This window comes from Schistocerca cancellata, chromosome 6 (assembly GCF_023864275.1).
Source record: "Schistocerca cancellata isolate TAMUIC-IGC-003103 chromosome 6, iqSchCanc2.1, whole genome shotgun sequence".
In the NCBI taxonomy this organism is placed as follows: Eukaryota; Metazoa; Arthropoda; class Insecta; order Orthoptera; family Acrididae; genus Schistocerca; species Schistocerca cancellata.
In genome coordinates, this window is record NC_064631.1 from 216201864 (window position 1) to 216273952 (window position 72089).

The window sequence follows — 72089 nt, forward strand, 5'->3', positions numbered from 1 at the left end:
AAGTAATTCCTCCAAACTTTTCATGCGAAAACTCTTAAAGCTTTTAAAATAAAACAAACGTTATTAACATTCTGCACCTTTGTTCTTCATGTCTAAATATTTTCAACCATCTGGAGCTAGAGGGCCCAGGATTATAGCGTGTACCATTGCGGTGTGTAACGTAACTGTATTGGTGAGTGAGAAACGGTGTGCTATAATCCAGTTTCGAATTCGAAGAGTTCGTTCACACATGAGCACCTTCTCCTTCAGCAAGACAAGGTCAGACCACACACGAGCACTACGACGTCTGCTACAATCGCCTTGGGTTCACGGGTATGCATCATCCTCCATACACTCCCGACTTGGTCTCATTCGATTTCCAAACCTTAAAAAATGCATCCGAGAACTTCATTTGATAGTGATGAAGCGGTGCAAGTAGAGATGACGTTATGACTCCGTCAACATTGTCAGACATTCTGCATTGACGATATCAACAAAAAGGTCTCTAGCTGTGAGGTAGGTGGTCGTCGCCAGAGTGACTGTTTGGGAAATAAAGATTTATGCTCGTTTCTGAAGAAGAGACATTTGTTAACATCGAGTAGGAGTCAGGAAGTCGTTTCTGAAAGTATTTGTATGAAGTGTAGTCTTGTATAGAAGTGAAAAATGGACGATAAATAGCTTGCACAAGAAGAGAATAGAAGCTTTAAAAATGTGGTGCTACAGAAGAATGCCGAAGATTAGATGGGTAGATCACGTAACTAATGAGGAGGTACTACGTAGCCGGCCAGAGTGACCGAGCGGTTCTAGGTGCTACAGTCAGGAACCGCGCGACCGCTACGGCCGCAGGTTCGAATCCTGCCTCGGCCATGGGTGTGTGTGATGTCCTTAGGCTAGTTAGGTTTACGTAGTTCTAATTTCTAGGGGACTGATGACCTCAGAAGATAAGTCCCATAGTGCTCAGAGCCATTTGAGCCATTTTGATGTACTACGGAAATAGAATTGGGGAGAAGAGGAGTTTGTGGCACAACTTGACTAGAAGAAGGGATCGGTTGGCAGGACATGTTCTGAGGCATCAAGGGATTACCAATTTAGTATTGGAGGGCAGCGTGGAGGGAGGCCAAGAGATGAATACACTAAGCAGATTCAGAAGGATGTAGGTTGCAGTAGGTACTGCGAGATGAAGAAGCTTGCACAGGACAGAGTAGCTTGGAGAGCTGAATCAAACTAGTCTCTGAACTGAAGACCACAACAACAACAACAACATGAAGAATAAAGATGTATATGATCAATAACGTTTGTTTTACTTAAAAAGTTTTAAGAGTTATCACATAAAAAATCTGGGGCATTGATTTTCAGCACACTCTCGTAGTATAAGGGTAACAAGCAACCATGGGTCCTCCGGTCGCTCAGATATTACACAGTCAGTTTCTAAAAGTAATCAAGGACACCTTCGCTTTCGGAGCGCAGTAAGTAACTGTTCAAAAGTTAATATATTTGCCGTGTGAAGTGCTGTTACAACGGCTTACCTCTTTTATATCGTTCACAATTTCTTTTTATCGTAAGTTATAACTGGAGTAATAATATATAAATGACATAGTCTATAATGAAACTATGAGGTGCGTTCAAACAGTGATGGGAATTTTCTAATTTAGTGTGTTTCGTTGGTCCGATTCGAGCGATTGTGTTGGCATTATTTTCTTTTTAGATCGATTCGAGCGATGGTCTAGGTAAACATGACTGAAAAGGGTTCGTCACATTGGATCTTTATTCTGTTGTCGACTGCCAGAAAGGTTACATGCATTTTGATAATATCAGTGATTATTTAAGCTGTATAAAATGAAGCAGAGAATTTTTATTAAATTTTGCCTTATGAACGGTAGAGAGTACGGGAAAGTTTCAGAAACGTTAAATGTCACTTTTTCTGAGTCAGCTATAAATAAAACAAGGTTTAAAGAGTGGTATAAGCGTTTAGAAGGAGGCTATGAAGGCGTTGAAGATGACGAGCGTCTTTTACGAAGAACATCATGAACCGATGAAATCGTTGGAAAATGGTTATGGACGATCCCCGAATAATAATCAAAGAAGTTGTAGATTATGTTCACATGGCAACTGACACACGCCATGAATTGAGATATTTTGGGTATGAAACGTGTGACTACAGAATTTTTTCCAACATTAATGAATTTAGAACAAAACGGGTGATGGCTGAAAGTTGCTCAGGAGTTGTCAACTGAAGCCAACAACGACGCAGAGACACTGAAACGTGTCATAATAGGTGATGACCCATGAGGTTATGTATATGACGTCAAAACGAAGGCTCCGTCGTCTTGGTAGAAGCATTCTGGATCTCCAGAGGAAAGTTCGAATGTACGGCCAAATGTGAAGATTATGCTTACTGTATCATTGATTTTAACGGCACAGTGCACCATGAGTACTTACTACAAGATCAAATGATCGATAAGTAGTACTACTTACAAGTGTTATACAGCAGTGAATAATGGGGAGTTAAAAAGAAAGAAGCAAGGTATTTAGAAAGTTCTGAAATGTTGCAATGGGTAGGAATGCTTAAGGTGAAATGGACTTACAGGCATGAGAATAAAAAATTAATGAAGAAAATAGGGAAAGAAATAAGATTATTGAAAGAGATGAGAAAGCGGAAAAAATCTTGGTTGGGTTGTGTACTACATAGTAATTGCTATAACAGAATTGTACAGGGAAAAACGGAGGAATCAACGGAACAGGTAGAAAGAGAGTTGGAATGATGAACGACATTACCGCAAAGGAAGAAAGAGTAGGGTTTAAAGTCTCGTTGACATTTAGGTCATTAGAGACGGAACACAAGCTCGAATTATGTCAAGTGTGGGGAAGAAGCCTTGGTTCGAAGATCGTTAGTTACAGGTATGATAGGAAAGTAACTTTTTTCCACTGTAACATGTTGAACTTACATATTTTGTTATGACCAGAACGACCAGAAGGCTTCACTGGTGAAAGCTGTTTGTACGAGGTGTGCTCAAGAACTAAGAGGAAGCATTTTTTTTAAAAAAAAGGAAGTTTTTATTTATTAGCCTACATCATTGTTGTCCTCTTCAAAAAAAATCCCCATTAGTTACTACACACTTATTCTAGTTCTTCCTCCAATTGCTGAAACACTTCTGGAACTCTGTCTTTGCCTGCCACAGTCTCAGCTGGCTAGCACTTCGTCAGCATGATGTGCCGGAGCAGCTTATTAATTGGGTGCAGTTACTTTATGCACAGCCCAGAAGTTATGTCTATACAAACCCAGGACTATCCAAGGACTTCCCCATCACAGTCGGCGTCCATCAAGGTTCTGTATTATCACAACTTCTGTTCATTCCCGTAATGGACACCGTGACAGCTGACCTGTACCGACCATTACCATGGACCCCACTTTATGCTGACGACGTGATGCTGGCAGCAGAAAACAAACTTGATCCGCAGTGCCTAACTCAAGAATGAAGTGACCGTTTGGCGCAACATGGTTTGCGCCTTAATTTGAAGAAAACCGAGTACATGACATCAGACAGAGGAACGATCACTATTAATGGTGAAAATCTGATTCTTGTGAGTAAGTTTAAGTACCTTGGTTCCACGATCGCCATTGACGGCCGCCGCACCAAAGTGGTCATCACCAGGCAGGCAGGATGAAGTGGCGAAGAACAACTGGAGTCACTTGAGATCGCAGGATGAAAGATAATTTAAAATCAAAAATCTATCGCACTGTCATACGTCTGGTCGCCTTGTATGGTTGTGACTGCTGGTCGACTACAATGGAGACAGAACGCCCCCTAAGTGTAATGGAAACGAAGATGCTAAGGTGGACAGCGGGCCTCACTAAGTTAGATCACGTTTCTAATGACAGCATCAGAAAACAGTTTGGTGTTGCACCGACCCAAGACAAGATGCATGAGAGTCGTCTTCAGTGGTTTGGGCATGTTTTACGGGTCGGTGATGACTTTATTACCAAGGCGGGTTACACGCTTAAAGACGTCGGCAGTAGACCCAAAGGACGACCTAAGCTACGTTGGGCTGATACAATTCTTAAAGACCTTAAATGCGTGAACATCCACCCAGATGCAGCACGTGAAAGAGCGAAATGGAGACAACGGACCAATGTAGCGGACCCCGCAGGCACGCGGGACAAATTCTGAAGGAAAAGAAGAAGACCAGAAGGACTTGTAGCTGTCTTCAGTGAGGATACACGGAGTTTTGGACGAGGGGCGTTCAATAAGTAATGAAAAATTTTTTTCTGAAAGAAGATAACTTTTATTGTCAATGGCCTTGCCGCAGTGGTAATATCGGTTCCTGTCAGATCATCGAAGTGCTGTCGGGCTGGGCTAGCACTTGGAGGGGTGACCATCCAGTCAGCCGAGCGCTGTTGGCAAGCGGGGTACACTCAGCCGTTGTGAGGCAAACTGAGGAGCTGCTTGATTGAGCTACTCCGATCTCGTAAACTGACATACGGCCGGGAGAGCAGTGTGCTGCCCACATGTCGCTCCATATACACATCCAGTGACGCCTGTGGGCTGAGGATGACACGGTGGCCGGTCGGTGCCGTTGGGCCTACCAAGGTCTGTTCGGGCGGAGAGTTTAGATAGCTTTTATTCACCATATTATTCCCCACTCTTTTGGCTACACGATCCTATTTTTCAATAAAATCTCCGTTCAATGCGACAGCCTCGCGTCACCTTACTGGGAGGGCCTGTATGCCAGCGTGGTACCATTCTACTGGTCGACGACAGAGCCGACGTCGTGCTGCATCAATAACTTCCCCATCATCCACGTACTGCTTCCCGCGAAGTGCATCCCTCATTGGGGTAAATGGATGGATGTCGGAAGCTTCGAGTCCCTGGATGTAGGATGGATGAGGAAGAACAGTAAAATGGAGGTTTATTAGCCCCTCTCGGGTCTTCAGACTTCTGTGAGGCCTTGTCACGATCAGATTCATAAAGCACAAGCAGTTCCACTCTGACGCTCCTTCGTTGCTCTTTATGGTCTTCTGTTAGGTGGGGAGGAATCCAGCGTCCAATTAGCTGTGACAACGCAGGTTTGAGACATACGGCTCATCAGTGAAGTAATATCTATATCTGCAAACATTCTGACAGTAAAAATACCGATTTTTGGCAATGTTGTTAAAAGTATAAGTTTCGTGAACGCTCAGATTAATCATAATATCATTGCAAATCAGTATATCCTGGTTGATCCAGTACTTATGTTATTCACGATACAGGAAAATTACATAACTCCTTGCGTAATCGTTTGGCAGCGCGGTTAGGTAATCGTAATATGAAGTTCTAATCACTTGTAGGCCCACCCGGCTAGCCGAGCGGTCACACGCACGGCTTTCCGGATTGGGAAGGAGCGCCTGGTCCCCGTCACGAATCCGCCCTGCGGACTTCTGTCGGGGTCCGGTGAGACGGCCAGTCTGTGGATGGTTTTCAGGCGGTTTTCCATCTGCCTCGGCGAATGCGGGCTGTTTCCCCTTATTCCGTCTCAGCTACACTATGTCGGCGATTGTTGCGCAAACAGGTTCTCCACGTACGCGTACACCACCATTACTCTACCACGCAAACACAGGGGTTACACTCGACTGGTGTGAGACGTTCCCTGGGGTGGGGGGTGGGGGGTGGGGGGTCCGCCGGGGACCGAACAGCACAATAACCTTGGGTTCGGTGTGGGGCGGCGGAGGGGTGAAGTGGACTGCGGTAGTCGTCGTGGGGTTGTGGACCACTGCGGCTGTGGCGGGGACGGAGCCTTTCAGTCGTTTCTAGGTCCTCGGTTAACATACAATACAATCACCTGTAAACACAGTTTTCCACACAAGATGTACACAGCGCCAACTTTCATGCTTCGTATGTACTCATCTACTCAGTAACATTATTTTACCGTCCTGTCTGCTGTAACTAGCGCACTGACGAACCACACAACGAGAACATATACAGTACTCAGGAAAAATGTGCACAGCTAATAGTCTCTTCCTCCCCAGTTTTCCGAATTGAAAACTATCGATACTGGAGGCAGCGATACTACAAAGCGCTTTTGCGACAGTTATGCGAATCAAAATTGGACTGAATTGGTCCAGGTGCTATAGAAATGGAGAAAGCCTCTCACGTGAGCTTCCCTTCGAATAGAATAAACCTTTTCTCCACATTCACTCTGACGAACACCAGTCTGATTCCATTCACTTCGTGATTATCTTCACACACAGCGGTTTAAATACGACAGGACTGGTCACAGCCTCTTACTGATTCCAACTCGATGCTTCAGAAGTTCCGCAGAATACACTAGATCCTACACAATGAGAGGCCACTATGGTAGCCGGTCAGTATGGGCATCATACACACTAACAGCGTGCAGACGAAAATCTATCGCCGGCCGGTGTGGCCGTGCGGTTCTAAGCGCTTCAGTTTGGAACCGCGTGGCCGCCACGGTCGCAGGTTCGAATCCTGCCTCGGGCATGGATGTGTGTGATGTCCTTAGGTTAGTTAAGTTTAAGTAGTTCTAAGTTCTAGGGGACTGAAGACCTCAGAAGTTAAGTCCCATAGTGCTCAGAACCATTTGAACCATTTTTTGAAAATCTATCAAATTGACCGAAGACAATTCAAAACTTTAACACTTAGGTAATCAGGAGCACGCCTGACAGGCCATCGTAACTCAAATCATATAATACAAAAGAATCGAGACAGCATACAGCGACTTGCTTCGATTTCCGTAAATGAACTAAGTTCGACTGCTGCCCTGGCCAGCACATTCTCCAGATATCTCACCAACTGAAAACGTCTGGTCAATGGTGGCCGAGCAACTGGCTCGTCACAATACGCCAGTCACTACTACTGATGAACTCTGGTATCATGTTGAAGCTGCATGGGCAGCTGTACCTGTACCCGTCATCCAAGCTTTGTTTGACTCTATGCCCAGGCGTATAAAGGCCGTTATTACGGCTAGAGGTGGTTGTTCTGGGTACTGATTTCTCAGGATCCATGCACCCAAATTGCGTGAAAATGCAATAACATGTCAGTTCTAGTATAAAATATTTGTCCAATGAATACCCGTTTATCATCTGCATTTCTTCTTGATGTAGCAATTTTAATGGCCAGTAGTGTATATTCTCATTGCCTCGAGGATCTCCCACACGTTTCTGGTATAGGCATTTCCCATGATCCATATTCTTCTCTAGCTTGTATCGTGCCTCACTCTTGAGTTCACTTACAGCCTTCAGGATCTCTTTCTTTGCCTTTTCAGAACAAGACGTTCTCAGTATTTCATGCTTACCCATCGATGGTATAACGTCTTAATCTCAACTATTTTCTCAAGAGTCTCCTTCCACAATAATTTGATCTGATCTGTGTGAATTGATTTTTTTACCACAACTTCAAATGCCGCACCGTGTTTTTCTGTTTCAGCCATTTCATAATTTTTACGTATTTTTAATGGGAACACTAAAGAACATTTGAAGCTGAATTAGGTGACCACATAGAGGGTGTTCCTAATTATACATATACAGAGTGTTATAGGAAATTGCAGTACCCCACTAATAAACTGATTCATCGTCGTAGTTATAGGATGCGGGTATCACACTGGTGCCGGCCGCGGTGGTCTAGCGGTTCTAGGCGCTCAGTCCGGAACCGCGCGACTGCTACGGTCGCAGGTTCGAATCCTGCCTCGGGCATGGATGTGTGTGATGTCCTTAGGTTAGTTATGTTTAAGTAGTTCTAAGTTCTAGGGGACTGATGACCACAGATGTTAAGTCCCATAGTGCTCAGAGCCATTTGAACCACCAGACTGGTGACTGTAACCGCTACAAACGACAGGTGGCGCTCAGCATACAGCAGCATCAGTATGTAGTAATTTTGTCATACAGTAGATATTTAAAAATGTTTTATTTCCTTGTTGGGAAGAAAATCGACAGCAATACAGCAATATTTGGGTAGAAAACTGCAGTGACAGGGATCTACATTACACGAGTTACGTGGTAAATGACCATTTCAAGGGAATAACATTTGATAACTTAATTAGTACTTTCATCATATTCACTAGATAATTTGTTTTCAAAAGAACTGAAGGTTTTAGAAATTTTCATTCGCCATCTAGGAGATAGATCAATTTGATAAAACTTGTCTTGGAAGACTATTTTTGGCAACTGCTGAAATCAAGTCTCTTCTATTGCGTTTTATGATCCTTAACTCAAACGCTTCCTTGACACTAATTTTATGTCATTATCACCTATTAATTACTTCAGTTCATGCAGAACTGAAATCAGTATCAGGATGGCAACTTTATAAGAAGCTATAACCAAACCAGAGGTCAATGTTGTTGCCATAAGTTCACGCATAACTAATTAATCATGAGTGGATTTCTTGTTACTATATCCATACACATGTATCAATTTTGGTAATAATAATAATAATAATAGTTTTAGGCATCTGATCATCCACGAAGACGGATTTTTTCATTGTAAAGAATATTTTAGGAACTCGAAATTTGTGTGCAAAAAAATAAAATACTCTCAAAGCATAAGACTATTTCGTGTCCATTTACTTTTTATTTTCTTGCATTTCTGAACACTGCTACGCTGTCTAATTGCAGCTGACTTTCACACAGCTCTTAAGTACTTAACTACATTTGAAGAATTTATACGTTTCGGAAGGATTCATAATAAATTTTAATTTGTGTGTTTTCCTTTTTTATTACTATAACCTATTAAATCCTAATTTATCCTTTTTAGATTTTTATGTCTGCTGTGATTATTCTTTTATTCATTTTGACTGTTTGCTTCTTTAGTCTTTTATCTGTAATAAGTTCTTTTGCCGTTTGATCTGTGGGTCCAGTTTGCAGTGAAGTTATAGAAAAGAAATTGATTAACTTTTCAACATGTAGAGAAGAATCCAGGTACGACAAATGAAGATCTATTATTATTACTTCTGTGAGACACCAAATGGCTTCTCAGCCATTTTAAAAAGGAGGTACAAGAAATCGCTTATGATTGCGTATTGAATAAATCCTAGGCAGACTCTAGAATTAATTGGGACTGATTTTACCATGTCTGCATTTGTGAACTGGGGTTACGGTCACTAATTCTTTCTTACTCTCGACAGCCTCACTCTGCTTACGTCAAATTCAGTACATACTGTACTTGCTCTCATTATACGATACTACAGCGTGAAAATCGGTCAGTAAGAGGTACTAATAATGAGAGTTTTCACAACGCGTAACTTGTACATACTGAGACAAGCCTGTAGCGATAAGAGGCATCGCAGATTTGTGCTTGGATCCGCTACAACAATAGGGCACACATATCCATCTCTTCTCGGTGATTTTGGGCATAACATACAGAAGGAGATGGGACTGGGATTATGTCGCAGGACCACAAAAAGAAGGGATTCGTTTACGATCATGATAACAATTTATCCAAATTGGAATTGGATTTGCCATAGACACCCATAGTCAGTAAAAGTACTTATGCTCTACGTAGGAAAAACTGATTCACATTCCCTCTCGTGATATCAAGTTAGAGTTCCTTCATCGATTTAAAAGTGTGGTACTTTGAAATCATCGGGTCAATTATAAAAAGGAACATCCATGTTCGGGGCTGTGATAGGCTGTAGGGAATAAGGCAAGTATCGCGTCACACATACATTCAATCAGTCAAGCACAGAGGGAGGGAACAGGTAACATCTACTCTTAAGGCTCGTCACTACTAACGTGTTCAGAGAACAAACAGCGAGGGCATGGGTGAGTATCGAATTTTGGTAAACGTTCGCAAAAACATGTTACACACTGAAGCGCTAAAAAAACTGGTATAGGCACGCGTATTCAAATACAGACATATAGAGACAGGCAGAATACGATACTGTGGTCGGCGACGTCTTTATGAGTTGCAGTTGCTAGATCGATTACTGCTGCTACAATGGCACGTTATCAAGATTTAGGTGAGTTTGAAAGTGGTGTTACAGTCGGCTCACGAGCAATAGGACACAGCACCTCCGAGGTAGCGATGAAGTGGGATTTTCCGCACAACCATTTCAGGAGTGTACCGCGAATATCAGAAATCCGATAAAATATCAAATCACCAACATCGCTGTGGGTGGGAAAAGATCTTGCAAGAACGGGGCCAACGACGAATGAAGACAATCGTTCAACATTACCGAAGTGTAACCCTTCCGAAAATTGCTGTAGATTTCAATGGTGGGCCATTAACAAGTGTCAGTGTGCGAAACTTTCAACGAAACATCATCGATATGGGATTTAGTAGCCGAAGGCCCATTCGTGTACCCTTGATAACTGCGGCTCCGTCAACACCGACATTAGACTGTTGATGATTGGAAACATGTTGCCTGGTCGGACGAGTCTCGTGTCAAATAGTATCGAGCGGATGGACATGTACGGGGCTCTGTAACGGCGTGGGGCGTGTGCAGTTGGAGTGGTATGAGACTCCTGATACGTCTAGATACGACTCTGACAGGTGACGCGTACGTGAGCATCCTGTCTGATCATCTGCATCCATTCATATCCATTGGGCAATTCCAGCAGAGTAATGCGACACCCCACATGTCCAGAATTGCCACAGAGTGGCACCAGGAACACTCTTCTGAGTTTAAACACTTCTTCTGGCCTCCAAACTCCGCAGACATGAGCATTAGTGAGCATGTTTGGGACGCCTTGCAACGTGCTGTTCAGAAGAGATCTCCACCCCTTCGTACTCTTACGGATTTATGGACAGTCCTGCAGGATTCATGGTGTCAGTTCCCTCTATCACTACTTCAGACATTAATCGAGCCCATGCCACGCGGGGGCCCTACACGATGTTGAACAGGTGTATCAGTTTCTTTGGCTCTTCCGTGTAATTTAAAAATGGGAGACGAGAGGAAATTTTATACATATGTAGGTACTCTTTCTGCATGAAAATACGTATACTGCAAGGTGAATAACTGTATTAAGTATATATCTGTCAAGTGAGTGACATGTGATGATATTCACTCTCGTTTGTCAAATCGAAATAAAGACAACTCATTTACAATATAACACGGGTGTGCCGAGAATACGTAAGGAATAATCGCTGAAGGCGTTTGCATTTAACACTTGACTGTTTGATGGGCAACGCATGGTTGCATGGCGGACAAAGTTTTGAATTCCTGACATACCAGCAATCTGTTTAAAATAGTGATAAATTCAACGGAATGAATTAAAGGGCAAACAACTCATGAAAGTCTAACCTCATTGTGGTACAAGGAAACGTGGCGGCAGTTCTGAAGGAACATTACCCACCGTACTAAGTCCATACCTGTACGCACGGTTAGGTGAAAAGGATCTCAAAAGAAAAGCAAAAATCTTTCCCTAAAACAACCCAGCTAAAGGAAGTACATTAGAGGCTGTTACAAATTAAGATTGCTCATATCAGTACATGAATCAATAACTCTGTTGGATCATCGAAGAAGGCGTGACCAGATATTTAAGATGCCGGCTGTTCCACGTAAGTGAATGCTAAGTGCCTCAGCTGGTATTTATGACCTATGGAAGTTCTTATAAAGTATGATATTTATGAACTTTTACTAATGATAGTAATTTATTCGCTGCAAGTTGTCTAAAAAATTGTTTGTTAACAGAGAGTTGGTCCCAGCATCAATCAGCACGTTCTTCCAATGAATCAAAGTCGAGCACTCAAAAGATCTGTTACACAATGTTTTGTAAAGAATTACCTTTAAGTAAAACATTGTAAAGTGATTTCCATGCTTACTAATAAAATTTCTTTACACGATGTAACGTTGAAAAACGATGTAAACAAAACAAAATGCAGCGTGTACCACGTATCTGGCGCAGCCCAGCGCTTTAGTCCACTTATTTTCCAAAAATTTCCCTTGGTAGTGGTTTGCACTTGTCTCGTGACTGAGAATGTTGACGTCATCCAATGTATCTAATGAACAACTTTATATGATTGACATAACACTGGTAAGCTAGAAAGCTCTATTCTAGTCGTTGTACTATGTCTCATACCAGTGGTGAAATGTAACATATTTTCATATCTTCTGATACAACTTTTGCGTTGTCTCTTACAGCCTTTGCATATGACAGAATGTCGAAACACGTAAGCTGGCACTTGAAAATAATAAAGTGTGGTCAAGGCATAAAAAAGTTATTGAAGTGCAAAATAAAGGGATATTTTAGCTCGAATTTTCTCGAGAGTCTCTTTATTGACTCAACTAAATAACATGTGGTGTTAACTCATTAATGTGTTCACACATGTGAGCTCCATATTTTTATATTCAAGAAATGACTATGACTGACCCGTTTCAGGTAAATCAGAAAATTTTTCGTATCGTTTCGTTTGAATCATTGAATAAGAGGAGGCAGACACAATAGCAAACTGAAGACACTGAAAATAGTTAAGGTGAAGCACCGCCAATTGCATAATAAATGATTTGCGAGAGATCAGCCATTGCAAATGTGAAATGCTGGTATAATAATAACCGGCGTAACCGACAGAATGTTGAATGCAAGCATGCAGACTTGCATGCGTTGTGTTGTATAGATAACGGACATCAGTTTGTGGGACCATACCTGATGCACTTGGTCAATCAATACAGCGATCGTTAATGCTGGTTATGGATGACGATGGGTTGCCGTCCGATGGTGTTGCATATGTGTTCGATTGGAGACAGATACGGTGATCTTGCAGGCCAAGGCAACATCTCTACACTCTCTAGAGCTTGCTGGGTTACAACGAATGAGAGCGAACATTATCCTGTTGGAAAGCACCTCCCGGAATGCTGTCCATGAATGGCAACAGACTGACACACAAATTTGCGGTCAGGTTTTGTGGGATAACCACTAGAGTGCTCCTGTTGCCATACGAAATCGCAGCCTAGACCAAGGTGTAGCTCCAGTGTGTCTAGCACCGAGACAGGTTGATTGCAGGCTCTTCCTAAACAACAGACGGCCATCACTGGCATCGAGACAAAACCAGTTTTCAGAAGAAAAAGAAAGACCTCCAATGTGCTCTCGTTTGACTCCATTGACGTCGCAAATGGCGGTGGTTTGGGGTCAGTGGAGTGCAGCTATAGGGCGTCTGGTTCAGAGCTGTCCTTGAAGTAGCCGATTTGTAACAATTCTTTGCGTTACCCTGGTGACACCTGCTGTTCATATTACTGCTGCAGATGCAGTACGATGCGCCAGAGCCATACACCGAACACGATGGTCTACCCTCTAGGTAGACACCGCGCGTTCTAGTGATCAGCGCTGCCAGCAATCATGTTTAATGGCTACGTTGCTGCCAAGTCTTTCTGCATTATCGCGGAAGGAACATACAGCTTCTCGTACCCCTATTACGCGACCTCGTTCAAGCTCAGTGATGCGTTGATAATACCGTCTTTGTCATCTTAAAGGCATTCTTCAGCAATATCAACTCACCATGTACAGTCCCAAAGGTAACTATCGCATATGGCCATTACAGTGAGTATTTAAATCGAAACTTTTATGTATGTCCATCATATTGCATGGACGAGGGACCTCAGCTGATGCTCAGACGTCCATGGCACTTCTGGTACCAACTGTCGCAAACTCTCCTTATGTGGCATCTCAGAACACTACAGTCTTAGAGTCTCCTGTAAGCCGTCTTGGACAGTCTGAACATTTGTCTTCCAGGCCGGCCGCGGTGGTCTAGCGGTTCTGGCGCTGCAGTCCGGAACCGCGGGACTGCTACGGTCGCAGGTTCGAATCCTGCCTCGGGCATGGGTGTGTGTGATGTCCTTAGGTTAGTTAGGTTTAAGTAGTTCTAAGTTCTAGGGGACTTATGACCTAAGATGTTGAGTCCCATAGTGCTCAGAGCCATTTGAACCATTTTTTGTCTTCCAGGTACCATTGTTCTACAGACCGCAAGCCACTGAGAGAATCAGAGCAAATGAGAAACTGTACACTGCGATGGCATCTTACATGCTCCAGAGCCTCCAGGGCTCCATAAGTATGGCATTATAAGTTTTTAGTTCTTCTGGGAGGCGAACTCTAAAGATCTGTTCAGGGCAGAGAGCTAAACTTATTTTCCTCCTTCGATCCGCTCGTACATACAACGATAAAATCTTGATAAAGTTTTAAAATTGATGAGAACAAACATTTAAAAAAAGTTGTCTGGTGTACAAGACTTTTTGCAATCTGTCATGCTTAAAATCAGTCTGTCTCTCTAAAGACTGGGGAGGCCGTTTGTTCCATTGTTATGTCCTTATCCTTAAGTCTCATACAACAAGAACCACGACACACTATCTACCACAGATCTAAAATGACTTGGTCACATGTGACCGAATCCTTAACAATCACGTTCGTGTCGCGAACCACACTAAATATGAATGTCTGAGGCCCTGCTAATATTTTCAGGACCTGTCTTGCCATGTGGAGACGTTGTCGTATTCGTAGTAGTGGGTCAGCAGACTCTAAGCAACGCTAGATCTTAAAGACGTATTGTAAAACTCTAGGAGACCTGCTTCTAAACCACGTCTTTTCCTTGTGGCTTTTCAGAATTTTCAATAATTTTATGTTCTTTGTTCTTACGACTTTAATGTGTGGTTGCAGGTTGGTTTAGTTCGAATTAAGACCATTAATTGTAGATGATATTAAAATTTAAAACATTGTCTCCCATTTTGAGCCCTGATACTTTAAGACATCGATGTGAATAGTTAAAATTTATAAAGATAGTTTTCTCTGATTAAAACCTAAGAACAGTTGAATTAGCTCGTTTTTCCCGCTTCCTCATGACCAGCTACATTTGCCGCGTTGTGGCTGCAAGATCTAATGAAGAATAAAAAATGCAAAAAGCTTCAAGAAACAATGAACTTTTAATACACTGATGGAAAAAATAGCAACACCAAAAAATTATAAATGAAGGGTAATTAAATTTCGGGACTAAATTTTTCTAGGTGCATATTTAAGAGGTTAATATTGCAAGTGACAGGTTAACGTAAGCACGAGATAAGTCATCGTGAATGTCAAATGCTGGTACATTAACAACCATAGTAACTGCCAAAATGTTGAATCCAAGCATGCAAACGTGCATGCATAGTGCTCTACAAGTGCCGGATGCCAGTTTGTGGGATGGAGTTCCATGCCTGATGCGCTTGGTCGGTCAATACAAGGGTATTTAATGCTGATGGTGGAGGACGCTGGAGTTGTAGTCCGATTATGTCCAATATGTGCTCGATTGGAGACAGAGCTGGTGATCTTTCAGGCCAAGGCAACATGTCGACGATCTCTAGAGAACGTTGGGTTACAACAGGGGTATGTGGTCGAACGTTATCCTGTTGGAAAACATTTCCCTTAATGTTGTTCACGAATGGCAACAGACGGACGCACAAAATTGCAGTCAGGGTGTGTGAGATAACCACGAAAGTGCTCCTGCTGTCATACGAAGTATCGACGTATACCATAACGAAAGGATTAAAAGTGCAGTGTGTCTTGCACGGAGACAGGTTAATTGCAGGCTCTCAACTGGCCTCTTCCTAAGAATCACACGGCCATCACTGGCACCGAGGCAGAACCAGCTTTCATTAGAAAACAGAAACATACAGCTTCTCGTACCCCTATTACACGACCTCGTTCAAGCTCAGTGAGGCCTCCAATGAGCTCTAGTACCACCGCCACGCGGAATTAGCGGAGCGGCCTATGGCGCTGCAGTCATGGACTGCGCGGCTGGTCCCGGCGGAGGTTCGAGTTCTCCCTCCCGCATGGGTGTGTGTTTGTCCTTAGAGTAATTTAGGTTAAGTAGTGTGTAAGCTTAGGGACTGATGACCTTAGCAGTTAAGTCCCATAAGATTTCACAAACATTTTTTTTCTAGTACCACCGAAGTCGCAAATGGCTATGGCTGACGTTAGTGGAACGCAAGCTACAGGGCGTCTGGCTTGTAGTTGTTCTTCAAGTAACCGACTTGTAAGAGTTCGTTATGTCACTGTGGTGCCACTTGCTGCTGCAGGTGCAGTACAATACGCCAGATCCATACTCCTAACACGATGGTCTTCTCTCTCGGTAGTGTCACGTGGCCGTCTTGAGCCCGGTGTTCTTGCGACTGCACGTTCTAGTGACCATCACTGCCAGCAGTCACGAACAGTGGCCACATTACTGCCACGTTTTTCTGCAGTATCCCAGAAGCAAATCCAGCATCTCAGTGAGGTGCTGATAATTACATCTTTGTGGCCTTAAAGCCATTTTTTACTAACATCAACTCACTACGTCAAATCTCAAAGATAACTAACTCTCACACCCGTTACAGCGTCTGTTTATAGCAAACCTGAATTGCATCCTCATAGTGGCACTGCTGGTGTCACCCTTATGCCACTGGCGCGAAATTTGAATAGACATATTTCAGGTGTAGAAATATGTCTACTAATTTTCATTTACGAGGTGCATTCAAGTTCTAAGGCCGCCGATTTTTTTTCTCTGGACTGGAAAGAGATAGAAACATGCGCATTGTTTTAAAATGAGGCCGCGTTCATTGTCAATACGTCCCAGAGATGGCAGCACCGTACGGCAGATGGAATTTTACCGCCTACGGCGAGAATGAGGTATTAAATACTTAAAATGGCGACGTTTTCCTTACTTGAACAGCGTGCAATCATTCGTTTTCTGAATTTGCGTGGTGTGAAACCAATTGAAATTCATCGACAGTTGAAGGAGACATGTGGTGATGGAGTTATGGATGTGTCGAAAGAGCGTTCGTGGGTGCGACAGTTTAATGAAGGCAGAACATCGTGTGACAACAAACCGAAACAATCTCGGGCTCGCACAAGCCGGTCTGACGACATGATAGAGAAAGTGGAGAGAATTGTTTTGGGGGATCACCGAATGACTGTTGAACAGATCGCCTCCAGATTTGGCATTTCTGTGGGTTCTGTGCACACAATCCTGCATGACGACCTGAAAATGCGAAAAGTGTCATCCAGGTGGGTGCCACGAATGCTGACGGACGACCACACGGCTGCCCGTGTGGCATGTTGCCAAGCAATGTTGACGCGCAACGACAGCATGAATGGAACTTTCTTTTCGTCGGTTGTGACAATGGATGAGACGTGGATGCCATTTTTCAATCCAGAAACAAAGCGCCAGTCAGCTCAATGGAAGCACACAGATTCACCGCCACCAAAAAATTTCGGGTAACCGCCAGTGCTGAAAAACTGATTGTGTCCATGTTCTGGGACAGCGAGGGCGTAATCCTTACCCATTGCGTTCCCAAGGGGCACTACGGTAACAGGTGCATCCTACGAAAATGTTTTGAAGAACAAATTCCTTCCTGCACTGCAACAAAAACGTCCGGGAAGGGCTGCACGTGTGCTGTTTCACCAAGACAACGCACCCGCACATCGAGCTAACGTTACGCAACAGTTTCTTCGTGATAACAACTTTGAAGTGATTCCTCATGCTCCCTACTCACTTGACCTCGCTCCTAGTGACTTTTGGCTTTTTCCAACAATGAAAGACACTCTCCGTGGCCGCACATTCACCAGCCGTGCTGCTATTGCCTCAGCGATTTTCCAGTGGTCAAAACTTAAAGAAGCCTTCGCCGCTGCCATGGAATCATAGCGTCAGCGTTGTGAAAAATGTGTACGTCTGCAGGGCGATTACGTCGAGAAGTAACGCCAGTTTCATCGATTTCGGGTGAGTAGTTAATTAGAAAAAAAAAATCGGAGGCCTTAGAACTTGAATGCACCCCGTATATCGTACAACTCCTTGTAGGTGCTGCGATTTTTTTTTCCGTAGGTGTAGTTGTCTTGACTGCGGTTGAGAATCCATTGATAGCTACTGCAAATACTGTTAACTACATGTGGTACACTGCCTTTAGGAAGTCCATTTTCCTAAATAAAGCGGCCTTGTGGGGCGGCGAGTGAGTATAAGCAAATTGCTTGTGAAATAAAGTTTGTTATTTAAACGTGGGAAAAACACTGCACTTCCCGGCTTTTGGAATGTTGTATAATGCTGTCTTTCGCCGTTCTCAACACTGGCTCTCTCTTTGCTTTTTGGCACCCAGAAAGTGATTTAACGAAACGTGGAGCCTGTAATGAGAGTTCCTAGTGCCCACTTAACCTGAGAATATTATTATAGCTGCAGCTTATAGCTCTGAAGAAGTAGGAGATTGTTCGGGATTTCTAATCAAAACAATTTTCCAAAATAGTTGAGTATATTCTGAAATTCACTGATAACATCACAATTATCCCAACAGCCTAACAAACAGAGCAGTTCAGAGTCTAATTCGCTGATGCAACTATAAATGTCCGAATTGAATGTCAAAAGAATGCTCGCCAAAATTTGATGAGAAAATCTCATCAAACGCCACGCTAAAATGATTGGTAGAATGTCTGTCCCGCGACGGCACGTGAAAATACAACAACACGCAAACTGAAGCTAGATAATGAAAATCATTCCAAAAATAATCCTTCATTTGAAATGTTTTCACAGTTACGCGTATACATCGTAACTCAATACGGCACCCGAGGCAGTTTGTAGCAGCGCTACCGTAGCGAAGCGACTCCCGACACAGCTGACGTGCTATTCAGCGTCTGGAGAGAACTGGGGCCTTCCTTACTCGCGCAGTGCTCTTATATATATATAGCCTCGGTGCGGACGGCTAAGCGAACGCCGGCTCTAACTTGGCTCTCACGACTGGCCGCTGGGCTAGTAACGCACCACTTCAAGTTACATAATAATTTATAGCTTCTTTTGCTGATGGCTTATGAAGCTGTTAATTTAATCGTGCATTTAGCACGCAGGTAAGTATTTATAATAAAATTATGACGTGGCTAAGTTAAATATCTTGGGCGAGAGAAATAATTAAGTTACGCTGCACGCAGTAGATGAGCTCTGAACTGGTCCTTTTGAGATCCGCTATCGCTATAATTTTATAGGTATTCAAAAGAAACTTTTCACATCTTCATAGTCATAGCGGACCTCCAACCTATTTAAATCTAAACATCCTAGTCTTATTCATTAGCCTACTTAATCTATCTTGCTTCCTTCAGTTTTGAGATGAAAACCAGAAAATCATGAATTTCCACTAAAGTCTTAACCTGTGAAATCCAAAGTACTGTTTTTATTAAATCATTATGAAAGATGAGTCTAAATATAAATTTTGAAGTCTCTAGCTCCTTTCTGTTGCGCCAATTATTTTTTTAGAAAAACGTCCAAATTACAAAAATGGCTGAAGTTATCGAACTGATATTTAATACACATTAATTTAGTATTATTCCTTACATGCTGGAAAAGTTTTAAGTCATTTGCTTGATTTTTAAAGTATTGCGCAACATTTATGACGTCAGAGCTAGTTACAGCAGACTGGCTGGCACACAATGGAAACTGATGTGAATTTACTACAGCGTGAGTAGGCTGCTTCCCTACATCACCCTCTACTTAAATTTTTTGTTTATGAATGTTAATGAATGAGAAAAAAAATTTAATTACAAAAAGGGAAGCAAGAGTACAATTTAACTCCCTATAAAAATCAAAATTGAAATATAAACATGTAGAAACATTAAAGAAAACTGATTATCTACATTAATTATTTAAATTGTGGGCATGTTCACTGTCTTTTAAATAATGTCAGTACTCAAAATTTTAAGCGAAGTCACTGAAATATTTCGGCGTACATATTGCCTTAGACCAACAAACACATAATAATTGAAAAATTATGAAAATCTTAGACCCATTAAATACATTAAATACACTTTTACATACACAAATTCAAAGAAAATAACATGATACATAAACAGATGATTATCTCTTAGCAGTCTTTTCTAAACCTGAAAGAAAGTTCACAAATAATTTTTACACACGTGGTTGTAGCCGCTTTGGCTGGCGTCCTACACTTCCATTCACAAGGGTAGAAGAGGGGAAGTTGCTATGGTGTGCGTCCTTCACGTTCTCTCTAACTTACATGGGGGAAAGGGGAGGGTCACTGTGAGTTGTGTCCAAGTCACTCCACGCTTTCACGCAGCTACCAGGCTGCCATTATCTGGTTTGTCCTGTAGAACAAACAAAAGAGTGCCTCAGACTCTGTTCACTTAATATCTAAGGGTGGGTCACAATGAAATGGGGATATATACATTTTAACTTCCAATATATTACTGGAACAAAGTTAACAGAACTTTTTTTTTTCAACATTACTCTTGCGGTTACTTAAATGTCATAAAATCGGTAAATAAATGGCTCAAAACGCCGTTAGTCACGTACTAGAGAAAATCTATGCTCATGGCATACAATCATGAATCCTATTGAACGTCAATTTATTATTTCTGGGCCGGAACACTGAACCAATGCTCGGTACATTCCTGACATTTGTATATTAAGCACTTAACTGAATCATCTTTGATTATCTTATTCTTAGAGATAGTATGAGTATGATTAGTAGTTGTTTTCTCAGCTTCTTTGTACATGTGAGTAACTTTTGGTAATAGTACAGTCCTGAGTGTTCAAAACACACTACGTTTAGTTGCCTACAAAATCCACTTATTGGTCCTCTGCTGTTGTGTTAGTTCCACATCTGCAATTAGGTAATTACTTACTTTGAAGTGTATTTATGCTGAGCTAAAATTAATGTTTCACGACTGTCAGTATGTTATTTATTTATGTTGCTAGTGTATGTACTTATTTACCACTCACTCTATCAATATTTAAAGCATAGGATAGCACATTTATTTCATATTCATAGTGTATTGTAGCTGATTAGTTTGCTCACGAGGCAATCCATTTCCACTTGATCGGACGCTGAAACCTCAGGTAGTCTCTCTCGGACCTACCACTAAAGTGCATCAAATAATTATGGACGAGCGTAATGCTAAATTCCTTAAACCTATAGGACACCATGAGCTACTCTGTCTCATCTAACATAAGGGTACCTATGGTCGCATTCACGCTTCCAACTCATAACCTCAATACGTGTAGGTGTATCCTGTCACACACTACACTAAAATAATGGCCAGCTCCAACCTTATAAATACTTCAGGGACGTGTCCTTCACGACTCAACCACAAACACTGCTCACTTCTATTACACTGCCTTTCCTTGCTACATCAGGTGAGTTTAAACTTACAACTTATCTGCATATTTTTCATAACACTTAGCAATCTCTTTCTTATTATTTATTAGTTAGCTCTAATGTATCCACTAGGTTTCATTACCACTTCAGATTCTGCTTGTACACGAATTCATACATCTTTTTAAATTACTGTTGATGGACCATTTCCAACCAAACAACACTTTGTACTTACTATATTACCAGGGTACTACACATAATTGTTACTCAAATACATTTGTATCTTAATTACGTCATACTTCTCTATTGTTTGTCACTATTCAGTTTATCACATTAGGTATCTTTCTTCACTGATCGGTAGATAGAATGGTAACATAACTCATGACCTGATAGTCATGACAGAAAAATTTCATGTCTGAAAGAAGAGATCTAAATTTTGGTGGATAGGAAAGATGAAGAATGAGTGAGACCTGAAAGGGAAAGAAGATCTCACACAGCTGGGACTGCACAGCTGCCACACTGTGTAGAGGTTACAGAACAACCTCCTCCCTACAGCCTTCATTGGCTGCCTATGAATCTCTTTAGGTCAATCACGTTCCTTAGACCTAATAGCTTCTTACTTTTAGGGTATTCTAGCCTATATGCATTGGCATGTGGTTTTCCTATGATCCTGAAAGGTCCTTGGTATACGAACATGAATTTCTTTGTTTCTGCATTTACCTTCTTGGATTTTTCTTTGGTTTTAACCAGGACTAATTGACCTATTTCAAAGCTAGTAGGTACAGCTTTTGCGTCATGCCGCTTCTTCCTTTCCAACGCTCTTTTTCTCATATTAGCCCTAGCCTTTAGTTTCTTTTCGTCTGTGGATATTTGCGTTAGAATAGGGAATTCTACCATATCTGCTATCACATTGTGAGGTTCTTGGCCAAACATCAATTCGCAAGGTGCAAAACCAGTTGCATCATGTCTTAAGTTGTTAATTACATTCTCAAAGTACTTAATGTGCTCTGCCCAACTTGAGTGTTTTCGAGCACAATAAGTTCTGCAAAGCCTATTCAATTCCCTCATAATACGTTCACTCATATTTCCTTGGGGGAAATACGCAGATATTTTCAGATGTTTCACGCCGGCCTTATCTAGACATACCTTAAATCTATCAGAAGTAAATTGAGGCCCATTGTCTGACAGCAAATTCTTCGGAACGCCAATGTTCACGAAGAAATCTTTTTCCAACTTTTCAACCAATGTTTTTGCATTTGCTCTTTTAATTGGGTATAGCTTAACATATTTACTGAATCCATCCACAACAACAAATACATGGGTACAACCACCTCTCGAAACAGGAAGAGGGCCAAACAAATCACAAGCCAGTAATTCTAGGGTTTCAGTGGGCTCTACTGAATGCATATCCCCTTGTATTCTGCTGTTAGCAGCACGGACCTTCTGGCACACTACGCAAGATGCTAGACGCTTGGCCACACGGCGGTACATGTTGTCAAACACAACCTTTTCCTTTAATTTTGCAATGCATTTCTTTGCACCGTAGTGCCCATACCTCAGGTGTACATAGTCGATTAGCAAATCTACATGTTGTGAGGGAAAGCACAGCTTCCACTCAGAAACACCTATCTTTTTCCTCCTAAACAGAATACCTTTATGCAAACAATAGTATTGTGAAACCTTAGGATAGTTCGCATTTCCTAAATAGCTCTTCACTAATTTCAGTTGGTCATCTGCATTCTGCTCACGTCTCAAGTTCTTAATCACTTTCTTTAATGCACCTTCTTCCTTTACTTCGTGCAATGCAAACATTCGAACTTCATTTAGGTCTGTTGCTGTAATTCCCGCGTCATCACAGAGCTCCGCACTTCTAGATAACCCATCAGCTACCAGATTGTCTTTTACTTGAATATATCTAACCTCAAGGTCAAACTGCTGGAGATACAATGACCATCTTACCAAACGAGAATTCCTCAACTTACAGGTCTTTAAAAAGGTCAATGCCTTATGGTCACTGTAAACAATTATCTTGTGCCCTAATAAATACTGCTCAAACTTCTGTACCCCAAATACAATTGCTAATGCTTCCAGTTCGGAGATGCCATAATTTCTCTCTGCCGCCTGTAAAGATCGACTTGCGAAAGCTATAGTCTTGTGCACCTCTTGCTCGTTCTCTATTTCTACCTGGAATATTTCCACAGCTATACCATAGCCACTAGCATCAACAGACATACAGAATGGCTTTTCAAAATCAGGATGATGTAAAATTGGACTATTAATTAAAGATTGTTTAAGCACCTCAAATGCTTGTTGACATTCTGCTGTCCAAACCCAGGGGGTATTCTTTTTCAGCAGGAGGTGAAGACAGGGAGCATTAAAAGCCTGGTCACTAACAAAACGCCTATAGAAGCCGAACAGACCGAACATTGATCTCAACTGCTTCTTGTTTCTGGGAGCCTCAAATTTTTCAATGACTGCCAGCTTGCCTGGGTCAGGCAGAATACCTTTTCCACTTATCCTATATCCCAAGAAACCTATTTCCTCTTTAACACACTCTGTCTTTTCAATCTTTAATTTCATGCCACCTTTCTCAATAGCCTCTAACACTTCCTCTAATAAAGCTATATGTTCTTCCCAGGTAGGAGTTGCTATTAATAGATCATCTACGTAGACTGTTATTTTATTACTTAAAGCTGGTCCTAAAACATGGCACATCACACGTACGAAAGCACAAACAGAGATATTAAGTCCGAAAGGTACCACACGGTATTGGTAACAAACTCCTTCGTACAAGAAAGCTGTGTACTTCCTTGAACTCTCCGCCAGTGGCAAGTTCCAATATCCACACGTGATGTCCATAGAAGTTAAGAATTTTACTCCCCGGAATTTTTGCAATAACTCGTCCATATTCTGCGGTCTATCACTTTCCCTAACCACTATTTCATTTAACCAACGAGCGTCCAAGACCAATCTGACACTCCCGTCTCTTTTTGGTACAACAACAAGAGGATTATTGTACTCACTGACCGCTTTCTCAATCACACCCCACTCCAGCATTCTCTGTATTTCCTTTCGAACCGCCTCCTTCCTAGCTACATGTATTTGGTATGGCTTCCTGAAGAACACTTCGCCGGGTTTCACTTTTAATTGACATTCATAACCTTTGACTATTCCAGGTCGATCTGAAAATACCTTATGATGCCTTTTTAAAACCTGTCTCAGTTCTTCCTTTTTATTGGCGGAAATTTTATCGATTTCCTGCAATTTAGCTTCTATTTTGTCTAAAATAATTGCTTCTTCTTCTTCTTCTTCTGTGTTCAGCTTACTGTTACTAAGATTCACACCTTCGTCCCAATACCTCCTATTTTTCAGAACTCGTATAGGCAACTCCCAAGTTTCATGATCAGTTACTACATGTTTATCACTAAAAGGTACTATAATTACTCCGGTTATTGGTAAGACCATTTTTAATTGGCTGTTCTCAAAGTCCACAACACTCTGATATTTTGACAAGAAATCTATACCAATTAAAACCTCAATACTGAGATTGTTTACAATTAAACATGGATGATCAATTAAATTACCATTAATGTTAAATGGTAGTAAAGCTTCTTGCTTTACCGTTTTTGAAACCTTGCCAGTAGCACCAATTATTCTTAGTCCTGATACCCTCATTACGGTAAGCTTGTCTTTACCAGGTAAAGTATCAAAGAAGGACTGAGATATTGCACTCACCTCACTTCCACTGTCTAAGAGACAACGTACATTGATACCCAACATATTCACTATTATTATAGGGTGGCTTATTCTAGGTTGTACAGGTGGTTCCTCAAATTCATCTAGTAGTTCCTTTTGGATTTGTCTCCAACTAAAGTGATTGACATCTGTCTTCATTACATTTGGGTCACAGTGTGTAGGGGTTTCCTGAATTACATTTTCAGCTGCCTTTTCCAGTCGGTCTATTAATTTTAAATCGAAACACCGCACGACTTCATTACATTTCGTTTGCTGAACATAACCCAAATTACTGTAGTCTGAGCGATTCTGCGTCTCCAGACCGGGCATAACACTAGTTACAGCTAAACCACTTTTACCATTATCGTCAGTTTCCTTCTCAAGTGACAACTGGTCACAACTACTGGGTTCATCGACCCTCAACAGCCTACCCTCTACATTCTCACTTATCTCCTGTCCTAAGTCTATTAGTACATTATCAACATCCTGCACAGGCACTTTAGATAAGAGCACATCATCCTCATCGTAAATATAAGCATGAATTTCTTCTGCTTCTTCACCTGTCAATTCAGTATTTTGTAGCTCTTCCCTATTATTACACTGCTGCGCTTTCTCTTTCTCTTCCCACTTAGAAAGCGTTTCTAACACGGTATCTATCAAATACTGTGAGTGATCTAATATTTCTGTTGTATCTTTAGATGCTACCGACTCTTCATCCACATGTTCAGTTTGAGTATTCTGATCTGTCTTACCAATTCCCTTAACTACTGGCTTAGGAAAAGTAACCGCCTGGTGAGCGCCAGTGTCCTCATAGACGGGAACTAGTTTTCCTGCCTCGGCCTATTGCTGTTTTCTTTAGTTTCATTATAATTAGCTGGCATAGCATTGCTTTCCGTACTGTTGTTTACGTGCATATTTCTGTTTGGAACCAAATTATTATCCCTTGGACGCCATTGTTGGTTCTGAAAATTATTTCCCCAATTCCTACTTCTCTTAGGATGGCGAACACCTACTGTTCTGATGTTTACATTGCCGTTTTGTTCATTCCTAAAATTACTATTATTGTTAGTGGCATTTCTGTTATTACGTGCCTGCTCCTCATTGGCCGCAACACGTTCTACACGTTCCAAATATTCAATGAAACGATCAAGATTGTCTCTAGGGGCTGATATAATTCTGGTTTGCCAATACCATGGCAGTTTGGCTTCAAGACCTAGTATAATCATTTCTGGTTTTAGTTTTTCCGTCAAATGTGACAAACGTGAGATCCATGACCTAGCAAATTCTTTAATTGATTCCTTGCCTGCATTGAAGCGTTTTCCACTCCAAAATTCTCTTAACACTTCATTTTGCTTATTGCTAGACCAATACTCATTAATGAAAGCTGTTTTAAACTCCGCTAAAGTTTTACACTTTAACATAACATCAGCTGACCAACGCATGGCGTCACCTGCTAAATGGCTTTTAATAAATGAGATTTTCTCTCGTTCAGACCAAGTTGGTGGAATTACATCCTCAAAATCGTTCCAGAAATCTAACGGGTGGATATTTCTATCTGGATCAAACCGCAAGAACTGCCGACACCCGATAAAAGCGGCGTTTGTAGCTACAACTTGTTGTACACTACCATTACCAGAAGTTACTGAAGCTACTTTACTCTCAATGTTAGCAATGTTAGTACTAATATTTTCTACTCTCATTTCAACATTATCTACTCTTTGTACAATATGAGTAGTATCACTTTTGAGTGCATCTACGTCTGCTTGACATATGTTTACTTTTATGTTAACATCTTTAAATCTGTCTGAGCAAAGTTCAGATTCCGCCTCGATCTTTTCTGTTAACTTGTGCTCCAGCTTCGCATCTTCCATTTGGAAGTCTTTGCGAACCTCAGCAACTTCGGATTTAACTGTTTTATACATTTCAGAAAATTGTTGAGCAACCTTTTTCTTAATATCCTCATGATTGTAGTCAATTTTATAATTCAAACTGTCTAGATCCTCTTTCAACTTATTGCAACCAGCCTTGAAGGTATCGTCCATTACCTCCAATCGTTTATTAAAATTAGTTTGACTGGCCACAATCCTGTTATTTACCTCAATTATATCAGATTTTAATTCAGCATTACTGGCAGCTATTTTTGCATTACTATTTTTGACCTCAGTTATTTCAGACTTTAATTCAGCATTACTGTTTTTGACCTGTTCACTTATTTCAGACTTTAACTCAGCATTATTGGATTCTAATTTATTGTCCATTGCCTCAAACCGCATATTAAAATTTGTTTGACTGGCAGCTATTGCTTGTAATATAACATTTAAATCAACAGAATTCTAAGAAAATGTGACTCATCGACGAAAGAAGTAGCTTACAAAACGCTTGTTCGTCCGATTCTTGAGTATTGCTCATCAGTATGGGACCCTTACCAGGTTGGATTAATAGAAGAGATAGACATGATCCAGCGAAAAGCAGCGCGATTCGTCATGGGGACATTTAGTCAGCGCGAGAGCGTTACGGAGATGCTGAACAAGCTCCAGTGGCGGACACTTCAAGAAAGGCGTTACGCAATACGGAGAGGTTTATTATCGAAATTACGAGAGAGCACATTCCGGGAAGAGATGGGCAACATATTACTACCGCCCACATATATCTCGCGTAATGATCACAACGAAAAGATCCGAGAAATTAGAGCAAATACGGAGACTTACAAGCAGTCGTTCTTCCCACGCACAATTCGTGAATGGAACAGGGAAGGGGGGATCAGATAGTGGTACAATAAGTACCCTCCGCCACACACCGTAAGGTGGCTCGCGGAGTATAGATGTAGATGTAGAACAGCCCCAGTATCTTTGGGTTGCTCACGAGCTGGCTTTTTATCACACTCAGGTGACGAAAAACTAGCTCCAATACCAGAATCATCAAAACTAAATGAAACTTCTGATTGATTAGTCCTATTTAACTGCTCTTTCTTAAACTCTACCATCTCTGAAGACTGTTTCAATTTTAATTCACCAGAGAAACCATCATCCAATAAATTCACATTTTCTACTTTCTGTTTTACTCCAGGGGTCTCTATTATCGAATCATTCTCCCTTCCCACACTACTGTCAGGAGACAATACTTCATATTTCACTTTAACATTACTACTTTCATGCATATTTACATTTGAAACGTTGTCTGGATTTACAGTTTGCTCAACAGACATAGGTTCTGATTTAAGTTTAACCCCAGTTTCTTTTGGCGGTTCCATCGCCGACAGTCTTTTAGTGCAGGTTAGTAAAATTTTAAACAGTTTTTCACTTAACTTAGTTCCTTCTGCACGACGTTGTTGTTGCCGGCGCGGCGTACCAGGATTCCTGATGCGACGTGGCACGTTGAACTGCAGACGGCACTCCGACGGCTGTTGTGTGTTCGCGTGGCCCGCAACTGCAGGCGCGGCCCCGGCTGCTGTGGCGGACGACTGCGGTACGGCGAAACTGGCTTCTCGCGATGCCGGCAGCACCGCTAGACTCAGTGCCAGCTCCGTCAATCCAGATGCGTTGTTAATTCAACTGCGTTGCCCACATGCCCACGTAACACTTTCACTGTTCTATACTCAGTTGCGTGTCGCATTTCACTCGCGAATCCGAATAGTTAAAATCACTTTCACTTATTTAATTTCCCGGCCGATGCACCATATGTGGGGCGGCGAGTGAGTATAAGCAAATTGCTTGTGAAATAAAGTTTGTTATTTAAACGTGGGAAAAACACTGCACTTCCCGGCTTTTGGAATGTTGTATAATGCTGTCTTTCGCCGTTCTCAACACTGGCTCTCTCTTTGCTTTTTGGCACCCAGAAAGTGATTTAACGAAACGTGGAGCCTGTAATGAGAGTTCCTAGTGCCCACTTAACCTGAGAATATTATTATAGCTGCAGCTTATAGCTCTGAAGAAGTAGGAGATTGTTCGGGATTTCTAATCAAAACAATTTTCCAAAATAGTTGAGTATATTCTGAAATTCACTGATAACATCACAATTATCCCAACAGCCTAACAAACAGAGCAGTTCAGAGTCTAATTCGCTGATGCAACTATAAATGTCCGAATTGAATGTCAAAAGAATGCTCGCCAAAATTTGATGAGAAAATCTCATCAAACGCCACGCTAAAATGATTGGTAGAATGTCTGTCCCGCGACGGCACGTGAAAATACAACAACACGCAAACTGAAGCTAGATAATGAAAATCATTCCAAAAATAATCCTTCATTTGAAATGTTTTCACAGTTACGCGTATACATCGTAACTCAATACGGCACCCGAGGCAGTTTGTAGCAGCGCTACCGTAGCGAAGCGACTCCCGACACAGCTGACGTGCTATTCAGCGTCTGGAGAGAACTGGGGCCTTCCTTACTCGCGCAGTGCTCTTATATATATATAGCCTCGGTGCGGACGGCTAAGCGAACGCCGGCTCTAACTTGGCTCTCACGACTGGCCGCTGGGCTAGTAACGCACCACTTCAAGTTACATAATAATTTATAGCTTCTTTTGCTGATGGCTTATGAAGCTGTTAATTTAATCGTGCATTTAGCACGCAGGTAAGTATTTATAATAAAATTATGACGTGGCTAAGTTAAATATCTTGGGCGAGAGAAATAATTAAGTTACGCTGCACGCAGTAGATGAGCTCTGAACTGGTCCTTTTGAGATCCGCTATCGCTATAATTTTATAGGTATTCAAAAGAAACTTTTCACATCTTCATAGTCATAGCGGACCTCCAACCTATTTAAATCTAAACATCCTAGTCTTATTCATTAGCCTACTTAATCTATCTTGCTTCCTTCAGTTTTGAGATGAAAACCAGAAAATCATGAATTTCCACTAAAGTCTTAACCTGTGAAATCCAAAGTACTGTTTTTATTAAATCATTATGAAAGATGAGTCTAAATATAAATTTTGAAGTCTCTAGCTCCTTTCTGTTGCGCCAATTATTTTTTTAGAAAAACGTCCAAATTACAAAAATGGCTGAAGTTATCGAACTGATATTTAATACACATTAATTTAGTATTATTCCTTACATGCTGGAAAAGTTTTAAGTCATTTGCTTGATTTTTAAAGTATTGCGCAACATTTATGACGTCAGAGCTAGTTACAGCAGACTGGCTGGCACACAATGGAAACTGATGTGAATTTACTACAGCGTGAGTAGGCTGCTTCCCTACAGCCTGACAAAACAACGCCAGTGCGGAAGTGGAAGTACCACTCCACAGTGAAAGACTGTATAAAAATTGCCTGACGCCCAGTAGTCACCACACATAAAGTTGGTGAAATATATTGTATCTCCAAGAGGTGTCGCGTTATATTTCCTAGCAGAAAAACGCGCCGACTAAGCGATTTCAGCACCAGGAAGATAGTTGCATCGTCTTCTACCGTCTTGTCAAGTGTGGAGAGGTACCACCTGAAACCGCTCTGGGACTGGATCAGGAGATTGTGTGCTCCGGGGATCCATACAAAGCGTCGGTTGAACTTTCGCTCAAAAGTTTTTTTCCAATACTGATGCTGGAGGAAACTTTCCAGTATCTCTTGTGACTGATACGACCTTGCTGAAGAATTCAGGGCACTGAAGTATGCCACTCCGCCATTTTGATCTACCACAGCGTGAGAACTTTTCGTATTGTGTGAGCTCTAGCAGCCACCCGCCAATGAGCGACGAGATAGCAATCTGTGTGCCAACCTTCGGACAACTAATAAATACAATGTCGTGGAAATTCAAGAATTTTAGCAGATACTGCCCTGAGTTTTGAGGTGGAAATAGAAGACCTGGATTGTCAGGCTGGTAATCGTGATAGACTCTTCCTTCGCGGAACAGGTGTTCTGGAGCGAGAGAGTGTGGTTGTAGAGAGGCCGGAGAGTGGCACCTCTGTAAGCGAGCTCCGATTTCGATTGTCGAGACGCTGGTGAGCAGCCTTGGACGACTTTTTTGTTTTAGTAAGTGTCGCAATTTCTTAACGGGGCAATCACTTTACATCTGCACAACTCGTAACTTGCGTGTCCTTTAAATTGCAATCTGTGTTCCACTTGTATTAATTCAGAGTTAGTCGGCCGGAATGGCCGAGCGGTTCTAGGCGCTTCAATCTTGAACCGCGCGACCGCTACGGTCGCAGGTTCGAATCTTGGCTCGGGCATGGATGTGTGTGATGTCCTTAGGTTTGTTAGGTTTAAGTAGTTCTAAGTTCTAGGGGACTGATGACCTCAGATGTTAAGTCTCATAGTGCTCAGAGCCATTTGAACCATTTTGAACCAATTCAGAGTTGGGATTTTGGAATTCAACAGTTTCCTTTAATTGCATTTGTGAGATGCTCAGACCTATTAGAACCCTAATTGCATGTCCACTAGCAGTCTTCCTTGTTACTAGTTTCAATAAATAATTGTAATATACCAATTTTCTGGTGTGATAAATCGATCTTCTTTGTGAACACTCTCTTTTAGTAATTAGTTTAACGGTGTTGCACACCCACATTCAACCCTTTTAGCATTTCGTGGGTAGTAAAGGCTCCACGACTCTCAGTTTGAGTCTAGCTTTTTCTTATACCATTCTTAAATTCTATTTTTCTTTAGTATCATTTTTATGTCCATAGTCTACATCAAAGAAATAAGCTTGATTAATTAAAAGTGATTCATTTAACTTTTCTCGCTCAACATCATGACCCTTAATAACATGTTCAGTTATATTTATTTATTTTAATCTGTGCTTTCTTTGTGGACATGACCATTCGCTATATAGGTACCACCACTCGGATCAATTTGTCTCTCAGTGGAAAGATTTGATTGTTATATTCCGCATAAATGAGTGAGCTTCGTGCAAAAATCTCATATGCTTTTTGAAGGAGTGATATCGCTGGGAGAGTTTTCGTTTTTGTTGAGTTCGTCGGAGTGGCAGGCAGATTGCACGACCGCTGTCGATCGCCATAACGTCTCGCTACAAAAATAAACCAATATAAAATAAGTAAAATTCAGAAAGGAAGGTAACATTCCAGTGCAATAGATACTAGGAAGTTCAATAATCGGAGCTGGGCTCTTTGATTCTGGTTCAATGGTCTCAACATTGCAGTTGCCATCGGGCATGTGGAGTACTTGCTGCGGATTGGTTTCAAGTTAGCTGCAGTTTTACCTCTGCAGGTGCGTCGACAACTGCTGTGTGGCCACGGTATGTAGGAGTGTGATCAGTAGCGTTGTGTCTAGGCAGTGCATATAGATAAAGATTTTCCCTTTGGTATCCTTACGTGAATATAATGAGCTCCGGAACCAGACAATGTCAGAAATATCAGTATGCTTCATCGACAGTGACGTGACAAGCTCCGCTAGAACACGGGTGTTCCCGTGTAGACACGTACGCTAACGACATTAAGTACTCAACCCATCCTCTTCCAACTACTAACGCAGAGCACTGCAAACGTGTGGCTCTTTGGCCCTCGTTTTGGGAAGTTTAACGACTCTCAACTGCGCCGAGGGCATTAACACAGTTTGGAGAAGACCTGCATCTTGAGGCTCTTCATGTACGAACTTACGACCTAACTTGATTACAAGCCTCGCCAATAACACAGGCGCTAAGTAATAACCTCTCTGCATACAACGACTCCCTGCAGGAGTGCGGCCGCTGGCGTATCTCAGTGTACGTCACCCAGAAGGTACGCTCCCTACATGTAAGTGAATACACACTTTCTTTGCTAAAATAGCACCTGCGCGTAGTGAATATTTACGAGACGGAGAGAATGCTCTAAAGTCAGATTCAGATGCCTCCCTGACCTCGAGGGTATGATTATACACCGACATACAAAATTGCAACACCAAGAAGGAGTTATGCGATATAAATGGAAATGTCTGTTCAAATTTCACACCAGTAATCGCCACTATGATGATGCAAATCAGGTTTGATTTGTATGAGAAAAGTACCACCACAGCTGTATCTTGAGAATCTCTATCACGCTACTAGTTTCGGAGACATTACCGCCATCCTTAGGCCCCACCACTGCCAAATGAAATGATTTCGTTGGCGCATTTCTCGTGGGATCCTTGTTACTAGCATAATGTAGTCGAATTAAGCCGGGTGATGCTGAGGGAATTAGATTAGGAAATGAGACACTTAAAGTAGTAAAGGAGTTTTGCTATTTAGGGAGAAAAATAACTGATGATGGTCGAAGTAGAGAAGATATAAAATGTTGACTGGCAATGGCAAGGAAAGCGTTTCTGAAGAAGAGAAATTTGTTAACATCGAGTATTGATTTGAGTGTCAGCAAGTCGTTTCTGAAAGTATTTGTATGGAGTGTAGCCTTGTATGGAAGTGAGACATGGACGATAAATAGTTTGGACAAGAAGAGAATAGAAGCTTTTGAAATGTGGTGCTACAGAAGAATGCTGAAGATTAGATGGGTAGATCACATAACTAATGAGGAGGTATTGAATAGAATTGAAGAGAAGAGGATATGTGGCACAACTTGACAAGAAGAAGGGACCAGTAGGACATGTTCTGAGGCATCAAGGAGTCACACATTTAGCATTGAAGGGCAGCGTGGAGGGTAAAAATCGTAGAGGGAGACCAAGAGATGAATACACTAAGCAGATTCAGAAGGATGTAGGTTGCAGTAGGTACTGGGAGATGAAGAAGCTTGCATAGGATAGAGTAGTATGGAGAGCTGCATCAAACCAGTCTCTGGACTGAAGACCACAACAACAATAGCACAAGTGTTCTAACTTTCATCAGCAGTCTGAACTCGACACAGTGGTGCCTATTGGAGACAACGATGCTGCGCGAAAACCGATCACGCTGACCGCGAGAATATACAACCCCTGGATGGACAGCGCCACCAGAAAAAGAGACGAGCGCTCAAGCAGCCGTGCACGAGCAAAAGTTGTCAGTTGTCAGTTGTAAGTCAGTCCGTGTCTTGCTACGGAGTTCCTGCAGAACGTTCATCGTGTAGTCAAGTCGTCGAGTGAGACAACCGATAGATGAACACTGGTTAATCTTCAATAGAAATAGAACAGTGAATGGAATTATTGTGTATCGATACAGAACATCTCACTAGAGATTTAACTGGGTACTGTTAGTTGGAACTGTTCTTCGAATACTACATCGAGACAGAATATTAGTTTTCATCCCACTTTAGTTAAGATAACATTATTTAGTGTGTGTTCATGGAACTGTGGTCAACGCAGGACAGATAGGCTAAACCTCTATTATACAATTATTGTAACCAGCTTTACGAAGCTGAATCTGTCCTACCAGGACACCTTTACTGGCATTTTTAAGAGACTGCGAGACTCTCATCAAAATGGACGCCCCCAGCTCGCAACAAAAAACAAGGCAATGAAGAGGTATTTTGCTGGATATCGGGACACGGTGAGAGAAGTGCTGCAAATGACAAAGAAACCAAAGAAGCGCCCAGAGGAGGTACCGTGAATCGGTGTTCTGATCCCCTGCACGATATCATATCGTTATCGAACAGAATGATACACGTCAGTGGGATGGTGAGTGGTTGGAGATGGTAAACAACAAACTGTGTGTCAGTCAAAAAATGGCTCTGAGCACTATGCGACTTAACTTCGGAGGTCATCAGTCGCCTAGAACTTAGAACTAATTAAACCTAAATAACCTAAGGACATCATACACGTCCATGCCCGAGGCAGGATTCGAACCTGAATCCGTAGCGGTCGCTCGATTCCAGACTGCAGCACCTAGAACCGCACGGCCACTCCGGCCGGCGTGTGTCAGTCAAATCGTTCACCAGTTCGCTTCATGCTAGCCATAGAAGGAAGTGATAATTACAGGTTAAGAATAGGACGTTGTCCACTGCAAATCAGTTTCTTCTTCGGCGGGATGATCCACCAATACCACCTGATGAAAAGTATCCGGACGCACCTCCATAGTGCGCAGTTGACCACTAGAGCTCACGAGAGATGAACCCGCCAGTATAAAATGGGGCGGGGAGTATTGTGCTGTCAGTAGAGTAGCAGTAACATCAGAATGGGTCGGTCACGAGAGTTCAGCGACTTCGAACGCAGACTGGTCATTGGATGTCACCTGAGTAACAAATACATCACGGACATTTGCCCCTTCTAGAGAAGCCTCCGACGACTGCTGGTCATGTGACAGAAGTAGAAACACGAAGAAACAATCGCAGTTAAACCAAAATCGGGAAGCTTTGATGTACTGAAGGACATGCACCATGGAGCATTGTGGAGAGTGGTTGCAAAAAATCGCATGAAACCAGCAGACGTATCACCCGCAAGCTCCAAAGTGCTGCCAGCACTCCAGCCAGCACAATGACTGGGAATAGAGAGGTTGAAGGTGCCCGAGCAGCTACTCATACGCTATGCATTTCTGTAGTCAGTGCTAAGTGGTGACTGAAGTCGTGTAAAGAGTTACGCTACTGAACGCAGATGGCTAGAAATGAGTGATCTGCAGTGATGAATCACGCTACATCCTGTGCCATTTTGATGGAAGTGTATGGCTTTGGTGGATGCCTGGAGAACGCTATTTACACTACTGGCCATTAAAATTGCTACACCAAAAAGAAATGTAGATGATTAACGGGTATTCATTGGACAAATATACTATACTAGAACTAACATGTGATTACATTTTCATGCAATTTGGGTGCATAGATCCTGAGAAATCAGTACCCAGAACACCCACCTCAGGCCGTAATGACGGCCTTGATACGCCTGGGCATTGAGTCAAACAGAGCTTGGATGGCGTCTACAGGTACAGCTGCCCATGCAGCTTCAACACGATACCACAGTTCAGCAAGAGTAGTGCCTGGCGTATTGTGACGAGCCAGTTGCTCGGCCACCATTGACCAGACGTTTTCAGTTGGTGACAGATCTGGAGAATGTGCTGACCACGGCAGCAGTCGAACATTTTCTGTATCCAGAAAGGCCCGTACAGGACCTGCAACACGCGGTTGTGCATTATCCTGCTGAAATGTAGAGTTTCGGCGGATCGAATGAAGGGTACAGCCACGGGTCGTAACACATCTGAAATGTAACGTTCATTGTACAAAGTGCCATCAATGCGAACAAGAGGTGACCGAGATGTGTAACCAGTGGCACCCCATATCATCACGCCGGGTGATACGCCAGTATGGTGATGACGAATACACACTTCCAATGCGCGTTCATCACGATGTCGCCAAACACGGATGCGACCATCATGATGCTGTAAACAGAACCTGGATTCATCCGAAAAAATGACGTTTTACCATTCGTGCCTCCAGGTTCGTCGTTGAGTACACCATCGCAGGAGCTCCTGTGTGTGATGCAGCGTCAAGGGTAACCGCAGCCATGGTCTCCGAGCTGATAGTCCATGTTGCTGCAAACGTCATTGAACTGTTCGTGCAGATGGTTGTTGTCTTGCAAACGTACCAATATGTTGACTTAGGGATGGAGACGTGGCTGCACGATCCGTTACAGCCATGCGGATAGGATGCCTGTAATCTCGACTGCTAGTGATACGAGGCCGTTGGGATCCAGCACGGCGTTCCGTATTACCTTCCTGAACCCACCGATTCCATATTCTGCTAACAGTCATCGGATCTCGATCAACGCGAGCAGCAATGTCGCAATACGATAACCGCAATCGTGATAGGCTACAATCCGTCCTTTATCAAAGTCGGAAACGTGATGGTACGCATTTCTCCTCCTTACACGAGGCATCACAACAACGTTTCACCAGGCAACGCCGGTCAACTGCTGTTTGTGTATAAGAAATCGGTTGGAAACTTTCCTCATGTCAGCACGTTGTAGGTGTCGCCACCGGCGTCAACCTTGTTTGAATGCTCTGAAAAACTAATCATTTGCATGTCACAGCATCTTCTTCCTGTCGGTTAAATTTCGCGTCTGTAGCACGTCATTTTCGAGGTGTAGCAATTTTAATGGCCAGTAGTGTATTATGATGCGTAGTACCTGCAGTGAAGAACAGATGAGATGGTCCCATGGTATGGAGTGTTTCTGGTGGTTATTGTGCTTGAGGTAAGCGGAAGGCGATAGGACTTATACACACTTTATAGGGCTATACTGTGCACAGTAAATACACTGTTCAGAGACGATTATTTGTGTCAGCATGACAATGCACCCTCTCATAAATCAGAGTCCGTGAGGCAATGGATTGTGGACAATAACGTTCCTGGAATGGACTGACCGGCCCAGAATTCCCAATTGAACCTTTTGGAACACCTTTAGGACGTGTTAAAACGTCAACTTCTCCCCAGGCTTCAGCTTCCAACATCAGTACCTTGTTTGGTTTAGGCTCTTGAGGAAGAATGGGCTGCCGTTCCTTCAAAGACATTCAGACACCACGCTGAAGGTGTTCCCAGCACAGTTCGAGCGGTCATATTGGTGAAGGCGTGATACCATATTAATACATACTACTAGGCGTCCGGATCAGCTAGTGTATTTGCATCAATATAGCCGGATGTTTTGAAGGAATCTGCTATAGTGTGCTCCTAGGTAATCGTAGCAGCAGTTTTGTTTGCGATAACATACACCCTACAAAACACTAGATGGAGGTTTATGTCGATATTCAGTAAGTGCGCTGATGACCACCCTCCTGAGCGTTCCGAAATCCATCATCATGACGCCTTAAATCCACCATCATCACTATTATCATCATCATCGTCACCATTATCACCATCATCTCTGTTACGCTATAATTGTTTCGGTAACACATACCGTCGGTAAGTGGTTGGAGGCAGATTACTCCAAATGTCCTTGTCAGGATACACAGTTACCATAAAGCATGAGAAGGTTTCCAGGTTTCGACATAGCAATGAAAAAGAAGCGCCGCTATCGGCCATAATTTCCTTGACTCGAAAATTTATTTTTCATTAACTAGTTTCACACTAAAGGCCAGTTTCAGGAACCGACATACAAATTAGAATGTGTCTACTGGGACAGGTAAAGATGTAAATGCTTACAAGTTTATAAGAATAGAAAAAATACAACAGATACAGATTATATTTTTTTCAGCTGCAAGCAACTCAGCAATAATCACACTACTATCATAAACTGTACGTAGACGGACACGTATCTTGTTCATTGAGCTAAAGAATGCAAGTGTCATATTTGTTTCCTTAAGTGATTAAAAAACGCAACAAATTGCGAAATTTTCTATAGAACATGAAGTTAATAGAGCCAACAACTTGCTAGAACTCCATGCAAGGACCAACAATGGTACACATAAATTGGAGGTAGACCACATACAGAACCAAGTAAATCTGACATCACGATCAAAATCACATTACGTCCTCTCTTGAAAAGTTAAACAGAAACTCGTAAAATAGCTTTGACAAGGCAATAAACTGCATAACAGTATTAAAACAAAAAGGAAAAATAGATCCATCTCTACAAATCAAATGAAGCCCTCACTGCCTCCCACCTTTACTCTATACACCAACTACATAAACCGTTAGTGAGCATACAATTATTACGTAAACTGTCATATAAGATTCGTTCCACTAATATTCGCATTAGTTTTTCAAGCAATAAGAAACTAAGAAATTTATTATGTTTAGTTATTTTTAACACTATCGACAATAATTTAAGTCCATGGCGTGGTTATCTCCACTTAATGTGAGCAGCTACTGAAAATGGAGCCAAAACAAGACTACGAACAAAGTACGCAACAGATTTTGTGTGAATTTTATAGCCAGACGAAAAGTCGGTAATAGACAAATTCAGCTACGTGGAGTCCAGTTTTGCAAAAAAAAAAAAATTAAATTAAAATAAAATAAAAAATAAATAAATAAATAAATAAATAAAAATAAATAAATATTACTTGAAATAGTCAGGGTAAAAAAAACAACTTAATTTGTGATATGCGGGAAAACTTTCATCTGAGTCTTCATAGCTGAAAGAAGGTTGTGAAATGCATACATGTGATATCAAACACACTAGTGTGAGGTACATTGCTAGAAAAGAGTCAGGGTAATTAAGAAAATCCTAATCAGAGATTTCATGATGCCATAAAATGTTTTGTGAAATAATTCGCCTAAAAATACGAAATAAAATAAATGAGAGAAACATTTGATACGTTTTTGAATGATGCTTAAAATTGTGTACAACAAATGAGGTGTCGATTGAGAATTTATAATTCAATGTTTAACTAAAATTTTTGACTTGACACACAATGTGATTTCACATGGTAATATTATCTCAAAGTCTCACAACAGCAGAATGCAGGTTCTGCATAATTCTCCAAACAAATATCCTCTAGTACTCTTTAAAATTCTAAGCCAAAATTTGAGCTTCAAATTCTTAATCAGCACCTCATTTGCTGTACATGATTTCTAGCACCATTCAAAAGTGCGTCAGTAGTTTCTCCTACTTTTAGAAAAATAATTTCACTAAGCGTTTGATATTTCTCAACTTTTTATGGGTGCCAAATGTAGCTATATCTACTTGACATCAGTTGTACATAACAATTTCCCTCGTTCCCGCTTCCTTAGAGCCAGTTCACCCCTTCCTGGTCCATAACTGCACCCTACTGGCATCTCTGAAACCACAGAGGAGTTGTTCTGCAATCGTCGTCTGTTGTTATCTCCTGGCTCACCGAGTGCAGAGGACGACTCCCCTGGTCCGAAAACACATTGTGGCGGTGGAGCACATCACACGTTGGCACAAGCCATCCGGCTTTTTGGCTTCCTACGCAGCGAGGGAGAGAAGGTGTACGGCTATACCTCCGCTTCTATGTTACAGTCATGAACGTTTAACCTACGCTGTTAGCTTGAAAATCCCTATTAGAAAAATTATGTATGACTATTCTGGTTAACTTCTACGTTTTTTGATACAAAGACAGCTGAGTAAAACTGAACGTACTCAGACAGTTCTCTCTTTACTCATTCTGATCATCACTAAATTGTCACACAATTTTTTTTTTAGCGCAACCCAATCTGACTTTCAACAACCCCTACAAAAGAATGGCCCTGACTAATAATAACCTATAACTTTTATGAATCACTTACCTCACAAAAATCTTCGTTACTCAAACTACTGCAATACAGCGAGCGCCAATACTGCCACCTAAATAAAAGATTTTAACTACTGAAGGCACTAACTACTGATAGGCATAGTTAGCAAATGAAAAATTTTGATAGAGAACAAACAATGTATTTACCTTAATAATGTTCCAAAGTCATCATATATGTATCAGTTCATGATATCCAATATTACAAATTTACTCTTTCTGATGGACACACGTGCAGATCGCCCGCTCTCAAAATTCTGCCATCTCTCTCCCCACATCCACCACTGCTGGCGGCTCACCTACAACTGCACAACGCTGTGCGCTGTTCACATCCAACTGCTCAACACTACACAGCGAATATTCCGACAGTGAGTCCAACCAGCCACAGACTGCACACAGCACTGTCAGTGATTTTCATACAGAGCGCTACGTGGCGTTACCAACATAAAAACCTGAACAGCCTACTTACAAGCTGTCTACACTGCGGTGACGAGAGTCATGGGATAACAATGTGCACATATACAGATGGCGGTAGTATCGCGTACACAACTTATAAAAGGCAGTGTATTGGCAGTGCTGTCATTTGTACTCCTGTGATTCGTCTGAAAACGTTTCATACGTAATAATGGGCGCACGAAGGGAATTAACAGGCTGTACGTGGGATATTAGTTGGAGCTAGACGCACGGGACATCCTATTTCGGAAATCATTAGGGTATTCAGTATTCTGATTCACAGTGTCTAGAGCGTGCCGAGATTACAAAATTTCTGGCATTACTTCCTCCATCCTGCAAGACCGTGCGAACGATATATCTTTGCTCTTGGGCGCTAGTGGGGTGGTGAAGTTTAGACACTGCATGGCGTTGAGTATATCTCTCCTGCATCCATCGATTCCATAATCGTATGAAAGTCTTGAGATGACGGCGTGTGCGAGCAGGAATATTACAGAACGATGCACCAGTGTCTCGACGGGGCGCGAGCCTGCCGCCGTCTAATTTCAACATGTGCTGGGAGACACTCCTTACACGAGGTATAACATAATTTTCTTGCAAACCATCAACACTGAAGTGCGATGTCTGAATGAGAAATCCTGTGCATAATTTCTTCAAACATACAGAATGCAGGTCCTGTTAGTCCTAAGTACTTTGTGTAATTGCTGTGCGATGTTAATAATTTGTGTAACTATGTCAAGCATGTAGTAGACTTCACATCAGTTTAAAGTTTGCTGCATTTCGCCCTCATGCTACTGCAACTGCAGTGTAGTGTAATTGTTCGTTGCGTCTAAAACTGCTGTCAGTTGGTTATATCCTGTTCAGTAAATTGGAAGATCATACACTAAATTTTACACTGAGGTGACAAAAATCATGGGATACCTCCTAACATCGTGTCGGACCGCCTTCTGACCGTCATGGAAAGGACTCAACAAGTCGTTGTAAGTACAAAGCACAGATATGGAGCCATGCTGCTTCTATGGCCGTAATTGCGAAAATGTTGCCAGTGCAGGCTTTTGTGCACAAAATGACTTCTCGATTATGTCCCATAAATATTCGATAGGATTCATGTTGGACAACGTGGGTGGCCAGATCTTTCATTCGAATTATCCAGAATGTTCTTCAAACCAGTTGCGAACAGTTGTGACCTGGTGACATGTTTGGGAAATTGAAGTCTATGAATGGCTGAAAATGGTCTCCAAGTAGCCTAACATAACCAGTTCCAGTCTATGATCGGTTCAGTTGGACTAGAGGACATTCCACGTTAACACAGCCCGCACATTCATGGAGCCACCACCAGCTTGCCTTCTTAACAACATGGGTCCGTGGCTTCGTGGGGCCTGCGTCACACTCTAATCCTACCATCAACTCTTACCAACTGAAATCTAAAATCGGGAATCATCTGACCAGTCCACAGTTTTCCAGTCTATACATGTGCATATCGCTGTCGTATGACTTTTGCCACCTCAGACCGTAGTCGCATCCGAGAAGTTAGAACATACTAACTTCTGCTTTAGAAAAAAATGTTCAAATGTGTGTGAAATCTTATGGCACTTAACTGTTAAGATCGTCAATCCCTAAGCGTACACACTACTTAACCTAAATTATCCTAAGGACAAACACACACACCCATGCCCGAGGGAGGACTCGAACCTCCGCCGGGACCACTTCCGCTTTAGATGTTTGTGTTTTATTTGTCTGACTGGCGTGTGTACTATAGCCCTTCCATGATCCTTTTAGTAGTGAAGTTCCTTTCATTTGGGAGTTTTTCTAGAATTCCCATTGTGATTTTAAGAGTGAGAGTAAAATACATTGGTGTCCGTCGCTGGGTTCTACTTCTTTCGGTAATTCCCCATACGGCCTTCAATTCCACACTGTCCTAACATGTACATTCGTCGTACGTCCCACATGGATTTCTGCGATTAATTCACACAGTATTGCTCGGCTGTTGGAACTACTCTCGGGCGTTAAGTGAAGGGGGGCCACTTCGTTGCCAGATTACATTCTGAAACGCGACAGTCCGTTGCTGGAGTGACAAAAATCATATTTCATTATGTTAAATTCAATTCACCGCAGTCTGAGTCATTCTACTGCCCATTTATGACAGCAGTTACTTCAGTGCTGAAGCAGACAACTCCTATCTTGAAACTTAATGGCACATTGAAACTGTGTGCCGCACTGGGACTCGAATACGGTTCCTTTGCCTTTCGCAGTCAAGTGCTCTACCAAGACGGGTCATGAGCTGTACTCGGTTTGCTCGGTTGTTAGAGCGCTTACCCACAATAGGCGAAGATCTCGGGTGCTCAAAAATGGTTCAAATGGCTGTAAGCACAATGGGACTTAACATCTGAGGTCATCACAGAAGTTAAGTCGCATAGTGCTCAAAGCCATTTGAACCATTTGAGGTCATCAGTCCCCTAGACTTAGAACTGCTCAAACCTAGGTCATCAGTCCCCTAAACTTAGAACTGCTCAAACCTAAATAACCTAAGGACATCACACACACCCATGCCTGAGGCGGGATTCGAAACTGCGACCGTAGCAGCAGCGCGGTTCCGGACTAAAGCGCCTAGAACCGCTCAGCCACAGTGGCCGGCGATCCCCGGTGCGCCTCCCGTTTAGTACACAGGTTTAGCCTGCCAACAAGTTTCATATCAGCACATATTCCCAGACAGTGTGAAAATTCATTCCGGAAACAATGATCCCGGTTGTGAATAACCCTTACCTCCAGACGGTCCTTTGTTACAGGAGTCCTAGTCCCACAAATTTTGCAGGAGAACTTCTCAGAAGTTTGGACGGCTGTGTGGAAAGGACGGGGTAGCGGTTTTTTAGGTTAGAGAGTCTCGAGAAAGCACAAAAAGATCCTCACTTTCAAAGAGTTCAGGACGAATACAGGAAGAGGGTGGATAGCAAGAAACAGTACTGTAGTTGTAAATTGGCCTAGCTGTTTTGAGAAACATCCTACCTTCAAGCGCTAATAGAAAGCACAAAAATTGAAATCGTTGTAGGTACGAAAAGCTGACTACAGTCGGAGATAAGTTCTGCAGATATTTTTACAAAGGACCTACAGAGGCCTGTTTCCGCATACATCATGCGAAATGACTTGGGCGAGGAAATCAAAGATTAGAGCTCATGTGGGTCTCCTGACAATCGTTCTTTCCACCCACCATTAGCGATGGGAAAAAGCTAAAACGTAGGAAGGGGGGAAGAAATACCTTTCGCCATACGCTGTAAGTTGGTGTGCGCAACTTTCACGTGGATGTAAAACCAATTACTGAAGAATACTTAGCAATTTTTAAGCCAGTTAAATAAATAAATAGGACCCACTTGGACAGAAGTGCAAGGCAACATGCTTCTTTCGGGATTCGGGGAGACGCGCCTGCCTCGGATCGAATCCACCCGGCTGACAAACAATGAGGGCCTTTGTGGCGCCCGGCCCGGATGAGGCTTTTAGGCGGTTTCCTACATCCGAATAGATGATTGACGAGTAATACGCACATACCACCTCAGTTACACGATTCGCAAACATTTCGTGTATGTTGTCACACTTCCACATGCATAAAGATAGATCCAAATAGATGGGGTATCTCCGTTCAGTGCGACGACCTTACGCCACCTTACAGGGAAGGCCTTTATGTCCTCTCTACTGGTCGACGTCGCAACCAATGTCTCTCTGCATCATCAACGAAGTTCTTCCAGCAGAATGCATCTTTTTTGCGCCAAACGGATGGAATTCGGAAGATGCACGATCCGGACTATAGGGTGGATGAGGAAGAACAGTCAAGTTTCGGGAACTCCTCCCGGGTGTGCAGACTTGTGTGAGTGCTTGAGTTGTCATGGAGAAGGAGAAGCTGATATGCATTTTTGTGCCGATGAACACGCTGAAGTCGTTTCTTCAATTTCCTGAGGGTACCGCAGTGCACTTCAGAGTCTATCGTTGCACCATGAATGTGCAATAGGGAGTACCCGAAAACCGTTGCCATGGCTTCACCGGCTGAGGGTGGGGCACTGAACTTTTTCTCCAGACGAGAGGTGGACTGCCGTTTTGTTTCTGGTGAGAAGTGATGAACTCATGTTTCATCGCCTGTGACGACGTTTCACAGAAAATTGTCACCATCAGTCTCGCAACGCGCAAGCAATTTCGCACAGGTGGTCCTTCGTTGCTCTTTATGATCGTCTCTAGGCGGCGAGGAAGCCAGCAGGCACATTCCTTTGAGTAGCCCAGCTGGTGGACGGGAGTGTCAGTACTGCCCAACAGAGACGTCCAGTTCAGCAGCGAGGTGTTTGCCTGCGATCCGTCGATCACCTCGAATGAGAGTGTCCGCACGTTCCAACACTGCAGGAGTCGCAGCTGTGTGCGGGCGACCGGCACGAGGGAGATCGGACAGGTTTTGCGCGAACTTGCTGCGATGATGACGCACGCCTTGTCCAACGGCTAACCGGGCTTTTGTTCACTGCCAGATTTCCATAGACTTTCTGCAAGCGGCTATGGATATCTACCATGCACTGTTTTTCCGCCAAAAGAAATTCGTGACAGCTCTGTGCTTGGAACTCACCTCTGTTGCAGACTCCATTTTGAAGGCTACGTGAGTTATCGGAACTTCATGAAACTATAAGGGTGAATATTGCACGATGTTACACAACAAAGCTTTCGTTTTTTCAACCGAAGTTGACCGACAATAAAATGTGTTGCGTAACTTATTGAATGGCAGTCGTATGTGAAGACAGGCCTGGACTGCTAAGAAAATATTAATCTTTTATCAGGACAACGAATCTATACAGGAAGAGGCTTTGATAGTAGGTGAAGTTATTTAAAGGACAAGTTACTGTAACATCCTCTATTTTGACTAGGTCTATCACCGTCTGACTTCATCCCAATACATAAATAAATTTATTGATAGATGACGTGTCCTGGTGAAGGAAGGGTCTGTGCTAGCAGTTGATTACAGTTTGCAAACCTTCCAGAATGGAGCTTTAGTGGTGGAATCAACTCATGGGGAAAAAGAGGGATGACCAATTTGCACTCGGATGGAAAGTAACTGACTCGAAAAGTAGATTCATTTTAGAGCTAACCAGTTTATTTTTAGTTTGATCGTCCACATGTGCAGATGTTTCGAACGGTAACCGTGAAATTCTGCAAGTAGCTGTGGTCTCGCATAGCGTGCGTGCACGGTTGCATACTGGCGACGGGGATGACGGTTATCACTGAAGCAACCGGTTTTTGATTGTTTCCATTTTCTGCGCCAGTTGAACCTGAATGTCAAAATCGCTCAAAATAACCAGTTTCTGAAATATTCGATTTTCGTTTTTTTCTGTTATTTCGAGTAATAAACACAGAAATAGAACAATGACTGAAACATTTTGACTCTCTCAGTTTCAAGATATATACATGGTTCAAATGGCTCTGAGCACTATGGGACTTAACTTCTCAGGTCATCAGTCCCCTAGAACTTAGAACTACTTAAACCTAACTAACCTAAGGACATCACACACATCCATGCCCGAGGCAAGATTCGAACCTGCGACCGTAGCAGTCGCGCGGTTCCAGGCTCTAGCGCTTAGAGCCGCTCGGCCACACCGACCGGCAGATGCATAGAATAAAAGAATTAAACTACATAGGCAAAAAAAGGAAAATTAGTAGATTTATCTTATGTTGCTTTCCTCGAAAAGTGATTAGCGATTAAGTACTACAAAAAGCACCAGTATTCTCCTGTTGATTCTAATTTCACGAAACTATTCAGATATCATGTTGTAATCGGGGACCGTATTTTGGCATTTTGAATAGCCAGAGCTAAAGCCAAAAACGCAGTTTTTCGCGTTAATTTGTACGTTTTCAAGAGCTACAAGCAGATTATGTAGACACAAGCAGTAGATCGGCTACTTTATATTTTTATTGTATACTAAGAATGTATTGTTGTTAAGTTTTTACTTCATTACTGTTACTTATTGTTACTTTCCTCTTTGTTATTTCATAGAAATGGCAGACAAATCTTTAATCTCTTAAAACAAGTAAAGCACAGATCTGTAAAAATTTTTCCAGACTGGGGTTGCTGCCATTCTGCGATACGATGAATGTCCGGCAACGAAAGTACTGTATAGACCACATGGGGACAAGTCTTACATGCTGGATTCCCACGCTTGCCTTAAGCCACGACACAAGGCAACAGGCACATTACTGTCTCAGCAATGCTGTACCAGTTCTTATGCCATGCCGGCCGGGGGGCCGAGCGGTTCTAGGCGCTACAGTCTGGAACCGTGCGACAGCTACGGTCGCAGGTTCGAATCCTGCCTCGAGCATGGATGTGTGTGATGTCCTTAGGTTAGTTAGGTTTAAGTAGTCCTAAGTTCTAGGGGACTGATGACCTCAGAAGTTAAGTCCCATAGTGCTCACAGCCATTTGAACCATTTTCTTATGCCATGTGTTTGTTGTTCGTTTATGTCAGCACTGTTATTGAAACAGCACTGAAAGCTTTCCCATTTTCATACGCAAATTTTACGAATAAAAATTACTCCTGTTAAAAACAAAATATTTATTTAAAAACTGAAAATTTCAGCGTTGCTGCCAGGGCTATGTGACGTTTCGGTTTTTTACTCGGTTATTAGTAAAAAATATAAAAACATCTGTAATGACCGATACCAGAGTAATGCAAAATAGCGGTCATTCAGAAACAAAACACCGGTATCGGTTTTAACCAGGTTTTTCCCATCGCTAACTGGCGACGGCCTATGTTCGACTGGAAGGTGCGAACGCGCATGCGCGGTGTGGCAGGCGGCCAGCAGCGGCAGTGGCAGCCGTAGGTTATGGCGGTGCGGGATTTACACAGTCAATTTCGCGCGCCGCCTCCCCTGGCAGGGGGTGGCTGCCGCACGCGCCACGCCGCGGCCGCCCTCCCGCCAGCCGGCGGTAATTAACACAGCGCCGGCCTGGGCTGGCCAGGCACTCCCCCGCAGGCAACAAGTCGTCCGCCGTCTTCCCGGCTTCTCGTTAGCCACAGTGCGCGGCCACGCCACACACCGCCACACACCGCCTGCATGACACGTTCCAGATACCCTCTGACGAAACCATTTTCTGAGCCAGTGCATATTGTATTACACTATTGTCGACAGTAATTGCTAGTGCGGTCTCGCAGAGGACGTGAATCGTTACGGACCTGGCAGTGAAGAACTGTTGCTTCAGTTTAAAAAAATGCTATTAAAATAATTGTAATTATTTGTCGACATAGTCTCCTGTTAGGTCAATGCAATGTTTTACCACTGAACGTATTACGTCCAACAAAAATTGGTGAAGTGCGAGTAAGGCTCGCGCACTGAGGTTTTCGTGCAAACTTAATATTATACATATCATTATGTTTATATTATATTCCAGAATGAGATTTTCACTCTGCAGCGGAGTGTGCGTTGATATGAAACTTCCTGACATATTAAAACTGTGTGCCGGACCAAGACTCCAACTCGGGACCATTGCCTTTCGCGGGAAAGTGCTCTATCACTTGCCCGCGAAAGGCAAAGGTCCTGGGTTCGAGTCTCAGTGTGCCACACAGTTTTAATCTGCCAGGAAGTTTCTTGTATGAATATTCTTTGTCCTAGAAATCGAGAATCTCAAGGATTTTTGTCTGCTATCTGTATTAATAATAGCAAGATATCGGTTCTGAGAGTTCCACGACCGTATCAAAATTTCCACACAGCTTACATTTTCCGTTTGCATGCAGTAATGTTCATCTGTTGTGTTCTGTTGTGCTTTTGATGTATGATGAATCCAATGTGCTTTCAAATGGAAAATTATGTTGTACATCTAACATAATTAAAATTTAACAATTTTCAGATTCTTTTGCTTTACTTGTACTGTGAAACACCGCTTCTTACCGAATTTCATGATCCTGGTTCATCGAGAACTACCCTAAGGCTTTGATGAATGAGCTATGAGTTCCAAAACATATTACACAAATGGCCGAATCATTTCATCGCACTGACTTAGAAGCTTGAATTTTTTGCACCAACAAGGGACCATAGACTTTAATATGTGACATAAATTTGAACTTGATACGCAAACTGTTACAGGGAAAGAAGGTCTTAATAGATGGGCAGACAGACAGACAGATAAAAAATGACAAAAGAAACATTCTTTCGTGTTATATAATTGCACTCTAACAATTTTACGATTTTTCCCTTATATGTACTGTTAAACCTTACTTCTTGCCAAATTTCATGATTCTAGGTCAACGGGAAGCACCCTATAGGTTTTGATAAGTGAGTTTTCGAGCATCAGAATATCTGACGTAAATGGCCGTATCTTTCTATTGAACTCACTTACTGGTTTAAAGGTCTTAACCCGCAAGGGGTCATAGACCTTAATATGTGACATATATTTGAACTCCATACGTCTACCCGTTCGAGAGAAAAGGCATCATAACAGTCGGACAGACAGACAAATGGACAACAAAGCCATCCTGTAATGGTTCTGTTTTTACCCTATAATACGAGTAGTTCTGTTTTTAGTTTGAGGCACGGAATCCTAACAATGAAGCAGATGAATTTGTCAAACAGTGCAATTCTATGGTGCGACAGCTTCCTAAATACCGATGACAAAGAGTCATTCTTCGGTTGGAAATATCTCAGTGGAAACATGTGCTCTCTGTTGTTCCCCGGGGATCAGTCTCGCCGTACGACAATGATATTGCAACTGAAATTCATTCTGGTAGTTCCACTTATACGCTGGTGTCACCCAGCTGCAGGTAAGGAGCATCCTTGCGAACATGGATGCAGTTATGAATGATAACCTTCGTTCAGTATTACAATGGACACAAAACCTGGGTTAAGCTAAACGCTAAGACACACGACAATCCTCATATCACACCGACAATTTATCATTGGACATACTCTTGGAGCAGTTCCACAAAAACTTCTTAATGGTATCCGTTTACCTTACCAAAAAAAAACAGTAAAATATCTTGGCATAAACGAGGTTTTAAATTCAGGTGCATTAACTATTGGAGCATGTGGAAAAGCTCTCTCTTGCTTGTATGCAGTCCAAAACTTAAGAAAAATATTATCACCTCAAATAAAATAAAAATTGGACCAGTCTTTAGTACAGAGAAATCGTTAATAGTGTAATGGAGTTCAAGTGTCTGCTCACGCTTCTTTGCAATTTTTTCCCAAAAACAAAGCTGTATCGACAGCCCAGCCTCCATATTCACCAGACATGGTCCCACAAGATTTCCTTCTCTTCCGAAAAGCAAATAAAGCTTAAGCGGCCTTGTTTTATAATCATAAATGAGATTAAAAATGCATCGCTGAGAGAGCTAAAAACTATTCCGAAGATCGAATTCCAAAAGATATTAGAGGACTGGACAAAGCGTTGACATAAGAGTAAAATATCTAATTTGGACTAGTTTGAAGGGTTTAAGACTGATGTAGTGGAACAAATAAAATTCTGTCCAAAAAACAAATATTCCCGTGACATTTGAACACACATTTCATTGATTTACGAAGCTTTAAATCTTCCACATCAGTTAAAATTCTTTTTCATTCTCATAGTGCCACTGGGGTCCAAATGACTCCATAAGCACATTGGATACCTGTATCTTCCTTGTATTCAACACTATTATTTTCAGAATATATGAATATCTCCTTCTGTGTCCATTGCATCCAATGATATTTTGTTCATTTTCATATTTAGAGCATATCAGAATTTATGAGTCTCCAGTATGACGCAGGAAAAATGGGTCAACAACTTGTTTGTATTTAAAACTATTATTAATACACTAAACAGCCAAAGAAACTGGTACACCTGCCGAATGTCGTGTAAGACCCCCGCGAGCACGTAGAAGTGTCGCAACACGACGTCGCATGGACTCGACTAATTTCTGAAGTGGTGCTGGAGAAAATTGACACCATGGATCCAGCAGGGGTGTCCATATATCGGTAAGAGTACGACGGATTGGAGGTCCCTTCTGAAGAGCACGTTGCAGGGCATCCCAGATATGCTCAATAATGTTCATGTCTGGGGAGTTTGGTGGCCAGCTGAAGTGTTCAAACTCAGAAGTGTGTTCCTTGTCTCACTCTGTGGAAATTATGAACGTGTGGGGTGTCGCATTGTCCTGATGGAATTGCCCAAGTCCGTCGGAATGCACAATGCATATGAAAGGATTGTAGGTGATCAGACAGGATGCTTACGTAGACTACATGTCACGCTTCAGAGTCTACATTTAAACCTACATCTATGTGATTACTCTGCTATTCACAATAAAGTGCCTGGCAGAGGGTTCAATGAACCACCTTCATGCTGTCTCCCTACCGTTCCACTCTCGAACGGCACGCGTGAAAAACGAGCACTTACATTTTTCTGTACGAGCCCTGATTTTTTTTATTTTATCGTGACGATATTTCTCCCCATGTAGGGTCGTATCTAGACGTATCACGGGTGCCATATCACTCCAACTGCACACGTCCGACACCATTACAGAGCCTCCACCTGTTTGAACACTCCCCTGCGGGGTCCATGGATTCATGAGGGTTGCCTCTATATCCGAATGTCCATCCGCTCGATACAATTTAAAACGAGACTCGTCCGACGAGGCAATATGTTTCCAGTCATCATCAGTCCATTGTCGATGTTGACGGGCCCAGGCGAGGCGTAAAGCTCTGTGTTGTGCAATCATCAAGGGTACACGAGTGGGCCTTCGGCTTAGAAAACCCATATCGATGTTGTTTCGTTGAAAGGTTCGCACGCTGATATTAGTTGATGGCTCAGTATTGAAATCTGCAGCAAATTGCGAAGGGGTTGCCCTTTTGCCGCGTTGAACGATGTTCTTCAGTCGTTGTTGGTCCCGTTCTTGCAGGATCTCTTTCCGGTCGCAGCGATGTCGGAGATTTGATGTTTTCTGGATTCCTGATATTCATAGTACACTCGTGAAATGGTCATACGGGGCAATCCCCACATGGTCGCTATCTCGGACACGCTGTGTCCCATCGCCCGTCCGCCGACTATAGCAGCACGTTCAAACTCACTTAAGAGGATATTTACTTTCTTTTGGTTTAAGAAATCGATTTTTGATTGCTTTTTTGGATCCATAAAAGTGTTTAGAATCCACCTCTGAAAAGGTTTTTCCGAATAAGGATTGGAAATGTTTGTTATTCGCGGTTGAACAAAAAAATGCACCTACCTGAAGTCGGCCTTTTCAACGCACCAGTTTTCTTCTTTCGGAAGACGAGTTATTGTAGCGGTGCTTGCGAGGAAACACAAAAAATTCAAATGAAAGTTTGAACGCTTGTGTTTGGAAGTTAGCCCCCAAGCATTTGAATTCTGGTGCAAAGACTGTGGAGATTGCTTCAACGAAGGGTATTCAACAATTCTGAAGACCACGACAACGATGGACGTCACCCTGGGACTCTATTTGACGCTGTTCGCCAAGCATTCGGACGACCACCGGATTCAAGTGGCCGAAAACCGCTTGTAACCGGCCGTACGAGCGGCTCTGGTGCAGCGCAGGATGGCCGAGATTGAGCATTACGCCCTCTGTGAGGAAGAGGAAGGACTAGCTTATGGACCCGGAATAGTGATTGAACGTAAGTTGCATAATATTGCATTTATATATAGTCAAAACTTCAAACGCGTCTTTCTCGAAATGACTTTTTATCACGCGGTATGGTAACTTCAAATCTACTGAACCGATTGGCATGATTCTTTGTTTCCGACATAGCTAACTAAATTGTCTAGGAGTTGTACCACTTTTATTCCGATCCATCAGCCATAAATATTTTTACTTGGAAGACAAAGTCAAAAAAAATCAATGAAAAAAGCCCTATTTTTTCAAATGGCCCCCGTTTTGTTTCCTATGGTTCAAATAACTTAAGCGAGGTACAACTCCTAAAAAATCTTATATACTTTGCTAACGTCAACTCAATTTTGATTTCAGACGAGCCGGATGACCTGTGACATACCGCGCGTGGAAGTCTACATCTAAATTTTGTTTCGTTCCGACGGCACTTCCGTCTTTGCTCTTCGACATTTCCGGTCGAAAAACTTCCAGTTTGTAGAGGAAATATCAATAAACATTTTGAACAAATTTGACATTGATTTCTATAACACATCCCGAGAAAAAAAATCTCAAAGAACATGCTTTTTTCGGGGCAAAGATAGTAAACCTCCCACGCATACCAGTTGCTTTGCCGCTTCAGTGTAATTCTGTCAATGCGCAGACAGAAATAGCCTTGAGGAGTGACTGGTTTCGGACATGAAATCCATTATCAAGCCATAGCTTCCATTGTACCTGAGATGCAAATGTCACCAAGAACACCAGCACTGGAACTTCCAGTGTTGGAAGAGAAGTGAGAGCATGTTTCGACTCTGCCTGCATAGTGAAGAGGACACTGTGGTGGATGGTGTCTGCGGCTCGGCCACGGGCCGCGTGGCTGGGGTCTCTGGCACCTTGGTAGCAGTGGTGTGAAGACGGGTGCTCTATACTGGCATATAGATGCTGGTGGAAAGCTGAATTCGGTACTTTGACAGAAGAAACTGTACGAACCTTGTAGCCAATTCTACCGCTACATGGCGATCTAGCATTGGATGCTAGTACTATGGGTGTTAGTTTTGACTGCGAGTTAATGGTGTGCGCAGCCGGTATCTGTTTGAACAGTTATTTCATGTGACCGACCTGGGGATAATGTTCACTGTTAGGTTAGAATATTTGTTACAGTTAGGTTTTATTAATGTTCTGAGTATCATACATGCTGTCACCAATTACTTGGAGCTCGGACCAGTCTTGGCATATGGTGCGCTTAAAGAGGTCTTTGGATATTTTCATATTACTAAATCTTGTTCCTTAACCAGTGGGTTTATTTGATTTGAATGGTTACTCCTTTGCCTTATGAATATGTGATAAATATCTGAGTTACCACCTGCTGATTGATTTCTTGATTGTGTATGGTAGCATTGCCGACCTACAGTTACATTGTAAGTAGACACCAGACTTAGATTGTAACCGTGATGTTAGACGTAGTCAAGAATAGTCCCCTGTGGTTAAACCTAATTAACCTAAGGACATCACACACATCCATTCCCGAAGCAGGGTTAGAAACTGCGATCGTACCTGCAGCGGTTCCGGACTGAAGCGCCTAGAAGCGCTCGCCCACAGCGGCCGACGTGCCAATTATACCCAGATCTGATATTATTTATTGGGCAGGGCTGACTCCTGGTTGAAGACAAGGCAAGTTTAATTTCGGGTTCGATGCTACCAGAGGGGAGGAAGAACTAATGGTGAAATCTTTGCGTTCCAGTATCTGGAGCCAGAACATACATTTAGGTTTAGCAAGCTGTGTGAGGGATGTCATGTGTTGTCTGCTCGCGTGGGCGAGGTGTGGGGGGAGGACTATCAAACTGAGTCGACTCATAAGATCCCAATGAGTTGCTCAATTATCACCCAACTCCAGATGGGCCAACTTAAGATTGTCGATGGAGGCATGATTAAGCTATCCAAGTAGCAATGTCTTGCACATATTCCTAGTGCGGAAGGGACAAAGCAGAGTCTGTTCAGTTGTGGACTGTAGGGAGCTTAACAAGGACGTGGGACTGCGGTCTATTTCTTTGCCAGACCTTAACTTCTGCATCAGGTGGTTCCAAAAGGGGAGGGTGTTTGCCAGCTTTGGCTTTAACCAGGTGTATTACCAGCTTCCTTGGCAGAGATGTGAAAGTATGTAATCGATCGGAACCTTTATGAATACAACTGGCTTCCATTTGGCTTGACGAGTGGTGCCGCAGTGCTATCCCATATACAGGGTAGAGTTTTGTGGGACATTAAATTTCATTATATATACCATTACTTGGACGACCTTTGCGTTCCAGTATCTGGATCCAGAACATACGTTTAGGTTTAGCAAGCTGTGTGAGGGATGTCATGTGTTGTCTGCTCGCGTGGGCGAGGTGTGGGGGGAGGACTATCAAACTGAGTCGACTCATAAGATCCCAATGAGTTGCTCAATTATCACCCAACTCCAGTTTTCAGGAACATTTAATCCACATTAGAATGGTACTTGTACACCACAGACCGGCGGATCTTACAGTTAAACCATGGAAAGTAAACCTCGCCCAGTCTAAAATTTCCCTCCTGCGGCACCCAGTTTCAGAGAAAGGGGTCTGTTTGACAAAGAACGCAGGAAGACGATCCGTGTTGGCCACCTCGAAGTGTAAAAGAAGTGGTTCATTATATAGAGATGACCAATTTCTTTCACAAACACACCATTTAAGAAGGGGAGGAGATTCGAGTGGGGATCCTCCCAGCAAGCGGCGTTTGGAGGACTTAAGGTTATGTTAGTGGGTATACCTGTGCTAGTGATGATGGAGTTGAATCAGGAATTTATCGTCCAAACTGACACGTTCGCGTCCAGGGTAGCTGCTGTGTTTTAGCAGGAACATGTGGGTGGGAGGCACCCCATCACCTACGATTCGAAGCCCCTTATCGTCCACGAAGCGAAATATTCCGTGTACGAGCTGGAGGTGCTAGCAGCATTTGTAAGTAGGCTGTTTATATTTTCTTATTGGCAACGTTACGTAGCGCTCTATATGAAAATCACTGGCTGTGCTGTATGCAGTCTGTGGCTAGTTTGCATTGTTGTCTGCCATTGTAGTGTTAGGCAGCGGCAGCTGGATGTGAACAGCGCGTAGCGTTGCGCAGTGGGAGGTGAACCGCCAGCAGTGGTGGATGTGGGAAATGAGATGGCGGATTTTTGAGTACAGAATGGATGTCATGAACTGATATATATATTATGACTATTAAGGTAAATACATTGTTTGTTCTCTATTAATATCTTTCATTTGCTAACTATCCCTATCAGTAGTTAGTGCCTTCCGTAGTTTGAATCTTTTATTTAGCTGGCAGTAGTGGCGCTCGCTGTTTTGCAGTAGCTTGAGTAACGAAGATTTTTGTGAGGTAAGTGATTTGTGAAAGGTATAGGTTAAAGTTAGTCAGGGCCATTCCTTTGTAGGGATTTTTGAAAGTCAGATTGCGTTGCGCTAAAAATATTGTATGTCAGTTTAAGCACAGTCTTGTACAACTGTTCTAAGGGGACGTTTCATATGTCGACCCTTAGCCTAGGATACCTCACTGGAATCTTCTGATTTTTTCTTGTAGTTTGTGTATTTAGTGTAGCTTTTGTTTATTGCTAGCGCGTAATTATAGAGAGAATTTCCTTGGTAGTTGTGGTTTTTCATTGTTGTACAGTAAAACAGTTGTGGCATGCATGTAGATTTGCACCAAGTATTTCGCAACTACAATTAACTAGATATTATTTTCAGTGCTATGTTAATGTGTTCTCTTATTTTTGCTCTTCAAATTGTGTTTTTCTGTGTTATCGTGTGAAATATTGTCACAATAATGGCGTGTGAAAAACGTAACACTAGGCTACAAAGTAAACTGAGAAATGACAGTGAAGACGAAAGTAGTGTGTTAGCGCCACCATGTAATGAATTAACTAATGTTCAAAGTAGTAATTTGGTAATTGTACATAGGGAAATGGAGCGGGCGGCAAATAATGGTGTAGACAGTGAAACAGGTTGTGAACAGGGAAGCATTATCGATCGATCGGTCGGCAACAGCTCGCCTCAGGAATCCGAAATGACAGGACACAATTTTACAAATACTGTAGATTCAGGTTTTGCGTCCTCACCGTTTTCTCAAATGAGTCAAGACACATTTTCTGCTTGTCAAAATGTGAATGCTGCCGGTGAAAACGCACTGCCAAAAAGCATAGAGAAACAGATTCCAGACACTAATACACTATTATTGCAATTAATGCAAAAAATGGAACAAAACCAGAAACAAACACAGCAACAGTTAGACACAATGGAACAAAATCTTCAAAAGTTAGACACAATGGAACAACACCAGAAACAAACACAGCACAGCCAGTGATTTTCATATAGAGCGCTACGTAACGTTGCCAATAAGAAAACATAAACAGCCTACTTACACATTGTTTGCTACCGATAAATTCCACACGTACCTTGAGCATCAGCCCTTTTTCTACTGGAAACCGACAACGAGGCCCTGAGCCGGATGCTGGGTCGCTTATAGTGTAAAGGATACATAGCGTGGTGGACGCTGCATCAGCATTTAAGTCCACTGTGAAGCATATAGGTGTTCGGCGTACATAGTTGCTGACGGGTTGAGCAGAATGTTTGGGGATGAGGAGGTTCCCGTTGAGGAGCACGTTGAACAGGAAGAACCAGAAGAATTAGTCAGTGCTCTACTGTGAGCGTTCTAGGCCGTTCTGTGACTTGGGAAAGGGGGTGGCAGGACATCAATCCCAAGCTAAGGGAAATCAAGGGGGAGAATCGGGGAGGCTAGGGAATGAAACTGTAGTTCCTAAAAGAGTACCTATTGTATGGACACTGAATAGTGTTTCCTATGGAGTTAAAGGCTGGTGTTTTTAAGTTTCGCCATGAAATGACTGTAGGGGGCTATCAAGACGTGTTCAAGACAAGGTTGAAGATAGGAGAAAGTTTCGTATTGAAGGATATGGATAAAGAAATGTACTGTATGACTGCGACGTGCAAGGTGTGTGCCCCACTCTGGCCTGCACAAGTGATTGCTGGCGTCGGAGGTAACTAACCAAGCTGAGGGGACGTTATACGTGGATTATGTAGGTCCCTTCCCGCGTGAGTCTGAAGGCAACTGCTATGTGTCGATGTGTGAACACGGTTTCGTCGGTTAACCCCAACACGGGATGACACATGTTACTGTTAAGGCCTTGGAGACTGTCTTCGGGGCTTTTGGTCCATTGTGAGTCATAGTTACTGACAACATCCCAACTTTACTTTAGGAGGGTTTCAGAAATGTTTTATTGGAACAGTATTTGCAACACCAAGCTACTTCATATTATCCCAAACCACCCTTTTCAGAAAGAGTAAACCATAATTTGTGGTCCACGCATTGATTCCATGGTTAATGTAAACATTTAATGTAGTGTCCATAATGTCCACAAAACAGGACCCAGCCGCCCACTCTTCGACTTTTGAACTATAAATGATGTTTCCAGACAGCGTCAACACTGCGCAGATTAGATAAATGTTGAGGAAAGTCCGTAAGAACCTCAGTCTGGCCCACGAATGAACGGGGCGCTGGCACAACACAGGAAGACAAGCGACGACTGCGGTACAATGTCTGGTTAAGGAACTTTCATATCAGATGTAAGGGGAGGGGAGATACAGTGACGGGGATGTTACAAAATTGTTAAGGCTTTCGTGGCCACTTGTTGACAAACTGCCTATTGGCTTCTGTCTCGGGTTCTTCGGCCGACCTTCATCTAATGATTTTACTGACTTTTCGCCACGAGTGGCTGGCATTTGTCAAAGCTTCACCCTCCATTGCCGGTGGTGAACTGGACCCGAGCTCGCGGCCGTATACTATATGTACCTGGCGTATTAATCAAGCCTCTTTTCTGGCTCGTAACGTGAACAGGACGAATATGTGAGCCGCAGCACCTCAGACGCGAAATGCAACACCTGGAAAGTGTTCTGAGGAGCAATGGGTATCCACAAAATATATTAAAAGTGTAACAGAGCCAAACACTCGGGGAAGTAAGGAATCAGAAAAAGAAATGTCGGGTACGGCCTTTCTGCCATACATTCCCAGAGTGACGAACTCTTTGCCGATCTGACACTCTTTGATCTTCCTTGTCGGTTTGAAAATCATCTTTACGCCATGTTTGCGCAATATACGGCCAATTATGTTCGCTGTGGTCCACTGGGGTCAGTATGATCCCAATCTAATTTGTTTTCCTTGCATGTACCATTTTTGAAATCAGGACAGTTACTTTTAACGGCTGTAATGTATGTTTTCACATTAGTTCATTAAAATCCTCCGAACATCCGAAAATCGTTCAGCTTCCGAAGTGCTCCTAGCGAGCCATCACAACCTGCCTTCGGTAAAACTCAGATCGCGCGCCTTCCCCTTTCTACACACGGACAGCACGTTCACTGATACTATATAGTATTACCGTGCGTGTGTCTGACCAGCAGTCATTCCAAGTCCGTTGACGCTGCTGTCAACGGTAATTTGGTCCTACCAAACTTTATTTGGGTATTCCCGAAGTAACGTTTACGTATGAAGACTTGTCTTCACACAGCATGACATGCTGTGTTCCGTTTGAAAGAAACTCTTCGATCCAGTCACGCAGGTGGTCTGATATTCCGTACGCTTGTATTTTGTTCATTAGACGGCAATGCGGAACTGCAGCGAACGGCCTCCGGAAGTCAAGAAACACGCCTTCGATCTGAGTGTCTGTATCTACTGCTTTCTGCGTGTCATAGACGAACAGAGCGACATGGGTTTCATGCGATCGTTGTTTTCGGAATCCGTGCTGATTCCTACAGAGGAGATCTCCCGATACCAGGAATGTCATCAAGCGCGACCATAAAACACATTCCAAAATTCTACAACAGACCGACGACAGCACCACAGGCCTTTAGCTTTGTGCATCTATTTGACGACCCTCACTGATAAGGGAAATGACCTGTACTTTTTTCCAATCAAGAGGAACACTTTGGTCCTCTGGAGACCTCCGGTACAATGCTAATAGAAGAGGGGCAAGTTCTTTTGCATACTGTATGTTGAATCGTGTCAATATCATTTCAGGACCAGCGGCCTTCCCTGTGTTGTGCGATTTCAGTTGATTTTCTGTCCAATGGGTACTTATTTTGATGTGAGCCATTTTGTTCTTTGTGCAACGATTTAAATGAGATACTGCAGGGTCGTCTTTGTGAGGCGTTTTGGAAAACGACGTTTAGTATTTCGGCGTTTTCTGTGTCATCCTGCACAACGCCATTATGGTTACAGAGAGTTTGGCCTGATAGGTTCGAGCCCCTTGTTGATTTAACGTCAGACCAAAATTGCTTAGGATTTTCTGTCTAGTCAGTAGATAGAGTTTTACTTTCGAATCCGTTGAATGTTCCTCGCGTAGCCCTCCTTGCCCTGATTTTGACATCGTTTGATTCTGGTTTGTCTGTGAAGCCTTTGCTATGTTGAAGTTAAGAGTGGAACCCTCTTTGCTTTCGTAACAGCTTCCTGACACGGCCGTCGAACTATAGTGAGTCTTCTCCATCGCTCACAATTCTGCTCTGCATTTACCTCTCTAAATGGTATTCTACGATGCTCTTGCGTTTTGTCGATGGATGCTCAATATTTTCAATGCAGGAAATGAAATTTTCTTGTTGAACTGAAAGGTAATCTCTAATCTATATCTTGTCGCTTCTGCTAAATATAAATAACTTCCTCTTATCTTTTGTATTCCTATTTATAGCCTTATTTAGTGATGCTGTAGCGGCCTTATGATCACTGATATCCTGTTCTACGCCAGCTGAGTCGAAAAGGTTGGGTTTGTTGGTCACTAGGAGATTTACGATGTTATCTTCACGGATCGTTTCTCAAGGTTGCCTAATTTTCGAATAAAGCCCTTAGAACAATTTCACTCGATTTTGTGTCACTACTACCCGTCATAATCACTTGAGTCTCCCAGTCTGTAGCCGGTCAGTCAAAATCTCCACCTAAAAGTGTAAAAAGACAGGAAAACGTACGGGAAATATTCTCCAAGTTTTCTCTGTAATATTCCGCCACTATTGCTGCTGAGCCAGCGGCATGTAGATGCATACAGTGACCATGCTTAATTTACCTTTAACAAGTATCTTCATCCAAATTATTTCTCGTTCTGAATCTGTATTAATCTCACTAGATATTATCGTACTTTTTTATCACTGTAAACACGCCTCCACGACCAGCGTTGCGTGCAAGCTGTCTTTGCGATGTTCATTCCAGTCGCAGTTTGGAATTTCATTCCTACTGATATCTCGTTTCAGTCTGTCTGCCCCTACTACGATGTGGTCATTATTATCTTTTATAAGGGAGACTAGTTCTCGACTCTTCCATGGACGCTCCTGCAGTTAACGACTACTACATTAAAATTTTCTTTCTCCAATTTGCTATGGCAAATGATACCCTGCCTGGATTCAGAACTCGCTTGTTCTGGCCCGTAAAAGGAGGGATTTCTCTGTCCCTAAGTCCCACACGTGCACGTTACGCTGAAGCGTTGCCCGCCAGTTTCTGCATAAGAGCCAGGCTTAGGGTTATTCAAAGGAGCGTCAAGAATTTAACAGTTTACAAATGGGACAGTTTAAAAGAATAAAACAGCCGCGACATGGAGGGTACCCTCATTGAGGATGGATAATTTTACTAAAAATAACAAAACGTAGTGCAAAATACGAAAGCTCCCTACTTTAGTACAACGATTTACCTTACTGAAATCCATAGTCTTTGTTTTTATTTGCAGATCTGAGTGGTAGTAGGCTACGGAGTAACCTAGCAGACGTCACGTTCGGAAACGAAAACCGATCAGACGTGCGCAGTTTTAATTGCAAGATATTGCATACATACAAATTATCCGAATAAATATCTGAGGTTAAAGCAATTAACTGAAAAGTAATTAACGAAAGATTGCTGATTATGCTCTATCGGAACAATCCACCGCCGTCGCCAACCTTGCCTATTTTTGCCTGTAATATGTGGAGAAAACAGCATAAATGATTAGAAGGCAAGGTAGTGACTTGAATACATTAATGTAAGTAGTGAAGGTAGCGACAGCGCCAACACAACAGACAGATTTAAGATACCTACTTCGAATAAATACAGTTACAACACTTGCATCCACTGAGCTCGAGATCTAGACGACAAAAGGTGTTAGTACAAGGAGAAGATAAAAGGGCAGTGCTCTTTCATTTATTCTCAGTGGCACTGCATTCACCACTTTTACAACTTCTGGAAGTATCAGTATGTTAAATGCAGTCTTTGAACATATATCAAAACCGTAACTTCTTAACCATTAAAATATAATTTTCCTTCTTATAAATCGTTACATTATCAATTATGCGGATAAAAAATAGGCAAAAAATTAATGTTTTAACGAATGCTCTGTTACCAAGGTAGCCGTTTCCTTAGTGTGGTGTACACCCGTCCTATTAAGTAGGTTTTCCTATTGCTCCACCCTATAGCAGAGATCGAGAAATCCGCCTCCGAGATCGTCACACAATCGTCTGAGCCTCTTGTTTAATCCTTACACTCAGCTCCGAACCGAAGACCAGCGATCCATTGTGGGAACGAGGCTACAAAACAGTAGCTCTGCTTTCTCCCCGTGCGCGAGGAAAATGTCTTTGCAAATCAGCCAGTCGTCTGTAGGAGACAAGGATGGCCTCTGAACTGAATTGGTAGGTATTTTTCGTGCCGCCATGAGTTGCGATTTGCAGCTGGCTGCACCCAGTACTCTCACTCGTTGCCGACAGAGCCCCCTCCCCATTTCGGACGAGACCCACGGCAAGCAAACACAGGGAAGATGGCCTGCTTTATCTACCTGCCTGCTGTTTCCCTGGGGACTCCATTAGCTGCCTAACATTGGTGATCCCAATGAAAAGCACTCCCGTCCTATGCGCTTGTCCGGACCTCTCAGTAACATCGGCCACGGTCCCTATAGACGAGGCGCCCCGTGCTGGCTCAGATGTACAGTTCAGTGAGTGTAAGAGGACAGCCGAGTGAGTGGCGGGCACCCACTTTCGCCATCCGCCAGCGATTCACGAGCCCACCACTGTTCACCAGTCACAGTCAAGCAGGTGTTACCCGGCAGGGTCGCTCAAATCGGAATGCTCTTCGGTATCAGGGAGTCCAGGTGGTTCTGTAGGCTCCAGAGGTGCCAAAGCACTCGTGTCAGGTAGCCCAACGCCACCGCAGTCCAAGGCAGCAACCTGTAGTCTGTCACCGTGGCCAACACAGCTTCCATCTGTTTACAGACAGTGGTCAATTCTCCCTGCATCAGTGCAAATCAGGTGCAGTCCCTATCCATCCTCAACTAATTTTTGTCCATAGTACAAGTAATGTAACAATAACCCAAGAATTCACTGGGTACAATCTAAGTTCTTCAGCTACACTACCTACAGTCTATACTAACAGAGGGAAAACACAAATACTAGTCTAAAAAGTAAAATAAACAGGTAAATTAACTTCTTCGCAGAAATAGACAAACTTCCACAGCTACAAGTGGTCTTCTCAGCTCCGTGACTGCTGCTTGCAACGGTACCTAACGGTTACTGCTTGAGTAGTTGTTCTTCTGAACAGCATCCCATACGAGCTAACCAGTTACGTCTTTACGGTGGTTACTCGTACTTTAGGTACAGGGGCTATATACAGCTCTGTTTAAAAAAGAATAGCTCGATGTACTCATAAGATCGAGCCAAGCACGTCTTCTTTCATTCCCCACAGCTAATTCGCTGCAAATAATAACCTGTAGCTGTAAACCTGCAGTCAAATAGTCGACGCACTGGACAAAATTGAGAGTTAATAAAATACACAGAAATACAAAGTAAAAGTTAAATTAATAGTTTAATAATAAGGGCTCTGTTCCAACATCTGTGATTGATGTAGGTCACAAGGAATTATGTTGAATAATGTTTTTCAAGTCAGATAAACGGGGCATGCCAGATAAACGGGATGTTTAGTTAAAATATAGACAGAAAATACTCTTATCAAACGCTGTAAAATTAAGTCGAGTGCTTTACGAGAATGGTAGCAAAATCCCCAAGCAACACAATTCTAAAAGACTCACGAAAACTGTCTACTTAGTGATCACAGTACATGAAATATTCTTGAGCTCAAAAAACTTCAGAGTTCAACATGATTATTCACAAATGAATATAAACGATACAAACAATAGTAACCCATACTCTGTTTGTCCTCAGTTCCGTAATATAAGAGTATCACATTGAGGACTCTCGCCAGTTCGAGTCCCTTAGAAAGTTAGAATACTTTAGAGGCCGTTCATAGCCCAGAACCAGTCACCTTCACTAATGAGTCACACACGTTACCATAGGTAGTCTGCCTTCTTTCAGCTCTCGATAGAAGGTGTCCAGAATGGTTCTCAATCTTGACTTGAGCCCAGCAGTGTTCCGTCACTGTCCAACGCCCATTGGCTGAAGGCCATCCCGACCAAAAATACATCGTCCCCAAGTTATACAGACATGATTCGACTCATTTGATCACTTTTTCGCACTAAAATAATATATTCAAGTGGTTCAAATGGCTCTAAGCACTATGAGACTTAACATATGAGGTCATCAGTCCCCTAGACTTAGAACTTCTTAAACCGAACTGACCTAAGGACATCACACACATTCATGCCCGAGGCAGGATTCGAACCTGCGACCGTATTAGCAGCGCAGTTCCAGACTGAAGCGCCTAGAACGTTCGGCCACAGCGGCCGGCAACAAATATGTTACAAAAGTATTTAAATAAAAGAAATGTTATAAACATTCGGTTACATTCGGACCAGTCACAATAAATAAAAGTAATCGTTGATTTATAAATAAATAAGCCAGCGTTCTTGCGCAAGTGCGCCCTCTTTAAATGACGACGAATTGTCGTTAAATATAGTTTAAACAATTATTTACGTCTGCTTGTCAGATGTGTCCTTTGGCATTCTTTTACATAGGTGGTGTCCGCTAGCACATGTGATTGACCACTTTTAAATCAGCAGTTTTTTTTTTACCACTTGCAATCAAATTACTGACAATCTAGTAAATTATTCACTATATAAATATACAAGTATAACAAAATATGAGGTGCTTATTATACTGGGGACCCAGAAACGATGGAGAGACCTCGTCCCACCCTAGCCATCAGTCGTTCACAGCGCCACAACGCAATGCTATCATTTGAGATACCGTTTGCTGCAAACGCATGAAGCAATTAAAAGTTGTTAATTCAAAGGTTCATTGTGTAAGTGTTTATTCACTTTGAAGTTTTATCTACTGCAGTTTTAAGAATATTGACATATTATTGTGCCTTTGCAACCGAAAGCGAGTTTGAACCATCGTCACCCAGAACGTGAATCCAATGTGCTAACCACTAGGCCACCTCGCTCGGCTTGTGACTTTGGATGTGCCTCATTTTTCGGAGATCGCAGATGTATTCAGATTTGCTCTAGTATCTGACTGTGAGCTATTATCTAATCTCAAAGAGCTGCAACTTAGCCATCTTCGAGATTTTCTGACACTCCGCCATCTCTTGGAGCATCTCCAGCACAAAGGACATGCGAGCAACAGTCGTCCAAAGTCCGGGCCTCGGAATTTTCCCCACATCTGGTTCTTCGGTAACGCGCGTGACTCGCCTGAAGCGGCCATGGCGAACCGCCCGGCCCGGTCGTTCTATCGCCCCTTGGGCCACACGCATTCGCATACAAATTCACTTCACCTTGGACTAATTCTAGGCGGCCGATTAGCTCGCCTACATACGTGGAACGATACATGCTACACCACAGATCTTCATGTGAGTTGACTGCAGTTCTGATCCTTCTATCAAGACCGCCCGTAAATTCTCCGTGGAGTTACGGTCCGGCAATTGAGATTTTGCCTGAATAACTTTGAGACAGTTATAAAGAAGCCATTTTTGGGCAACAAATCCTTTGTTGTTATCTTGGAAAACTTTGAATGTAGACCAATCTCCAGTTTTGATGCACTCCTGTGAAAATTTTGATTCAGGCTGTACAGATATTTCTTCTTGTTTAATGTGCTATCAGTGCAGGTAATCTCTCCCATACCTGATGACCGAGTACAGTCTCATACAAAAACACTTCCTGCACCGGGTTTTACAGTAGGAATCAAAAGTTTAGCCAGCAATTCTTTACGTTTCACTAAATCAAAATTGCTCTGTCTGCCGAGAAACCATAGAATTTGCTCTGATCAGTGAATAAAATATTATTTTACCACACTCGATAAACGTAATCCCTGCCTCTTGCCTCCGTTCACTTTGTTTACCCATGGCTTTGTCCATGTTATTCTTCCAGTGTGATCTTCTTATCTGATAACCCTACGGACAGTTGATTCACTTATTTGCTTACCATGTCTTGCAGTATGACTGCATTTTCGGTGAACTTAATCGGGAACTGCGCTTAATCTCTCTTTTACTTAGTCGTTTTTCTCTTTCATCTAAGCTGTGGCAGAGAGGGCTGCTCTACGCAAGCTTCGCCTGGATACTCAGACGGTGGTACTCCCAGCAGATAAAGGTATTGCTACTGTTTTATTGTCTCGGGACGAATATCATGATAAAATGTACAATTTATTGAATGACAGCATGTACCGGAAGATCATCAGGGATCCCACTAATCGAGTGGCGAAGAAAACTGTTTCGCTTCTGAATGATTCTCCCTTTCCACCAGAAGTTGTTCGGAGATTGAAACCAAGTGTTCCGGTGCCTCCTAGACTTTATGGACTACCAAAGGTCCACAAGAAAGATGTTCCTCTACGCCCCATAGTGAGTAACATAGGCTCTCCGACCTATGACGTTGCCAAACTTCTGGCATCATTGTTGAGGCCTCTTGTGGGAAAATGTACTCACCACACAAGAAACTCTGCTGACTTCATTAGTAAACTGAAATCATTGAAAATGAACCCGTCTGATATATTAGTTAGTTTTGATGTGGTGGCTTTATTTACAAAGGTTCCCCTTCCAGAATCTCTACAACTTATTGAAAGAAGTTTTGACAAAGAGATTTCAGCTTTATTTAAACATGTTCTGACCTCTACATATTTCTTATTTAACAACGAATTTTTTTGAACAGACGGGCGGAGTCGCCATGGGTAGTCCCTTATACCCTCTGGTGGTCAATTTATTTATGGAGGACTTCGAGGAGAAGGCGCTTGAATCTGCTGACTTGAAACCCACGGTATTCTGGAGGTATGTTGATGACACCTTTGTAGTTTGGCCCCATGGTGAAGACAACTTGCAAGACTTCTTAAGACATCTTAACTCCCTCCACGATCAAATAAAGTTCACAATGGAAATTGAAAAGGAGGGATGCCTTCCATTCTTGGATGTTTTGGTCCGGCGCAGAGAGGATGGCACTTTGGGACATGAAGTGTATAGGAAGCCGACGCACACCGATCTGTATTTACGTGCAAATAGCTGCCACCAACCTGCCCAGACAATGAGTGTTCTCCGAACTTTCACCCACAGAGCGCATATTATTTCTGACGAAAGCAGTCTGCAAGATGAACTTTCCCACTTATAAAGAGTGTTTGAAGACAATGGGTACTCTCCACAACAAATACAGAGGGCACTGAAAACGAAACCGAAAGAGGCCACAAAGAAAGCAGAAGAAGATGAAGAAACCTTTAAATCGATGGTCCATATGTGGGCAGCCTCTCATCAAAAATAGGACGGATTCTCGGCAGACACAAAGTAAAAGTGGTTTTTCGTCCTCCACCCAAGACAGCTGCACTCGTGGGCTCCGTCAAAGATGATTTTCAGCTCCGAAAATCTGGAGTTTACAAAATTCCATGTGAATGTGGCCTTTCTTACATCGGATAAACAACTCGTACTGTCTAAGAAAGATGTACAGAAAACCGGAGGCACACACGACTTTTACAACCTAACAAGTCGGCAGTGGCAGAGCACTGTATTGATAATGGTCATAGTATGTTGTACTACAACGTCGAAATTTAGGCTACTACATCATCCTTTTGGGACTCGATAGTCAAGGAGGCAACTGAAATTCGCTTGACGACGAATTTAATGAATATAGATGGTGGTTTCAATCTTGATAAATCATGGAATCCGGCACTTGCTGTAATAAACTCACAAAGACGTCGTCACAGTGCAGCTCACAATGATATATCGATATGCCAACACAGATCGACTGCGGAGTCATAGATACAACTCTCGCACTATGCACGTCTCTGCCGCCGACCAACGTCTCTGGCGCATTTGCATCTGTGGCCGCATGCGCAGTCGCGCGGTTCACGAGTATAAAGGGACCAAGCGAGCACTGGAGCGGCTCCGCGAAGATCCTGCCTCTTTCCTCTCCACCCTGGCCAGGCTCTACAATGTAGTCCTGTCCACTGGCTACTACCCCGACCTGTGGTAAACCTCCCGTATCTTGATGTTCCTCAAACCCGGTAAACCGCCGTCTGCTGTCTCCTCCTACCGTCCCATCAGCCTTACCTCGGTCTTCAGCAAGGTCCTGGAATCCACCCTCACCCAATGCATCCACCAACATTTCCGCCAGCACCGCCTCCTTCCTGTTACCCAGTGTGGCTTTCTCCTTCACCTCACACATCTCCTCTCCGAACAGCTTAATTCCCGTCGTTCCGCCATCTTCCTCTCCCTTGACCTTGAACGAGCTTATGACCGCATGTGGCATTCCGGTCTCCTCTTCAAGCTCCAAACCTTTGCCCTTCCCATTAACTACGTCCGTCTGACCGGCTCCTTTCTTTCCCACCGTCCTTCCTACGTCACCATCCACAATACGGATTTCTACACCTTTTTTCCCTCCGACGGTGTGCCCCAGGGTTCCGTCCTCTCCCCTCTTCTGTACCTCTTGTATACGGCGGACATGCCGCCGCCTTCACCCCCCATCCACCTTCTCCAGTACGCCGATGACACCGCCTTCCTTGCCCTTTCCCCCACCCTGCAGAGCTCCCAACACCTTCTCCAATCCCATATTGACCGGTTCACCGCTTGGTGCAACCAGTGGTTGCTTAAGGTCAGTCCTTCCAAATCCCAGGCCATCATTGTAGGCAAAACCACCCCTTCCTTCCGTCTCCTCGATTTCTACATCACCATCTATGGCTGTCCTACCGCTCTCACCCCCACCCTTAAGTACCTTGGCGTCACCCTCGACCGTCGCCTCTCCTGGACCCCCCATCTCTGGACAATCCAAGCCAAGGCACGCTCCCGACTCCGTCTCCTCAAGCTCCTTTCCGGCCGTGCGTGGGGTCTGAACCCCTCCACCATACTCCATACCTATAAATCCCTCATCCGCCCTATCCTCTGTTACGAACATCCTGCCTGGATCTCTGCCTCCCCTACCTTTTACAAATCCCTTCAGATCCTTGAACGCCATGCTCTCCGCCTCGCCTATCGCATTCATCTCCCCTCCCCCACGCCGATCCTGTACGACCTCATTCCGTTCCCCCACCTCCTCCTTTTCATTGAAAGGATACGGATCCTCTACACCTCCCGTAAACTCGATCCTCCTCCCCCGCTTGTCTCCCCCATCCTCGCCCACCCTCGCCTGCTGCTGCGCCTGTGTTCCCATGTCCCACCTGCTCTCCATCTCTCCACCCTCCTTACCCTCTCCCAAGGTGGCTTCCGCCAGCTGCCCCTCTCTGATGATGCCCTCCTCCCCTCCATCTAACCCTCCTACCAACTTTGATCCTCCCTCCCTCTTCCTGTGTTTGTTCCTTTGGGCACCATCCCTCCATTCTTTTCCCCTTCCCCCCTCCTCCCTTTCTCACCACTCCTCCCCCGGGCTTCCCCTCCAGCCCTTCCTCCATCTCCTACTTCCGTCTCCTCCGCCATTGGCATCCTTGCTCACCCCTCTCCCTCCCACTCCCCCTTCTTCCCCTCTTAGCAGGTCCCCGGACTCGTACATGCTCTGTGGACATTCGCGCACTGGAGATCATAGTCATCAATTTCGCGTGTGTGTGCCGTCGTTTTGTGTTTTTAGTGTCCGCCGTCACTCTCATACGTTCACTTGTGCCGTCGGATTCATCAGTGTTATGTGCGCCGTGCCAACATGTTTTCAGTGTCGTTATCGTCGAGTGTGAACGGCTCCGTGTTTTTTTTTTTTTTTTTGTATTTCTGTGTCCACTACTTTTAGCCTGTCACTATGTTTATTCTGGATCTCCATTCTGTGTTATATCATTGTCAACTCTATGGCTGAAGAGCGGCGTAGCATGCCGCTGACAGTCTACCTGACTGTACAGGTATGACAATAACAATAAAGGAAAAAAAAAACTGGAGCGGCAGTCTTGCGACTCACTCTCAGTATGGCTGTACGCTATACAGCCTAAATATTAGAAGAAGAAGGAGATTTCTTGCGGCTGCACACCCGAAACTTAGTGGAACAGTCTTTGCACCGCCAAAACCTGAAGATTCGCGAAAGTAACCATGCCTGACCGAATATTAATGAGAGCCTCTGTGTGTTTCAGTGACTAAACCTATTTCGACTGACCACTCATTTTCAGCAGCCCATGACATATCCATCTATTCATTTATGTGCGTACTCCACAAGTCTCCATATAGGACATGGTGGAGGGTATGTTGCATCGCTACTTCTCATTCCCAGTCCTGTTTCACTCGAAAATGGAGCAAGAGAAAAACGGCCCCGTACGAGACTTAATTTCTTTCGTCTTTTCTTCGCGGTTATTAGGTGAAACGTACTTTGGCGGCAGTAGAATCGTTTTGCAGTCATCTGTAAAGGCCCATTTTATGAATTTTTTCATTGGTCTTTCGCCAAAAAACACCTCTCCTAGCCTGAAGTGATTTCCACTGGAGTACACGGAGCATTTCGCTAATACTCGCGTGCCAATCAAACCTACCGGTAACAAAGCTAACAGCACGCCTCTGAACTGTTTGGATGTCCTTTTTTAACTCGACCTGATGGGAATCCCAAACACTCTAAGAGCTCTGAAGAATTAGCCGCGCCAGTGCTCTTTATGGGTTGACCTTACACTTTCCTGCAAGAAACCGAAGTCGAGCAGTTGCCTTCGCTGCTACCGACTTTACTTGATCGTTCCGTTTCATATCGCTTTGCAACGTTACGCCTAGATATTTAATCGGCGTGACTGCGTCAGACCACTGATATATCACAGGATTGATTTCCCTAATGAGATGTCTTAACTTAAATTTTTCTACTTTTAGAACAATCTGCCACTCATCACAACCTGTATCATCCTTTTACAGTCACTCGACAACGATACTTTCCCATACACTACGGCGCCATCAGCTAACAGCCGCAGGTTGCTGCTCTCCGTCAAAACATTTATGTATACAGAGGATAAGAGTGGGCGAATCTCACTTTCCTAAAGCACTTCTTTCGACATCCTTGCTTCTGAAGAACACTTCTACATCTACATCTACATCTACATCTACATCTACATCTATTCTCCGCAAGCCACCTGACGGTGTGTGGCGGAGGGTACCTTGAGTACCTCTATCGGTTCTCCCTTCTATTCCAGTCTCGTATTGTTCGTGGAAAGAAGGATTGTCGGTATGCCTCTGTGTGGGCTCTAATCTCTCTGATTTTATCCTCATGGTCTCTTCGCGAGGTATACGTAGGAGGGAGCAATATACTGCTTGACTCCTCGGTAAAGGTATGATCTCGAAACTTCAACAAAAGCCCGTACCGAGCTACTGAGCGTCTCTCCTGCAGTGTCTTCCACTGGAGTTTATCTATCATCTCCGTAACGCTTTCGTGATTACTAAATGATCCTGTAACGAAGCGCGCTGCTCTCCGTTGGATCTTCTCTATCTGTTCTATCAACCCTAACTGGCACAGATCCCACACTGCTGAGCAGTATTCAAGCAGTGGGGGGACCAAGCGTACTGTAACCTGCTTCCTTTGTTTTCGGATTGCATTTCCTTAGGATTCTTCCAATGAATCTCAGTCTGGCATCTGCTTTACCGACGATCAACTTCATATGATCATTCCATTTTAAATCACTCCTAATGCGTACTCTCAGATAATTTATGGAATTAACTGCTTCAAGTTGCTGACCTGCTATATTGTAGCTAAATGATAAGGGATCTTTCTTTCTATGTATTCGCAGCACATTACACTTGTCTACATTGAGATTCAATTGCCATTCCCTGCACCATGCGTCAATTCGCTGCAGATTCTCCTGCATTTCAATACAATTTTGCATTGTTACAACCTCTCGATATACCACAGCATCATCCGCAAAAAGCCTCAGTGAACTTCCGATGTCATCCGCAAGGTCATTTATGTACATTATGAATAGCGACGGTCCTACGACACTCCTCTGCGGCACATCTGAAATCACTCTTACTTCGGAAGACTTCTCTCCATTGAGAATGACATGCTGCGTTCGGTTATCAAGGAACTCTTCAATCCGACTTGCCGTCCAGAAAAGCCTATAGTGTTCTACTACGGAAGAAGTTTACGAGACACTCAAATATCTGAGAACCTATTCGTAGGCTTGGTCCATCGTTAACAGTCTGCAATGGATCACTCTGTCAACCACTCTCTAAAACCGTTACAAATATGGAATCCGCCTGTTACCATTCATCGCCGGCCGGTGTGGCCGAGCGGTTAGCCGGCACAGTACCTCATTGTGTTCGGTGAGAGGGTTAGCTGCCCTCTGTAATAAAAAAAACTGAGTTAATCGATCAACAATGAACTTAAACGGATGTCTTACGACGCCCGCTCCAAACAGGTGCAACGATCGAAAGCGAACAAAATTAGATAAAAAAAAGCGGTTCTAGGCGCTACAGTCTGTGACCGCACGACCTCTACGGTCGCAGGTTCGAATCCTGCCTCGGGCATGGATGTGCTTCATGTCCTTAGGTTAGTTAGGTTTAAGTAGTTCTAAGTTCTAGGGAACTGATGACCTCAGAAGTTAAGTCCCATAGTGCTCAGAGCAATTTGACCCATTTTGAACCCTTCATCGATGTTCGTACGATATCTTGCGAGAAACGGACAAGCTCAGTTTTGCACGATCAATGCTTTCTAAATCAGTACTGATTCAAAGATAGAAGCTTTTCTGCCTCAAGGAAACTTCTTGTATAAGAAACTTAGAACAGCACAAAAATTCTCTATCAGCTCACTGTGAAGGACATTGGTCTGTAAATCTGTGGGTCAAAATATGACATGAATCATCACTTCTCGCAGGAATGTAACTTTATTCGATCGGCATTGACTGTCAGACCGCACCCCGACAAGAAAACTCTCGAAGTCAAAAAACGGCAAGTTTTGGTTTTTGTCAGTGAAAAATACGTGCGAACGGTCCCAACGTGCACGAAAAATGCCACATCTCAATCTCAGTATTT